Below are 72,089 nucleotides of genomic sequence, written 5' to 3'. Positions count from 1 at the left end.
AGCAGATGGTTAAAATGATTTTTTTTTTAATTTAAATTTTCCATATTAAGACATCACTTTTAAAATTAATGCTATACATAATAAAATTCTGAGTTTGAAGTCTTATCTTTTTCATGAAAATCTGAAACCTGAGCTCTTTATTTCTACAGAGGTAAACTTAAATCGTCATGGCATGTAAATGTTAGTAATCAGTAATGGCCCTTTGAGTGAGTGCTCATGCATTAATAGCCTTTGAGAAATGTGCTAATTCTGTGTTTTGCCTGGTAAAAAGGAAAGGTGAGAAGGAGAACTAAAAGCATGAAAGTAAGCAAAACTTAGAAAATAATAAATATATTTATAATAGAAAAACAATGACTTGTGATGTTGTATTTACATTTCTATCATTTGTATTTTCAGATTTATAAGTGTACAATTTTATTTTCAAATTAAAGGGCAGACACTGAGTAATGTAATATAAAATTGATTTCATCCATCAGCTTAACTGGGAAGTATTGGAGCTTCCACATTGATATATAGCATCTAATCAAAAGAAAAGCACCCAGTTGCTGATTTCAATGGCTCATATGATAATAAATCCTCAATCCATGTTAGAATTCTTTGACGTTCCTAAGCAGTGGTAGTCCTCTAGTGACTTCATTATGGTCATGTTAATGTGTGTTTTTTCTAAAGGATAGTTTGTAAAGCAAATTATAACCATTACGAATACTGGAATTACAGGGAAAATCCCAAATATCATATTATTTTGGTATTATAAATAGTTCTATGCATAACAACAAAGTAGATGAGGTTTACAATATTATCTAGGGCTTGGGGGCTCTTTTGCTCTAGCAATTCATGAGCTTTCTAATCTCAGACTGGGGACAGATTTGTAGTTTACACCATTTCTTGTAATTCATTTCAGGCTGGAAATACTCTCTAGTTACACTTTCAAGGATACACAGGTGTAATAATTTGTGGTGTGTTTGTGATTCTGATGATGACTTCAAATATTAAAACTGCAGCTCTCATGATATTTATATTGGATCTGGCATGTATAACTGCTTAGGGAATGGTTGCTGCCTGCTTATAACTTAGTACACGTAGTTTGATATCCATTAAAAAATTCAGTCTTAAAACATCTTAATGCCTATGCAAAGCTCCTTATTTTCTAGTGATGAAACCCACAAATAGTAAAATATAATTTAGTTTAAATACTGACAAGGTAATGTGAGAATTTAGAAATATCAGAACTTCTATACTCAAATGAGTGTTATCTTCTTCAGGAGTGTTATATCTTAGCACTTTTTATGCCTATTTCAATGCCTGCCATTGTTTGAAATATTATATATTGACCCTGTTTAAGGAACTCCTCTGTTTTTCTTTTTCTTTTTAAAAATTACAATAGATCTACCTACTTTCTTTTTTTTAAATAAAGATTTTATTTATTTTTAGAGACAAGGTAAGGGAGGAAGAACAAAAAGGAGAGAAACATTGATTGGTTGCCTCTCACATGCCCCCAACTGGGGACCTGACCTGCAACCCAGGCATATGCCCTGACTGGGAATTGAACTGGTGATCTTTCGGTTTGCCAGACAAGACTCAACCCACCTAGCCACACTAGTCAGGGCTACCCTCAACTTTTTAAGTGTACAGTACAGTATTGCTAATTATACGCATATTGTTTTATAATAGAGCTCCAGAACTTCTTCATCTTGCATGACTGAAAATTTATACACATTGAACAGTGTATTAGTAAGGGTTCTGCAGAGAACAAAATCAATGGGATGTGTGTATATATATATATGATCTACTATAAGGAATTGACTCAGGCAACTATGAAGGCTGAGAAGTTGGCAAGCTGGAGACCAGGAAAGCTGAATCTAAAGTCTAAAGGCCTGAAAACCCAAATTGTTAATATTTTGTTGTTATGGTCTTAGGTAACCACCAAAGCAGGAAATGTCTTGTTAAACTATGATTAAATAATATTTGTCAACCTTTCCTGGGTAATTATTTTCAGTCTATATGTTTCCAGCTATTGATATTTAAAATGAGTATACAATACCCGTTATATATTAGTTTCTAAATAGCACAGCTAATTTCTAAGCTTTAATAATAAGAAGTTATTATTTTTTTGTCCAATAATATATAGCTAGGGAGATCATGAAATCAAGTTTAAGTTAGAATGGATTTCTCTGTTTTTTCTCTTACCCACCATAAATTATAGTTTTTAATAAATAAATATTTTCGTTGATGTGTGCTAACCTTTGGGACATTTAGTTGCTATGACCTTGAACTTGCTCAGGGGAGATGTACTGTATCTCACAGTGCCTGTCCATAGGGGCCAGAGCTCTCTATTGTACATCAGACTAGTCCTGTGAGCTTTCCTAGAGCTTCAAGCTCTTGAAGAATCTATATCTTTACTAAATATGTTAGAGAGATGGCTATTCACTAAACAACAGGAAAAGAATTTTACTTTTTAAATGTAAAATGTGAGAAATAAGAGAAAGAGAAAATTAAAAAAGGTACTAGAATGAGAAAGTGGTACTAGTAGTTTTCTTCATTACTCTGGAAGTCTTAATATACATTGTAGTATAGCAATCAATACATCTATATTTGTTAATTGGTTGAAAATAATTTTATAGTTCAAATTGAAAAAAATAATTTAAAGATATAGACGAAATCTTAAAAAAAGCTCTGGAGTGAAAGTTGAGGAGAATGATTAGTAATTGAGATATTAAAGGAACTCTACACTACACTGATAATTTGTGTATATGTATATGTATGCATTTAATTTCTTATGCTTGTAAGAGTGTACTTCTACTTTGCTTCATTTAAAAATATTATGTTTGCACTAAGATGATAAATAATGAAAGCTCATTTTATTTTAATTATTTATCAATTTCTTAATATAATAATAATGAGGACCTAAGTGTGGTTTGTGGCTTAGCAGCATGTCCATTACCTGGGAACTTGGGAGCAATGTAAAATCTCAAGCTTCAACCAAGATCTACTGAATTTGAGCCTTTCTCTTAAGATCTTGTTAACAAGACACTCCCATGATCCATATGTGTGTTCAAGTTTGACAAGTACTCTTTAGGACATGTAAATCCTTGGGGAGATCTTAAAAATAATTCTTATGCCTATCCTCTATTCTCTAATATACTTTTTCAGTAACTCTGAGGTAAAGCTTAGGTATGAGCTCTTCTTAAAAGTTTCCCCGATGATTCTAAATGTGCAGCCAAGGTTGAGAACCACTGCTGTATATATTGAAAGCTTTATAATAAATTATGTATCTAACATTTGTAAAGCAAAATAAAAGTAAATAAGGATTTGACATAATAGTAACACAGAAATGAATTAACTTCTTAATTTTACAAAAACCCATCATTTAAAAACTTTGATTTAGATTTTATTCTTATTATTTTTAAACAAATTGCTTTTATTCATACGGGCTTTCAATTACCAAATAAAGGTGGTCTTCTGATTTTCACTGAATGGAATTTTTGTTCATGCTTCAGCCTGTCATGACTTAAATTAATTTTCTCAAATATATTACATATTTTTTTTTGAAAAAAACATTCATAGAAAACAAATAGTTGCCTGTGGAGAATCACAAAGCATATTATATATTATATATCTAATTATGAAATTCAAACTATGTTATGATACGAATATTTCATTAAAAAGTGAATAAGGTGTACGAAATATACTTAGGCAGTTGGTTAATGTAGAGTCAAATTATTTCAATATAAAAGCATTTTCTTGCTCTTTTAATTAAGATTTTATTGTGAATTGTCAATGTTTCTCAATATTAGTATTAATATTTGCTTCATTTAAAAATGTTATGTTTGCATTAAAATGATAAATAGCAAAAGCTCATTTTATTTTAATTATTAATCAATTTGTTAACATAATGATATAATATTCTGTTGCACATTTCTCAAAGCCAATTAGTATGCCCTGACTGGTGTGGCTCAGTGGATTGATTGCCAGCTTGCAAACCAAGGGGGTGCCAGTTCAATTTCCAGTCAAGGCACATGCCTGGGTTGCAGGCCAGGTCCCCAGTTGGGGGCGTGCGAGAAACATTTTTGTTTCTCTTCCTCTCTTTCTCCCTCTCTGTCTAAAATTAAATAATAAAAAAATTATAAAAAGCATTAGTAATTCAATTGGGGTAGCATCACTCAGAGGTTTTTTGTTGGCTACAGATTCAGAAATTGTTGGCTATTACTTTCACAAGACACAATTGTTCACAAAGGATGTTAGCAATACCAAGTAGTTTTCAAGCTCTGGAGCTTCAACCAATTCATTTTTCTTATCTCTTGTTCTTAAAAACTTGTGCTTTCTATTTTGTTGTTCAGAGAACATTTCTTTTTCTTTGAACACACACTAGTTAGAATGAAATGTGCCAGAAGTTTTACATATAAACCATTTCTTATAACAAATTTACCAAGTAGCGTTAAGTGCAGGCCTGCCTGATTCCCATGCAGTTTTGACTAAATGCATTATCCTTCCTTGCTAAATGTCACAGAGCTCAAGGCAGGTGATATTTAAAAATATTTAGCAGAAAATCCCTTTGCTCTTATAATCTTTCTTGCAGTGGCCAAAGTAGTTGTATTGTAAAACGCTGAGTATTACTTTATATTTTTGTACAAAATTCTCTAGCTCTTCATTTTCTTCTTGGTGTAGTCAGGAGCCTTACACCTACTATCTGGATTTGCAGATAATTTTTCTGTATACCCATACCCACTTTGGGCCCCATCAAAACAAATCTACTTTAGTTCTCTGAATCTGCCTGAGTACTTATCTGTTCCCCTGTACACTTGTTTGCTCTGCCCAGAGTACTATTATCCCTTCTCCAGAGAAGCAGAACCAATAGGAGATATACATATGCAAATTTTATTGTCAGAAATTGGCTCAGGTAGTTGGGGAGGCTGAGAAGTCCCAGGACTGGAAGTTGGGAAGCTGAAGGCCCAGCAGAGCTGGTGGTATACAGTAGTCCCTCTCTATATCACGGTTCACTTATTGCAGCCTCACTGTATCGCAGGATTTTAAAAAATATTATATTTAATTATTTATTGTGGATTTTTCACTATATCACAAGATTTTGCAGTATTGTTTATGTATCTTGTTAAAGTTATGTAGGTTTCAGAATGTAGAATATGTTTAAGAACATAAGTAGTGTTTATAAAAGCGTGGAAAAGGTTAATAAGGGAGTGGGAAAGGTTAATAAGGGACTGGGAATGGCTTATAACTGTGTGGGAAGGGTTTATAAAGCCTTAAAATATATATAAATACTAAAATAAATGTAAGGTTCCTACTTTGCGGATTTTCACCTATTGCGGGGGGGGGGGTCTAGAACTTAATACCCGCGATAAGTGAGGGAATACTGTATTTCTAATCCCAGTCTGAAGATCTGACAACCAGAAGAAATAATGGTATAAATTCCAGTGTGGGCCCAAAGGCAGAAGAAAACTAATGTCCCAGCTCAAAGACAGGTAGAGCGAGCAAATTCTCTTTCACTCCACCTTGTTCTATTCAGTGCTTCAGTGGATTGGATGTGAACCACTCACACTAAGGAGGGCAATCTACTTTACTCAGTCTGCCACTTCAAATGTTAGTCTTACCCAGAAGCACCCTCACAGAAACCCAGAATAATGTTTAATGAAATATCTAGGTGCCCTGTTCCCCAGGAAAGTTGACACATAAAATTAACCATCACACTTTCCTTCTATTTTTAACCTAAAGGTCACTTATGATTTCAAGTCTTTCCTGAGCATTTCAGGCTGAGTTATTTGCTTCCCATAGCATGTGTGGCAGAGATTCAACCAATCAATCTTCTTTTCCTGCTGGATACACAACTAGACAATTATTACCCAAACTTCCTTGTGCTTTAGGGTGGCATTGTAACCTTACACTTAAGTTTCTCCCATCCAAGCTGCTCTTCTCTCTCCTCCTGTTAGTTTGATTATACAGACAACTTATGTTTAGAAACCAGGTGTTGAAATACCAGATCCTGTCAACTGGATTCCTGAAGGAACAGGCTGCCACTCTTCCATTCTGTCTCAACCGCACCGCCCTATTGATTGAAGTCTATGTGAGACATAAAACTTTATTGTATTAAGCCACCGAGATTTGGGATTTTTTCTGCTACGAGAGCAAGCCTTACCTTACCTAGTATATACATTGTAATAGGTGTTCTTTATGTCTCTTCCCATATTGTTCCACGCCCAGCTTTGAGCTACCTGCACCTGCAGTGAGGAGTTTCTGGCACACTGACCACGTTGCAACTTAAGTACCTGCCTTTCTCTGCTTCACTGTCTGAGGGGGAGAGTGGAGAGATGATGTAAATCATGTAAGATGTCGAGGCCATTGTAAGGATTTTAGATTTTTTTTCTCTTTGTTGTAAATAATATGGACTATAACTCTAAGCTGTAAACATGATCTATTTTTTAGTTTTCCATGTTCAACTACCAATAAATAGAATCTCAGGAATGCAGATGGCATGTGGAGCCCATGCTGGGACAACTCTCCCCTCAGTCTATTTCTCCCCATAGAATGAGCCATGGGAACCACAAACAGCCATTCAGGGCTGAAAATTTATTTTGATCAAATGAATTACTGTTGCCTTGGATTTACCTTATTTGTAATAAATGAAATGTATTAGATATTCCATCTTCTAAATAGACATCAAAAGTCCTGGTAAGATTCCCATTATTCTTGGAGCATTAAGACTTTAAAAGTATAAGTGTTTAAGTGTCTAGGGTTGTTAGTAATATACTTTCTTGGAAACTATATCAAAATGAAGTTGTCAGAGGTCTCTAAAAATCACTGGTGAGCAAATAATTCTCCAAGGCTGTCAGAGTCTAAAAGGACTTTTATTCAGCCTAGGGAGTTATCTTGTTGACAAGGAGCTTGCTAAACACTGAATATAAGAAAACCCATTTACAAGAAATGGGCTAGTTGGTGCATCAAATCAGTGGTTAATCTAAACCTGGCAGAGAAACACATTCATTGTGTTAGTTTAGTAGAGTGCTCATGGGTGATATATTTTCTTTCTTATTTGTTCCAATCACAAACCAATTCAACTTTGTGGACCGTGGACTGAAGAATCTGTCCATGAGTGCATGAAGAGAGATTGAAAAATAGTGTGTAGAAAATTTAGATTATATAATCAATTTAGGAAAATACTTAAATACAGCAAATTGTAATCAAGCTTTCTGCACTGCTCTAGAATGTGAATATTGATTAGTTTTTTTATGAACAATTATGAAAGCCTCAACTACATGTGTATTGTTTTAGGCAATCTGGAAGAGTAAATATTGAATTTGGAATTTTAAAATGTTGCAAGAAACTGAGAATATGGTAATTATTTAAATCTGAAATAGTAATTGGATCTTTAGGCCACAGAAATCTTATTCAAGCATTACTCCGCTAATGAGCAGCTCTGCAGGGAGGTAGTGTGGCTTGGACTCAGGAAAGCGCAAGTACAGTATTCAGGAACCCTGAGTTCCAGCCCTGGCTTTTCCAAAGTCTCATAATTTAATCTGGGTTAACTCATTTTATTTTTGAGGACTCAATTTCCTTGTCTGTGAATGAGGATTTATACCAGTTTTAGAGATCAAAGTTTTAGGTTTCAGATTTTTCTTAAAGTATTGTGTTTAAGCATAAAATAGAAAAGAAAAGTAGGGCTGCTTTGGTTGCAGTTAAGGCAGAGTGGTAACTGAGAACTTAACATTTCCTCGGTCCTCACACTCTTGTGCCTATGAGGGGTTGCCATAAAAGACCATAGAAATATTTCATTTTTGGTAGATTGTTCCTAAAGTATGTTAATACTTTGAGATTCTTCCCTTTTAATTAATGATAAGCTGCCTTTGGGTCAGATGTCTGTTTTGAATTATGTAAAAGGATTCCTTCATTCAACAAATTTTTATTGAGCTGCTATTATATACTAGGCATTGTTTACGTGAGAGAGGTAGAAAAGTGAATGAACCAATAGTCAAACGACACAATTTTTCACTTATGGAGTTATATTAATGAGGAATGACACAATAGAAAAGTAAACAAATATGCCATATACCAGATGATAGGTACTATAAAGGAAGATAGATGTGTGATGGAGCTGGGACTTCTGGGGGTGGGGCACTGCATTGTTATTTCATGTAGGTGGTCAGGAAAGTCCTCACTGAAGAGAGAATATAGAATTCAGATACTCTGAGGTAGGGGCATGCTTGATGTGTCCATAAACAAAGATGCTAGTGTGGCTTCGTTGGGCTGGGCAAAGGGAAGAGCGGTAAGAGATAACATTATAGAGAGGTCTCTGGGAGGGAGAGAATGGAGAGATGATGCTGATCATATAAGACTTCTAGGCTATTGTAAGGATTTTAGATTTTATTCCAAACTAAGTGGGAAGTCATGGATGGTTTTGAGCAGAGAAGTAAGATTATATAATTTATGTTATAAAATAGATAGCCCTGGCTATTGTGTTGAAAATAACTTTTAAGAGGGCATGTATATAAGAGAGATCAGTTGAGAGTTTAATAAAGCAGCCTAAGTGAGATGTGTGATGGCTTGGACTAAGGTAATAGTCATGACATCATGAAAAATTGTTCGTTTCTGGATATATTGAAGAAAAACCAACAGAACATATAGATGAACTGGAGGTTTGGTATGTGAGAAAGCAAGGAATCAAGGATGATTCCAACTTTTTCAGCTGAGCTATTGGAATAATGGAGTTGCCATTTAGTGAGATCCTACAGAGGAACAGATTTGGAAGTAAAATATTCTAGAGCTATGCTTTGGATATGTGCTTATTAGACATTCTGGTGAATGTTGAGTAAATAGTAGTTGGATTTATATATATATATATAAATTCTTGGCGGTGCAGATAGACTCTTAAGAAGCTACACCATCGTCTCTGGAGACGGATGGCTGCCGACACATACACACACACACACACACACACACACACATATATATATATATATATATATATAGAGAGAGAGAGAGAGAGAGAGAGAGAGAGAGTTTTTGAGTTCAAGAAAGAGCTCTGGGTTAATTATTGATTTGAGACCAATAAGCATATAGATCATATTTGAAGCTATTACCCATGGTGTGAGTGTAGATTGAAGGGAGATCAAGTAAGTATTGAGCATTCCGATGTTAAGACAGTAAAGAAATAAGAAGAAACAGGCAAAAGAGAATGGAAAGAATGATTTGTAATATAAAAGTGGAATCAAGAAAAAGCACATGTAAGTCAATTAAAGAAAGGTTTTCACAAGGAGTAAATGATTAACTAGTTTAAATGCTGTGACTATGTTAAGTACACTGAGGTCAGAGAAGGAGCAGGAGGACATCATTGGTGACTTGATAAGACTGAGTGAGTAGTGGTGACTAAGACTTTGACTGGATTGCATTCAATAGAAGAGTCAGGAGTATAATAAAATTTTTGATGAGTTTTGCTATAAAGTTGAGCAGAGTGAAGATGATACATGGTAACAAAAGTTATTTATAAGGTGGAGTATATTACTGCATGTTTGTGTGCTAATGAGGAATGATTCAGTAGAAATATGATGAAGCCTTAAAAAATGGGAGTTCCTAGAACAAAGCTCTTGAGTAGGTAGAGGATGATGAGATCTAAGGCATAAGGAGAGATGTCATTCTAAGACAGGCGAGAAGGTGGGCTATACTGTCAAAGATGCAGGTTTGTTTATAGGTCCGGTGATGAGAGCTTGTGGTAGTTCCCTTCCAATTGCTTCAGACGTCTCAGTCAAATGGAAGCCAGGTCATAATGTGGAAGTGGAGATGTTAAAGATTTCAGGAAAGTGAAAATGTTGTGAAATACTTTTCACAAAGAAAATCAAAGAATAAGGTAGGAAAATATGCTATAATTGCTTGGGCACCATTAAGGACCTATTTGAGGATAATGCTCTTGAATTAAAAATGAAACCACTCGGTATGCTTGTGTTTTTCTCCAACTACTTGTACCTGCATGATGAAGGTGTAAAGAAAGTGCAGGGTTGACTTTAATCACATTGAGGAAGATGAGTGAGGATGAGATTATGAAAATGGAGCACAGAATCCAAGCTCTGTAAATAAGGTGGTCAGAACATAATGGGGACAGTAAACTGTGAAAAAAACCCAACAGATTGTAGGTTCCAGAGGGTATAACAAATACTGAAAATTTGGTACCAGAGGGAATGAGGAAACATATAGTAAGGGGTGGTTCTAAAAGAGAGTAATGTTTAAAATTAACATTGTGGCCTTGACTGGTGTGCTTCAGTGGGTTGGGCTTTTTCCTGCAACCCAAAATGTCACCAGTTCCATTCTCAGACTAGGTACATGCCTGAGTTGCAGGCCAGTTCCCTGGTTGGGGGGTGCGAGAGGCAACCTATTGATGTTTCTTTCTCACATCAATGTTTCTGTCTCTAAAAATAAATGAATAAAACATTAAAAAGTAAAAAAGTAAAATAAAATAAAATTCACAACATTTTGTGAAGGAGGTGCAATTTAGGACAGTGTTTTGCTTAAGAGGGGTGGAGATCAAAATTATTGAAAAAAATAGAGGTCAAGGAACTGCACCTATATTAAAATCACCAAGAATTATGACAGCAATAGAGTTGGAAAAAATAATAGTGACTATATCTCAGTTACATTAAAACATTATGTTGTATTTTAGTTGAACATTCAAACATTCAGACATACTTAGGAATTAGAAATGTTAGGTAGCTGTTAAGAATGAGCAGCCAGAGGGGAAATAAAGGCAAGGCCCTAGTCAGCCATTATAATCTCACAAAGAGTTAATACAAGAGGCTAGAAGCAAAAGGAAAATGTGTCTCACCAATTAACTGTGCAGTTCTGAGCTCAGTTTGATAAGATTGCCAGGTGTCTGGAGCATTACACAGAAGGAGGGGACAGTCCTTGAGACTGTGCTGAGAAAAGGGGCCTCTGTAACAATGTTATACTACAAAGAGTCTTTACTAACTGAGAAAGAAAAAGCTTTTGTAGCTGTACATTATTCCCAAGGGGAAGAAGGAGGGATACCTGGAAGCCAGCTGACGTATCTAACTCCTGAACCCCACTAGTCAGCGTACTCAAATTAGCTAAGTACCCACTTGTAGCCTTGGCTCAAAAGTATAGAATAAACTTATTAACAAACTTACTAACAATTTTATGGGTGCCCACTTGTAGCTTTTGCTCAAGTACATAAATAAACTAACTCATTTCCTCTGTATGTGTTGGACTGTTCCTTGAGTTCATCTCTTGTGGTGAGACAAGAATTGAGGCAGGGAAGGGAGGCCTCCTGACTCGGGTCTCTCACTCTCAGCCATAAAAGAAGGACAAGTATCTTTATTTTACAGCATGTTATTCACTGTAAGGGTAGATTAAAAATACTGTCAAAAGCTATATTTTATTGGAAAATGACACCTCTCAGAGCTGGTTGAAGATAAATATTTAATAAGAATGCTCGGTGCACATATCCCTGTATAGCTTCCATGTCTTTGTGCTTGGCCATCACCTCTCAAACCACAAAAAGTTACCAAAGTGTAAAAAGTCTAATACTTATTTGAGGAGTATATTCTGCTAACAAATCGTTTATTTTGTCATTTTAAAAAGATATATTTCAAGTTTACTTATTTTTCTTATAAACTAAGTGAATCATAACCACAAAAACATAAACATGTATTTTTGGAGTTAGATATTATAATTTGAACAGTGAAGTGTATAGATTAACTACACATTTCTTACGTTTAATTTTCCAAACAAATATGTAATCAGATTCCACAAATAGATGATGGGTGTAGTGGTCTGAGGTTGGCTGAACTCTTGTGATAACAGTAGAGACAATTAAACTTTGATCTTATTTTTCAGTACATTTGAAGGAAAAAAGAAAGATTATTTTAAATTTTGGTACACAGGAAAAACTCAATATTACTGGGGAAATCTCACTGACCCAAGAAATTACCTGTTAATGCAACTTGGACAAATTGTCATTTAGCATCTGTCTTTAGTGATAAAGGTCAAATACTAAATTGGCCCCCAATAAAAGCAATAAGCACACTACATCTTGTGGTTCTATCTATTTCTCCAGCAATTAGTATCATTGTCTCACTTTTAATTTGTCTCAATTAGAATCATTATTTTACCTTCAAATAGGCTGTAGCTTTTTTTATCTCAAAGCATTTTATACCTTGACATGATCCCAGAATTCAGCTCAAATTACCTCATTTTACCAATAAGAAAACTGAAGCGCAGGAAAGCACAGTGGTTTCTTCAGGTGCACATAATTAATGGAGGTTTGCAATTTTAAACTACATTTTTCTGTGCATATCTACTATATGGCACTTCCATTTGAATATTAGTTGTAAATAAAATTTGGCAAGTTAACAACTTGACACTTGAAAATGGTAATGATTCTTTAACTTTGAATAACTTCAATTAAGACAGATAATTCTGCTCTGTTACCACAGCACTGTGGAAGCATAATTGGAGTCTGGGGAATCTAATCATTAAGAGCTATAACAGTGGCATTTCTAAATAAAATATGATTATAAGCTTTTAAGTATGTTAATAATCACCATACAGCATCACAATTATAAATATGCAAGTATTTTTTCTAAAGTAATTTTCCATATATACCATAGAGCATTACAACTAGAAATATGTAAGGTTTTTTTCTGATGTAATTTTTCATATATATATATCTTGGCTACTGTGAATAATGCTGCAATGAACATGGGAGTGTATTTATCTCTTCAAAATACTGATTTCACTTCCTTTATATATATATATATATTCTAGATGTGATATGGCTAAATCATGAGGTAGTTCTGTATTTAATTCTTTGGGGAACCTCCATACTGTTTTCTATATTGGCTACACCAATTTACATTCCCACCAATAGTGTATAAGTATTCCTTGTTCTCTACATTCATGTCAATACTTATTTCTCATCTTTTTGATATAGCCATTCCAACAAGTGTGAGGTCATATCTTATTGTGGTTTTGATTTCCATTTCCCTAATAATTAGTGATTTGAACATCTTCTCACATACCTGGTGGGTTAAATTTTGTGAATGACACAATTTCTCATAGCCTCAGATGCTATCCAGAACCATCTGGTTAACTTCATTGTCCTGAATTACTTGGTGATTTTGTCCACATGCAGAATATTATACCCAGCATATCTAAGGGAAAAAGGATAACTTTATTAATAACATAGAGTCAGTGTGTTTTGACACCACCACAATAGTAATTCAGGTAGGTGTAGCTTTTCAGTTCTCTGTATTCTCCACTCTGCTTATTAAAAGGAGTTCATCCATAAGTATTCATTAGTGATGTTTTATTACTTGGCAGAGCAATAAACAAAAATAAATCTTTTTCTTTTCTCCATAGGTGCATTCTCAGCATCTACCCCAGTAACAATATATGCTTATTAAAATAAAGTAATGTTTTATGTCCCTGTCCTCTAAATTCTTAAAGTCATTTACTTTTGGGGAGCAACCCTTTTCCCTGATGGCATACTAAATCATACACTACACTTTCCCAGTTCCCAGGTGGTTTCTTCCTTATTTGTCTATTACATTTATTAGCATATACATGCTGTTTTTGATTTGGTATTATATGTTTTTATCCCAACAATTTTGTTTTTATCCTTCACACTCATATTAACATTAAGAACTGTAGTGTTCCTTCCCTGATTTACTGTTTCCACAATTTGCTGATCTTACAGTAACCAGCTGAAAGAAGATATTACTCTAACCGAAATGGTTAATCTTAGTAAGCTGACCTGACCATTCTTGTACATAAGTCCTGAGTGTCATAAAAAACCTCCAACAAAAGGAAAAAATAGAAAACAAAAACATAACAGGAAACAGAAACAAAACAAGCACAAGAAAGCATAAACTATTAGCACTGACCTATGAAGAATTATTAATATGTCCCTTCAGTTGCTATTGAGGTATTGTTCAAACTATTTGCACAGTGGCTACAAGATGACTTAAATTATTTTCTATATTGTGAATATAAGGTATTGAGAACATAGTATTAAAATTAAGTAAATTACTCTATGGAATGAGTGGGAGTCTGGGACATAGTAGGAAGTCAATAAATGTCTAGGTTATATATTAGATTTTTCATTTTTTAGCAGCTGTGAGCAAATAACTGTGAAGAGGGCAGTTATTTTGGAATATAGTAATAATAATAGTAATAGTATCACTTATAGAGTCCTCATGTGGTCGCAGAGTGCTAAACACTTTAATGCATGCTATCTCTTTTGAACTTTAGGACAGCTTCATGATATAAATTTTGTTATTTCTTAAATTGAAACCTAAGAGAAATTTTACCCATACACTTGAAGCAGAGATAGTCATTAATGGTGTGAAGAATGTCCTCAAAGCATTTCTGGAATGTGTTGAAGTGTGATTAGGGACTGACCTGTTATCTTTACTTGACCCTGAGAAAAAAAGAAGAGGATAAGTTAAACTTTAATATTTCTTTTTAAAAAAATTATTTATCTTTTTGTCCTCACTAGAGGACATTTTTAAATTTTTTTAGAGAGAAAAGAAGGGAGAGAGAAAAACATTGATGTGGGAAGGAAGCATCAGTTTGTTGCCTCCCATATGTGCCCGGACAGGGATCAGGATGAGCAGGTACCAGGACTGAACCAGAGCCTAGGCATGTACCCTAACCAGGATTTGAATCTGCAACTCTTAGGCTACAGGACGATGCTCCAACCAACTGAGCCACACCAGCCAGTGCCTTCAATATCCCATTTATTCTTCACAATTTTGTTGTTAAAAAATTGAGATGACTCTGGAATAATTCTCAGTTTTTTTCCCCTATGGTATTAACATTTTCCTTATTTCCCCTCAAATCCAGGAAAGTTAGCCAAGAAGAATTCTGAACTTTGTGAGGAGATAGTCCTCTTTGTAGTAAGGGTCGACATATTTATGATGAAAGGAAAATTCTGGAAATGGTGCTTCAGTTATGCTTTTGTCTGGTGTAAGGTATTAGAACATGCCCACAGACCTGAGTTTGTTGAGTTGCATGTGTACAAATAATGTGTGCAGCATCTGTCCAGGGAAAGGGGTGTTTCTCTATCTCTGCCAACGTCAATTACAATTAATTACTCTTGCATATATTGAGCACAGAGTATTTAGCTCAACAAATATACACTGCACAATAACTATTGGGGAAAAGATATAAAATTAAATAATTTAGAGTATGGAAAGGTGATGATTAAATACTATGTCTTCAAGAATCTTACCATCTTATATTGGAGATGACAAATAAACAAATACCATTAGGTAGCTGTTTTTGTATTATATTCAGATTTTATAGTTTTTTCCTCTGTGTGAGTTGATTTGGTTTTTCTCTGTTATTACTGGCAGAAGTCAAGTTGAGTTTATTTTATGCTTGATAAGTATCAAACTTGTTGGAAGGCCAGTGTCTGGTTCCCCATCTTTGTGGAACACCTCTCTCCCCATAGAGATATAAGATGTATGTATTAACTCATTTTTTTTCTTTAGAAATAAGTTCCTAAGTATAAAATAACTAAAGGTATACATTTGAGTAAATACTTTCTCTGAAGCTTTGTATTTGGTTGGTGTGTGTACCTATTTGGAGATAATGTGTTTAAGGATCACTGTGGGATCCCATCCAGTGGCCTCAGGGTTAGAGGAAGGCAAAATTGCTTCGTTGCAGAAATGGAGAGAAATCACTCAAAATCTTCTAGCCAAAATGCTTGATTTTCTGAAATTTTCTAAAAGAGAAGATCAAGATAGTAGAATAATAGAACTTGTTTTCATTTAACTGTTATCTGTTTATTATCCAAACAAGATGTTCTAAAAGTTAATACCTTAACCATATTATGCATGAGTGTAAGTTGATCTGAGCAGCTTTATATGGTTATACCAACATATATAGTAAGTTATTGAACAATTTACTCTCAGTAACTACTAATTGAAATTCCTTTGTCTTTTGACATTATGTTCCCTTTTCATGTATGTTTTAAATAGAAATTTTTTCTATATGGTTTTAGGGAAGTGAAGGGATTGGTATGCCCGACAGCGGGATAGAAAATTGGCCTACCAGGTCCTGCTATTTCATTTGTCTGTCTTTCTATTTTAAATCACAGCTTAAATTTTTCTCTTACCTTCAATACCTGTTTTATTGAAAGGTAGGAAAATTAAGAGTGGGAATGAATGTCATTTTGTATAATTACTAAATGTATTCACATGAATTTATTTCTGAGGAACTTACAAATTACTTTTTGTTAACTGCCTTTGCAGGCTTTTTACTCCATGTAATATTTTTTTTTTTCCTCGCATTGAAAAGATTCTGGAGGGAATATTGCACTTGGATTTGCTGGAGAATGTAGAGAAGGCAGAATTCTGTAGTTAAGTGTGAATGTGAGTGTATATATGTGTTTGTGTGTGGAAAAGGGCAAACATTTAAAATTATTTTATATAGGAATGTATATAATATCCTGAAATTGTTATTTAAGGTATCTTGGTTTTCTCCTTTTAATCTTTAAGAAAAGGTTACTCTTTCTGTATTCACAGATTGTAATATGTTAGACTTGTGGCCCTTGGCCATTTCCAAAAATCTGGGATTCAGATCAGATTCAGAAAAGATTCATAGGCTATCCAGAAATTGATATGCTGACCAGTAAGTTAATCTTCAGTGACTGCCCGGTATTAATCAGTGTGTGATGCTGGACACCTTGGCAATAAAACAATGAAGAAGGAAGAAACATGGGCAAGGGAGACTGATAAAATACAGCATATAATGTTGTTGTAATGGGATGTGATGTTAGAGTATCTATTATAATTTCAGAGCCGAAGTTAAGGGCGAAGAATTCATGTCTCTTGAACAGAACCCCTGAATTTCTTTTGCTGCAGAAAGTTTGATATACTTAATTTTAGTCTAGTTATAGAATTTTCATGATTGAAGAGATAACCTAATAAAAATGACCATTTTCAAGATAAGGAAATTAAGATCCTGAATTACAGTTTTTCTCAAAATACCTTAGCAATTCAGAGACATTTTCTTGGTTAAAAAGCAGGTTTTTCAAGCACTAAAAGTTAGGTTTTTTCCCTTGATTTTTACTCAACTATAATTAATAGGCATAATAATCATCTTTAATATTTGAGATAACCTAACCTAATTTACAGTTCCTCTAATTTACAGTTTTCCTGAAGTTTCTTCTGGCTATTCCTCCCAGTGTTTACTTCAGAGCTAATACTCAATTTCATTAGGACTTTGGGGTCCTATCGTGATACTCTTATTGATGCCACCTCTGCTCTTTTTAATCTAGGCAATTTTACCCTTTTTCATAAGGAACATGAGAAAAGTTAGTTGGCTTGTTACAAAGCAAATTCATCTCCCAATTACTGCTTAGGGAGTTACCTCCTCTGATTCTTAATCTAGGAATTTGTAGAGGTGCCAATAGGCAGAGGCCAAGAGGATGAGGAGCAACAGGACTCAGATTACATTGATTTACTTCCACTGACTGGTGGCTGGGTCAGTGGCAGCACTTGCCGGCTAAAACCCTGAATGGTCTATGTAAGTATACCAGGATTTACAATACAAATCAACCCTGTCCTCCTTCATTATTATTCTTCTGTCTTCACAAGGTTTTCTCCCATTTTAACCCTAGGAACAGTATCTGCTACCTCCTGGACAGTCCTCAAAGTGCTGCTTATTTGTGTCATTATTAGGCTTGAACATCGACTTTATTATTCTACTACTATCACGTCAATATAATGTTGGAAGGGGTTTGGGGTCCTAGGCTGCTTTGGTCATTGTGCAGCCCTTTCTCAATGATAATTCTAACCCTGGTTGGTTTCCAACCAAACTCACGGAAACAGTATTATGCTTCCGTTATCTTAACTGTTCAAAACGGACAGACAATCCGCCCCATCCCCCAAGCTGTTTATTGAAGTTTATCTTGCAGACATTAATTAGCATTAAACTGACTCATTTTTTCCAGCGTTTTTGTTCTTTGGTTCTGTTTTTGATACAAGGCTGTTGTTCCTTAGATGTTTAAACCCACTTATTTCTAAAATACTACCTGAATTTGAACCTTATTATATATTATATTTTTACCCTAATGATATTACTTCCAAGTTTTCTCAATGGTCTTTGCTTTATAATTAATGTTTCTAGACATTTCTAGAATTCAAGTTCATTTCAGTTATTTATGCCCTTTTTGCTATGGAAGGTGTTGGTTAAAGAGGCCTACATATTATCTTGGGTTGTGCTCCCAGTCATTGGAAATAATGAGGAACATCAGATTTTACATTAAATATCCCTGTAAGGTTCTCCATGAGGCTGGATTTAGCATGAGATTTTTTTCTATGAAATTGTAACTTCCTGGAGATTAGGTTTATTTCATCTTTAGTTGACTATCTGGAAGATTTTAGTTGTGAAAAGGCACACTTTGTGTGGTCAATTTGGTCAATTTGGATCCTAATATAGATAACCTATCTTTGAATTATGAGCATTTAATCTCATTTGTGATAGAAATATACTTATTTAATGAGTGCAAAATAAATTTTCAGGTATGACAGAGGGTCTAGACCTCCTAAAGCATGGCATGATCATATCTATCATGTGTCATAAAAATCTAAGAATGGCAAAATAAATGGCAAAAGGAAATAATGGTAAATTATGGTGAATTGTAGGTAAAAGTCAAAGAAAATGTGAAGTAGATTTATTTATATATTTACATAGTGATATAGAAAAATAAGCAAAAAGTACAAGGTTAATACTGAAATTATTAATAGTAAAGTTAACTGGGCCTAAGATGAGAGAAAGTTCGTGCTGCAATACCACATAACAATCATTGGGAAGATATTTTGCTGTTACATACATATGTGCTTCATCAGACTCAAAAGTTAAAATGCCATTGCTTTCTTTGAATTTGCCTGTCATGTTTTATCTAGTGATGAATTACACAATATTACTTTCATAAACAGTATATAAACTGTGAGGATCTGTTTTCCTCTTGTTATTTGGAAAGATGAGCAACTCTGTGTGCTCTAAGATAAATGATGCTTCTAATTCCAAGATTTTAATTGTTGAATTGTAGATGATATATTTGTTTAATTAAGAAGGTCTCATGTTTGTGAGAAAATAAGAAAATGTGTATCAGTGATGTACAAGAATAGTCAACACCAAGGGCTAAGTTTTTCACAACTGAGTTGTCCTAGCACATACAATTAAATACAATTCATCTATCACGTCTTATTCAAGGGAGAGAGTTTAAAATACTTTATATGTTTATAAACTTATAGTTTACATGGCTTTGAAATAATTTTTGGTTGTATAATTTATCAGAAGCTTAATGCTATTATTTTGAATGTGTTTTAGCTTTTGAACTTAAAATTAATTCAATTTAAGAGCAAATAGGGAATGATGAAAATTGAATAGGAGAGTGAATTTTTGTCATTAGAAAAAGGCAAGACAACTGAAACAGGAGTCAGATCACATAAATTCTGGTCCCAGTCTTATTTTCACTCACTATGTGACCTTTGTCTCCCTGGACCCCCAAAGCCTTGTAGGTAAATTAAAAGACTATTGGAACAAAACCACAAACTTCACTAAATACCAATTTTAAAAGTAAGTTTTTGTTTTGGGTTGGGTTTTTTTTTTGTTGTCTTTTAGCACTTACTTTCTGACACGACAGGATTCTCTGGGGTTCATCTTTATTTCCTGCCCCAACCCTAGCATTTCTCCAAGGATCACTGGTTTCTAGTCGAAAGGGAACTGCAAATCGCTGGAAACACAGCCGCTTTGGTGCTTTGGGCAGGGGAGGAATCTCTAAACAATAGTCAAGGCTGACTACTGGAAAATGAAGCTGCGACAGCGGCAAAAGGGTTGAGAGCGCCCGCGGGACTCGAACCACCCTCGCAAGCAAGGACGATTACTAACCTATTGGTAGGCACAGCGAAGGAACCGCTGAGCTAAAGCCAACCCGGAAGGATCCTCTGGATTATATTCTCTTTACTGCTATTTACGTCACACACACACACACACACACACACACACACACACACACACACACACACACACACAAAACCCATCACGTGACCCGGAATGATTTACCACCAAACTATCCAATTCCCTTTCCCCGCCCCCCATTCCCCTACAACCTCCCTTTTCTCCCCTGTCCGCCCCAGCCACACACTTGGTGAGTGCCCGCCTGAGAACACTCAGCAATGAGGACAGAGGTCTCCCCTAATCCCCCAGTAAACTCTTCCGTAATTGCTTCCTGGTTTATTCTCTCCTACCACGCAGCGGTCACATGGCCTGCCACACATCACCGGGCGCGGGCTCCAACCTCTGCGCTCTCGCAGACAACCACACGAGGTCACTCTGTGATCGAATCAACTTTACAGTGCCTAGTCACGAGTGCAATCTTGACAAGCTACGAATTGTATTTCAGACGTTTTCTTGAATTTTGCAGCTAAACTAGATAAATCCTACAACTCCTCTCCCAGGTGTTACATAGCATTACTTCTGCCACTACTACTTATAAATAATTATTTATGTTTTTAGATTTATGTATTTAAAGCATATTTTATTGATTTTGCTACTACAGTTGTCCCAGTCTTTCCCCCTTTGCCCCCTCTGCCAGGTACCCTCGTTTTGCCCAGCAGTCCCTCCCCCTTAGTTAACGTCCAAGGGTTGTGCATATAAGTTCTTTGGCTTCTCCATTTCCAAAACTATTCTTATTCTCCTATTTTGTACCTACCAAATTATGCTTCTTAATTCCTGTTCCTTTTCTCCCCATTCTCCTCCTTCCCTCTTACAGCTGATTACCCTCCAAATGATCCCCATACCTATGATTCTGTTCCTGTTCTGGTTGTTTGCTTAGTTTGTTTTTATTTTTTAGATTCAGTTGTTGATGGTCCTGAGTTTGTTGTCACTTTAATGTTCATAGTTTTGATCTTCTTTTTCTTAAATAAGTCTCTTTAACATTTCATATAATACGGGCTTGGTGATGATGAACTCCTTTAGCTTTATCTTGTCTGGGAAGCGCTTTATCTGCCCTTCCAATCTAAATGATAGCTTTGCTGGATAGAGTAATCTTGGTTGTAAGTGCTTGCTTTTCATCACTTTGAATATTTCTTGCCAGTCCCTTCTTCCCTGCAAAGTTTCTTTTGAGAAATCAACTGGTTGTCTTATGGGAACTGCTTTGTAGGTAATTCTCTGCTTTCTCTTGCTGCTTCTAAGATTCTCTCTTTACTTTAACATTTAGCATTTTAATTATGATGTGTCTAGGTATGTTTCTCTTTGGGTCCAACTTGTTTGGGACTCTGTGCTTCCTGGACTTGTATGTCTATTTCCTTCACCAAATCAGGGAAATTTTCATTCATTATTTCTTCAAATAAGTTTTATTTTAAATCCCATATGAAAGCTCTTTTATGTGTAGTGTATCTAACCCTTCTCTTCCCACAATTACTCTTTTTTCAAGTTAACCAGTTAGGATTTCAGTGTGTTTCCCCCACAGCTCTTTTCCTTAATCTACATATTTAACTGTATACAATTTAGTTTTATGACTGGGGGTGTCTTATTGGGGAACAGTTTGTTGCTTGATTTGTGTTAACAGTGTGTCTTGGAGATCTTTCTCTTCAGTACATATAGATCTAATTCATATATATTGTAATGGCTGCTTTAAAGTCAAGTATAAATATACCAGTTTTAAATGTTTTGCTGTTATAAAAACAAAACTGCAGTAAACATCTTTGTATGTATATGTACACATAAGCAAGTGTGTTTTTAGAATAGTTAGATTAAAGATTCTTCACATTTACATTTTTGGAGGTGGTTATGGGAGGTGCCCAAAGCCACAGAATCGCCTGAAGCCATATTGATCTTTTATTCCCTAAATACTGTAAATGGCCATTTGGCCGGAAAATGAATTCCACAACAGTTGGGGCCTTGCTGCCTTGCCCTGTAAGATACTACCAGGAATAAATGAACACATCTAAAGCAGTCACAGGCATATTCCTCAACCAGAATGCAAACTTTCTGTGAATTCTAGAGAAACCATAAACATCAAAGAAGTTTCCCTTCTAGCAATTTCTGAGTTCTCTGAGATTGCTCTGAGCTCCTAAACTTCCATCCCATCTCCTTCCTTCCATTTTCCAGCTTACCACCGTTAGTCCCTCCAAGTACCCATGATCTAGACAGGCCCCTTGAAGGCTCAAACCACCTGCCAGTCCCAAGAGAATTTAAGAGACCCTGGAATTTGGAATTGCTTTTTAGTGTTGGTGGCCAAAGGTAAGATTCCACTGTACCAATTTGAATTAGTTTCCTGAAGAATGAATACAGGACCATGGAACTCAGCTCACCGATAATCTTCTCCAGCCTGCCTTGAATGGGGGAGCAAAAGGAGCCAATCCACTAGGGTAGATTCTTACCCAGGGCCTGTAGAGCACGTAATCATGACAAGAAAGGCATCTACTAATCCGCCCACAATTGGACAACAAATACTGTATGTCAAAGTTTGCCAGGCCTTGAGCCACATTCAGTTCCCAGCTGCAAGATTCAGCATTTGGAAAAAATATCGGCAAAAGACATGCTGGTCAGCAAGGGAGTTTGGTATAAAAGTACAAAGGAAAGAATATAGTATTTTGGGGGATCCACAGGTGGTACAGAACTGCATGCGGCAGAGACTGTAAACAAGCCATATGGTGATAGCCTTGTTACCCCAAATAGAGCCTGCTTTTCAGGGTACAGAACCAGCTAAAGTTATAACTTTTGTTCATTTTAATGTAAAGGACTAATTTTTTTTTCTCCTTTGCATCCATCGGAACTGGCATAGTACCCAATCCAGGGAATATCAAAGTTGTTTTTCCTTTAGTTAACCCGTCTATGCCACCTAATTCTCAAGTTAGACCAAAGTAACAAAGACAGCTTCTCAGTGGTTCTCAGTGGGGATTGGAGGGAGAATTTCACCCCCACTCCTCCTGAGGACAGGCGTCTTTAGTTGCTGTAACTCAGGAAAGCATTGCTACCTACTGGCATCCAGTGAGTAGAGGCTAAAAATATTGCTAAACATTCAGCAATGCACAAGGGGGCCCACACATTAAAGAATTGTACAGCCCAGCATGTCAGTTGGGCCAAAAGTGAGTAACCCTGTGCCTAGCCTAACTGCAGTAGTTGGGAAAACACTAACTTCAACATGGAGCTCTGCTGTTCCCAAGACAAGGTCAAAGCAAGCTAAAATTACAGGGAAAGTTTTGTTCAGACTCCTTCAGACACAGGTCCCATCAGAGGAAAATACAACTCATGCCGAAGGAACCTAGGAAAAAAAAGTGACAGGACTCAAAAGGTGAAGAATAAACTCTATATGGAAATCCTCAATGCGGGAAGAAAAAAAAAAGGACAGGGAAGAATATGGGATGTTTCCACCAAATGTGAAATAGGCCCAGTCAATGCATTTATTTTAATGTTGAACAGCCTCTGAGACCCAAGGGGTCCCATATGAGAGTTTTTTCTCCCTTTTTCTTTTTTGCATCAAACAGGTTCTTCCAAGAGTCTGCTCACAAGGAAGACAAAGTGGAGTAATCCTCAATAAAATAAGATAAACAGGAAAAGCTGAACAGTCTACATATGAAAACAAAGGTTAAAAACTCACCAGACAAAAATCATACCAAACACTCATCCCATTTAATTTCCTGTTACATGCACAGAAGAAATCGAGAACATCAGGACCCAAGACTGCAATGCTCTGAGGTTCTAGTTCAGCCTCCTCCTATGTGACAGATTCATGCACACACATTCGGACACACCACTGACACAGGCAGAACACATGCATGCACAGGTGGCCAAACCACAGTGGGGAATGAGGGAAAGGGGGCTGGTCAAAGATATGGTTTCATCTGGAAACTGGGGACCCAGAGATCCTTTCCTCTGCAGCTAAGCAAGAGTCAAAATTAAAGCAAAGGCAGAACACGGGGCAAACGCAGGATGCTGAGAGATGATTGGATAGATGAAGAGGGAAGATGCAGGGGAAGTTCTGGGAAAGCAGCCTCAGAAGAGGGGGTTTTTATTTACTGGGAACTCAGATGGGCAGAGGTCCTGTGACTCCAGTGATATACAATTATAACGAGGCTGAAGGAAGTGAATCACAGCATTGCCTCTGCCTCCTGTGCTCTCTCTCAAGATACAGGGAAACCACAAACACCACCCTCTGGCTCTCCCCATTGCCAGTCTTAAGGCTTTCCCAAGTAACTCCCTCAAAAAACATTTCTTCACCTGATCCAAGGTGGAATGTTCCACATGCATAGACATGCTCAGGTTCACTGCTCTGGGTGGGGTCAACAGTGGAAAAGGTAAGGTCATTACGATAGCCTTAGCCCCTCAGAATTCTTTTCTCAACAATTTTTTTTTTTTTTTGAGAAATTTTTGAAGAATTTATTTGAGCCCCGACTGTTGTGGATCAGTGGATTGAGTGCTGGCCTGTGAACTAATTCGATCCCCAGTCAGGGCACATGTCTGGGCTGCGAGCCAGGTCCCCAGTTGGGGGCGTGCAAGAGGCAACCACACATGGATGTTTCTCTCCCTCTCTTTCTCCTTCCCTCCCCCTCTCTCTAAAAATAAATAAATACAAGTTAAAAAAAAAAGAGTTTATTTGAGCCAAATTAATGGCATATTCCAGGGAGCAAGATCTCAAATGCTCCCCGATGACATTTTTTTTAAGCCATCACCTAAAACACATAGCAAAAATAATTATAGCTGAAAAACAAATCCCCTTGACTTTACTTGTTCCCAGAGGCAGCAGCTCTAGAAAGTGGGATGCAAAGGGCTCTAAACTACCCTTACTGAGCAGGTGCATGTCAGTGGAGACAGCTTAGCCCACAAGAAGACCATGATTTGGGCTTGTTGAGAGCCTAGAACAGTGTCTCACTTCACGGCTTCCAGAAACATTAGATAATGACGTAAAGGATGGCCTACACTGAAGCAACTGGAGAATTCCAGGCTTTAAAGGGCTCAATAGAAACCACCTTTGCCCCCAAACTTCACTCCAAAGCCTGACCCCAGCACCAGTCACAAACTAACTCTAAGCATTACGTTTCTTTCCATTAATGTGATCCATGAAGTTAATGGAGTCCTTCACAACACAGTCACAGACATTGCAGTAATATCTAGCAAACAGAAAGAAATAGCACTTCAGTCAAGTCTGGTTGTGCCTTGGCTGGGTAGCTCAGTTGGTTAGAGTGTTGCCTTGATATACCAAGGTTGTAGGTTTAATTCCCACTCAAGAATCAACCAATGAGTGTATAAATAAGTGGAACAACAAACTGATGTCTCTCTCTCCCTTCCTCTCTCTAAAATCAATAAAAAGTAAATAAATTAAAAGAGAAATTAGAGGACTCTTGGGGCAGAAACTGGATACTTTAACAAATAAGTCCCTTTTCCCTGTTGGACACACAGACTCCTTTGCATTAGAGGTACCCATATTATTGAATTATGGCAAATCAAATCTATGTGATGTACAACATTTCCAGTCCTGGGCCATAAAAATTTCACAGGCAGTTGTCTCTTTCTTTATCTATCTGTTGAATAAAGAAGACTGTAAGTCCCTGGACAAGGGAAGGTTCACAAAACAGAATAATCTGGGGCTCTCAGTGACTGCATGGAGCAGAACTTCTTTTGCCATCTTGTGTTGGGCTATTCTCTGAGTAAGAAATAACTTCTACTGTATTGAGCCACTGAAAATTTGAGGGTATTATTAAAGCAACTATTCTATCTCACTAATACAATAGATAAGTTTCCTTCTAGTTGTAATTCTGTGATTTGCCAGAAATCGCTTTTTAAAGGCCACTTACTATAAATGTAATGAAAGAAGTTGACAACACAATATTTCTAATCCTTCTGACCTTTGTTGTATTATTGTCATATATTTTACTTTACATATGTTATAAATGTCATTATACATTATTGACATTTTTGTTTGAATAATGAATTATCTTTACAAGATTAAGAAATAAAATATTGTCTTTTACATTTATGCACATACTTACCACTTCTTTCTGGTATTACTTTCTTTCTGCCTGAAGAGTTTTCTTTAACAGTTATTCTATTCCGGGTTGGTGGCATGACAATGAAACCTCCTAGCTTTGGTTTGTTTTAAAAAGTCTCTATTTCATCTTCATTTCTGAAAGCTATTTTTGGGTCTAAAATTCTATTAAAATGGTATATATAGATAACCATATACATATATACATAAAAATCAGGGGTAATATTCAAAATACTTAACAACCCATATGGCATGGGTACAAAACACTCAGAAAAGCAGGCTGACCAATCAAAACAGAAGCTGACCGTAAACAAAAGGCAAATCAGACCCTACTCTTAAGGGACCAAGAAAAGGTAAGAATAATGACCGTTCCTTACTATATGTGGTCCTGCTTTCTCATTTGATAGCCATGCTTCTTAAACTTTAATGTGCGTATGAATCAACTAGGGATCTTACTAAGGGAAGATTCTGATACATTAAGTGGAGGGAGGGCTATTAAACTTTGCTCTTTGAAGTGTGATCCTCAGTCCATCAAAATGACATCATCTGGGAGTTTTTTAGAAATGCAAAATCTCTGATTGTTAAATATTTTGAAGATTAATGATTCTTATGTCTATATGCATATGTTTATCTCTACATATCATTTTAATAGACTACCAGATAGACATTTACAAGATATTTAGGCTCGTAATAGACAGCATTTCTTTTTGTTGGTAGCAAGCTTTATTTATTTATTTATTTGCTTTTTTAAAACACAAGTAGACTAATATTTATTACTATTAAAACATTATTAGATAATTAATAAACATTTAATGCTTTACACAATTACATCCTAGTATTCATCATAATTTCCTTTCATCATCAGCCAGAGCTTAATATAGTCTTTAATTTCTTCAAAACATTAGAAAAGAGTATCAATTAAATGATAAGGAATTTGATTGCATCTCTCCGTGTTAACACCCATACGAATACCTGGTTTTTCTTTCTCTCGGTATTCAGATTTTTTCAGTATTAAGAGATAAAGAGGAGCTATATCATGGAGTACAAGAGGAATGTTTGTTAAAAATGATATAGTAATTTCAAACATTACCATAAAAGAGCTAGATACATATTAAGACAATGACATTAATAGCAAAGAGAGATTTTTAATTCTAAAGGATTATTTAAAACACCAAGATAAAAATGTAATTTTAAAGCAGGGCATATTTAAAAAATAAAAAAATCTCAAGTATATTACTTGCCTAAATGATGTTGTTTGAGGAAAACATTTTTTTAAACGAGCAATTAATGCATTAGGGGTGGTGAAGTTATTCAAGTAAACATATTCTTTAGGCAGGCTTCTGTGTTCTCTTGATGTGACATTATTAAATTGGGGTGAGAATACACTTAAAAGGTAATAAATATGTTTTACCTAAGAGTGGAACTCAGGCTAATACATTTTATTATATTTTATATTATGTATTTCTTGCCTGCTCTTCTATTTTTCATTTCTGTTGTGTTAAAACCTTAATTTACTATTTATTGTGCTTATAGAACATATCTAATCCTAGGTCCCAGGGAATGTATTTTGATCAGTATGGGGAACTGTATGATGACAGGTTTATGGATAAGTATTGGAAAATAATAAATATTTACTAGATGAAATGCACAAAACAGTTGAATGGATTCTGCTCAATATTCCTTATAGTAGTCACCAAGAGACCAGTTGAAACATATCAGCCCTGAAGTGTTATTTTTTGAGAAAATTTATAACAATTGAAAGCACAAATTTTAAGATGAATTTGCCAGGACAGTCTTAAAGTGTTATCCCTAGGTACTGTCAGTAAGATTGAAATTTTGATCCCTGTCATTATTTTCTACCTAGTACATTCACAGACTGAGCACAGGTAAATAATGTTTTTCAATGAACTCAGTTCATAGTGCATATATCTTGAAAGACACTTTACGTCAGTGCTCCCTATCATAAATCAGTAGGGGATTACTAGTCTCAGCTCTTCTGTGTTATGAAAACTCTGGTATTTATCTTAATCCTCTCTCTTTTCCCTTACCGAGATATGTTTTTCATATCATGCAGGCAATTTTGCCTCAGCATTTTCTTTGGGGATTACAATTTCTTTTATATCTCCTGGGGTCTCTTATAATAACTAGAGGAAAGGAATTAGGAACTCTAACTTTGTTGATTTGTGTGTCTGCTAGTCCAATCTTGAAGCAGTTCTTTCATACTCCTAATAAACACATGAAGAGATTCCGCTTTCTTAATTGTGTGGTCACCTCTCAGATAATTGAATTCTACCAATTAACAGCTGATAAATGACTTTACTAGAAAAAAAATTATGTTTACTTTCTTTTGGTAGGAGGGAGCCATAAAAACAATCCTGCCATTGGAAATTTTTCTAAATGAAACATTAGCAGGGAAATCCTACCAATTATTAAAAGGAGCAAAGTAAGATTCAAATTTGACTTATATAGACACAAATATCTTTTAGAGTAAATTTCTTTATCTTTATGTTTCAATGATTAAAATCTTAATTATAAAATAAAGTAAAATATTTATTTCTTTTTAAAATGAACTACCTTTAAACTAATAATTTTATTGTGATAATTTAATAAGGATACTTCATTTTATGTGTTTTACCATGGAAACCAAACACAATTTTCCCCTCACTTTTTTCAGGCCACCCCTAAGCAAAACTATAATTAGTTTCTCTCAACATCTTTGTCTCTTTTCTCCCCTTGTACTTTGTTACATTGATTCCTGTCAGGAACTTAAAGTTCTTGTATTCTATGTTTTTTTGGTCTTCTTTTTAAGACTCCATCAAGATGGCATAACATTGATTCATTTAAGTTAAGAGACATCTAATTAAATTTTATAAATTTGCATTTTAACAAACAGGACAAAGTTCTAATTTTGCTCACACCAGTAAAACGAAACTGAAATTAGGTATGCGTCTGAAGGGGAAATTTGGGGAGAATTCAAGCTTACCATTGTGCTTGAAAGTCAGTCAATAAATAACTGCTTATTACAACTTGTGCTGGGTTGTCTGTTGTCAGCTCAACACCATCACCACTTTCTTCTGAGGGCGGGATCTGCAATACATTTTGAAGAATGCTCTGCCTTGAATGATTTCAGGTTAGAGTTCTCCAAATTCTACTGGGCCTCCTTTGCCAATAGAATCAGTCCTCTCTCCATCGTCTGAGATTAGCTTCCCTTTGCATGAAGAACCTCTCTGATATGAGCTCTCCTGAAGTAATCATCTTTTTGAAGAATACTGAGCATCCTGAAAATTAAGTTCCACTTTCGCTCATTTCTTCTAGACCTTTAAATGGACTAAAAGCTCTATAGGCCACAGGAAGATGAATATAAAATATGAACTAGGTGGAGATAGCAAATTTGCCCAAAAGAAACCCGAGAATGATATGAGAATATATCACCGTACATATATGTCACTAAGGAAAGATTCAGTGTGTTGCCTATTTATTTACTTATTTTAAGTCTACAATACAGCATTATTAACTGTAGGCAGTGTGCTATACAGATACCTAGACCTTATGCATCATGTATACTGAAACTTAGTACACTTTGACTAACACCTCCCTGTGTTCCCCTACTTCTAGCCACTGCCAACTACCATTCTACTCTCTGTTTTTATGAGTTGACTAGTTTAGATCCCTTATACAAGTGCTATCATGTAATGTATATCTATGTACCCGGCTTATTTGTTATCATATTGTACTCCAGGTTAATCCATGTTGCAAATGATAAGATTTCCTTTTTCTGAAGATTAAATATTTCTATATTTACATTTTTTTCACCTATTCATCTGTTGATGGAAATTTAGGTTGCTTTTATATCTCAGCTGTTTGACTAGTTATGCAATGAACATGGGAATACACATACTATACAAGATCCAGATTTCAACTCCTTTGGATATGTACATTGGAGTGAGATTACTAGGTCATGTGGTAGTTCTATTTTTAATTTCTTGAAGTATGATATCTCTGTACTGTTTCAACAGTGGCTGCACCAATTCGCATTCCAATTAACAAAAGCACAAGGGTTTGCTTTTCTTTACCTCCTCGTCAACACTTACTATTTCTTGTTATTTTTTTGATGACAGTCACTCTAACAGGTGAAGGGATATATCATTGTTTTGATTTACATTTCTCTGATTAGTGATGTTGAGCACCATTTTATATCTATTGACAATTAGTATATCTTCTTCGGAGAAATGGCTATTCAGGTCTTTGGCCCATTTTTAAATCAGGTTGTTGTTGTTATTATTATTATTTGCTATTAAGCTGTAGGAATTCATTATATATTTTGAATATTAACCCTATATTAGATACATTATTTGTAAATATTTTCTTCCGTTCAATAAGTTGTCTCTTCATTTTGTCAGTAGACTTTGAAACAAAGCTGTCACCAGAGACAAAGATCACTACATATTAATAAAGGGGCCAAATTAAACATGAAGATATAACAATTATAAATATATATGCACCCGACATCAGAAAACCTACATATATGAAACAAACTGACAGATCAGAAGGGAGAAATGTACAACAATACAATAATAGAAGGAAACTTCAAAACCCCACTTTCAATAATTGATAGATCATCCAGACAGAAAATCAGTAAGGAAACAGCAGACTTGAACAACACTACAGAACAAATGGATCAAGTATTTTAAATGCAGCTGAAATTTCAAATGCAGGAAAGACAGATGTGACCTCTGATATTTAGTAGCATGAAGGTAAAAGTGATATTAACAAGAGAAGTCTCAAAGGTGTTGTAGAAATGGAAGTGGTAGGGACTGGTGTGAATTAAGGAGAAAATAAGAGGAACTTAAAGATACACATAGAACTCAATCAAAATAAAAAATGGAATATACAACAGCTGAACAACAATAAGAAGAACAAAACAAAAACAGAAAGCAAACTCAAAGCCAAAATTTAAAAACTTTCTTCATATTAAATACACTTTTGAGCTCTGTTCCTTCTAATTTTCCTTTTACCACTTCTCTTCTCCAAAAAGTAACCTATATTCTAGCCACTCATTTTTATCCCCATACCCCTCTAAATCTACCTCTACCACTCCAGTAACCCATTCTTTCCTTGGTGGTCCATGACTGCATTATTATACTTTACTGTCCTCTTAAAACATTTTCCTCATCCAAGACGTTCTATTTCATTGTTACTCCTTTTTAACATTTTCTTTTATGTGTTGTCTCTCTTCTTCCCTTTCACAAACTACATTTAACAGTTTTTTTTTCCATCAGTTTTTATACATTCTTCCACACTAATTGTCCCACTATCATATGGCTTCAATGACTCCAATGATCTCTTCATTGTGAGTGATTAATACATTAAAATCTTTATCCACTTTCACTTCCATGCTCCACATCCATATCTCTAATTTTCTTATCAATATTTTCACTTGGATAGCCTGCAAACGTACTTCTTTTCAAGACCTTACATGTAGCAAAGTAAGAAAGCTCTCACAAAGATATTATTTTGCACAGAGTTGCAAATTGTTCCAGGGTCAAAGTAAATTTTACAGAAATAAGAATGCCTTTGGAAATTTATCTAGTTTAGATAGTTAATGTTTAATTGCAAAATAGCTATTAGTAGAAATACTTTACTCCTGCCAAATGCTGAGAGCTATGTAGAAAGTATGCTTTTATAGAATAATTAATCAAATGTTTAGAATGACATTAATGGTTGAAAAAGAGATTATCAGTCTGAAGTTTAATTAGTTACAACATACTTCAGATCAGAGTGCAAACAGTCTGGAATGGCTGACTAAACTATTAAACATTAGGCATTTTCATTGTGTTTTACTGTAAAACACCATAATATATGCATATGTATACAGTAGGGAAGTCAGTGATATGATTTTAATGAGTTAATTATATTTACTTCAAACATTTAGTTAATGTTGTTACATGGGTAATGATTATTCAAAGTGATTTTGTTTGTAAGTAGTAGTTTTGAATTGACAAAAGAAAAAACATTTTATTCTAAGTTTATTCTCTAATGCAAGAGAAACTTATGGAATATAAAATTGATTTTTGTTCTTCATTCACAACACCAAATAGAATATGAGCCAAGTAATGAAAAATGTGCTTGGAATAAATTTATTTACATACCAGGAATGCTATTCTAACAAGAGAGGATTCATTTAACTTCTTGATTACATAAAACTATTTGAGTTCAGGGTTTCAGAGGTTTTTTTTTTGGCATAATATACAAAGATGAATTTAAAGCTTGTAATGGTTGTTTAAAGGAGAGCAAGTTGACAAGGAAATGTGGAATTAGGAACAGTTTTTAGGAGAAAGTGATATTTAAAAAGGCCTTGAAGAACAAGAGGACATGGGAAAAGGGAGTTCCAGATAAAAATGTAATGAGATTGAAGTGGAAACTCAGAGTGTCTGCATGGAGCTGAGATTATTTTAGTTGGACTGAATATTTGTGGGTGTGATAAAGATAAAGATAAATTTAGGAAAATATTGTCAATAAACTTGGATACCCGGCTGTGATGTTTGGACTTCTAGAGATAGTGGACGACCATAAAGTTCTTTTGAGTTTAGTGAGAAAATAAAGGGACCCAAGCTTTAAAAATATAATCTAACAGTGGTGTGAAAAATGCATTAGTAGCCGGAGAGGGAGGAGATGGATAATTGGTTTTCTTGCAGTTGTAGTCTATTTGTGTGGCTAGAGTATCATGGCATGATTATGTTCCACATGGTGGGAATGGCTGAATTTTGCTCAAGCCCGAGTCTCTTCTTTCCTTTGTGAATACTGCGTGAGCCCAGCCAAGTGACTCATTTTCTCTGTGGAGAGCCCTTTGTGGACAAATTATTTTTCTTTGTGCCTATTTATTTTCTTGATGATGGCACACCATGACTTGACTGGTTTTGAGTCCTCTACTGTCAAAGCCGTGACATATACTATCTTCCTTTTACATATAAGACAAGTGCATCAAAACGTACATTTTCTGGGAATGTTATTTTTTTTCATGTGGTGATCAATAAATGATGATTTCTTTCTTTAAATTCTCCTTCCTCTCTTCCCTCTGTAGCCTGCACTTTTGGGGTCTTCTCACACTCCTCTTTGACTTCAGCACTCTGTTCTTTCATTATCTTTTTCTTTTCTTGTATATTGACCTTTCCTGGAATCTCATCTCTGCCTTGTTCTTTTTATACTAATCCTAGGTGATCTCTCTAATGCCTACAGTTTCAACTACTATTTGAAAAATGATGTTTCCAAGTCTTTATGTTTGGCAGAATCTGTCTTCTTTAGTTTGATATCCATTTTTTTTTCCTACAAGTTGAATGCACACTTCTAGATATTTTACAAATATTAAACATTTGAACCTCAACATGTTTAAAACTTAGTACATCTTCTTCCCTTTCTTGTGTATTTTCTTCTAAATTCACAGTAAATGGTTTCACTATTAACTGACTTTTCCAAGTCAGTACCCTAGGAATTTTTCTAGATGCTCCCTTCTGTCTTATCTTCTGCTGCCGATCAATTATCACCTCCTAAATTGTTTCCATTTTCCTCTCTTGTTTTTTTTCTGAAAGGGCTGTGTTTCAGGACCTCTTTGCATAAATAATTATATGCTCTTGACATGTTTACCTCATTCCATCTTTTTCCTCTGAATATTCTCTTAGAGTCATTTTTCTAAAATGCAGATATTATCCCTTTCTCCATCAGGATAAAACTCAAACTTCTTACCTTGACATGCAAGAACACTGGTGGTCAGACTGCCTAATTCTTTGGCTTCATCAATGTCACTAAGCTACTGCATATTTCAGAGTACAATAGTAAAATTCTTTTTGCAGAAATTATGTTCTCTACTTAGGATGTCCATCCCTATCTTGTCTTCAAACCTGTATATATCATTTGAACTCTCAGCTCATAAATGAACTCATTATTATCCAGAAATTCTTATTATGCATTAACTATGTGCCAGGCACTGTGCTAGTCAATTCTTTGTGAATAATTCCTTGATTTCCAGGGACTTACCATTATGCTCTGTGAACATTTCTACTATCAAATTGAATTGTCAAGATCTGAATACTTATCTACCTCTTTTACTGAACCATATTCTTCCAGAGGGCAAGGAATTTATCTTATCCATATAGGTGTCATTAGCTTTTGACACAGCCACAGATAATCATTAAATGTTGAACAAATAAATGAATGGTTATTTTAAGCAAAATGTTATTACATTTCTTAGGGACATTTGGAAAAACATAATTTCCCTTGAGCTTAGTAGAACACAAATACTGTTTCCTAAAATTCTAAACCTACTGGGCTAGAAAATGAGTGTTTTAAAATAAATGAAACACCTCAGCATTCTAGTTAATTGGTGTGAATGATTTCTGACAGAAGGTTGACTATCAAATAGCTATCTACTTTGCCTCTCTTTTGTATTTATCATATATGCTTTGATTGAAATCAGCAATAAACCAATGAGATGTTTACTCACAGATACTATTGCTCTTCATTTGGGTGTGGATAATGAACACTAAGAAGACATGCAGAGTTTCCAGGGAGTAATTGATTGTGATGTTTTGTGTTATCATGTGGTTATTCTCAAAAAAAGAAGAGGCACTAAACTATCATTACCTGCCCAAGAGTTATAAGCAAGGGCCATGCAGATCAATGAATCTTCAATGAAAATCTGTGTAGCACACACTGTCACTATCTTATTCTTACAAATAAGAAGCAAGAATGAACTGTTTTTATTGAATTCATGGGCAGGGAGGGCTTTTTGGATTGTGTAACCCCAATTCTTCTTTTAACAATGAGGGAAATGAGGGCCAAAGATGTTTAAATATTAACTTGAGGTGACAAAGCCAACCAGTGGTAGAAGTAGGATAGAAGTCGGACATTCTAACTAAAATTTCTTCCACTTGTTTTAAGTTCTGGCAGAAGATCATACTCTGTAAAAAATGCAAAAGCAAAATTGGTAGTATATTCATTTTGAACAAGCACATTAGTCAGTCATTAATTATATGCATATATTTATTGTTCATATGGTTAATAGTTATGTGTCAGGCAGCTCATAGTTGATATTAGTTTTATATAAAAAAACCAAGATTTCACAGGTATTATTTTTCCTTAGTTATGTCTTGAATAAAAGCAAGACAATGTCAGCTTTCCCTTTAACTCTGCAGAGATAAATATGATTTACAGTGCCTAATGTAGTTACTTACTTCAGGACCTATGAAATGTCAAGTCCAGACTCCAGGCTTTGTATTCTCATTTGGATTTCCTATACTTTCTGGAAGAGTTGTTAGGAGGAGTTTGTACCAGATGGTCGGGTTCCTAGGAGCTTGGATTAAAACTTGCCAGGAAAACGATGTGATATGAAGGCTGCCTGATGGTCTAGGAGTGGACAAAGAGGGGGAGGGAGAAGTAAAGGGAAGCAGTAGAAGAGAGGAACTAACTAAGAAATGCAAGTAAAGTATTTAAGGATATAAAGAAAAAATGGAGAATGTAAGGCAGTAAGGTAGGCCTGGAAATGTTTATCGAATTCCTGCCTATAAATGTAAGATATTATGCTAAAAAAATTCAGTTAACTCATTTAATTTTCCCAACTTCAGATCAAATCCCATTCTACAGGTTAGTAAATAAGTGAGACACATTAAATCATGTGCACAAGTAAGTATCCTGTACTCACAAACTGTATTTAGTAAGAGCCAGGACTAGGATTCAAACCCATACCTTTGGCAGGAGAAAAAGCTCGAAAATGCTTCTCAGACTGTTGGTTCATGGCTAGTGAGGACCTTGAAAAGGTAATCTTTCTCACAAGATTAATTCAGATGGCCCTATAGTGCCTGCCCTTAGGAATTTCAGTGGGTTCCTTAGTAGACAGCCCTGAACAAAATGAAGCCAATTTTTAAGTCCTTACTCGTCTCATTACTGAAGATTGAAAGATGGGAGGGAAATCCAGAAGAGTAGAAATGATAATGTAGGACTTCCAAGAAATGAGGGTGTGTAATGCTTTTTTTCTTTGTTTGCAGAAATCAACTAAACAGAGTGGAGACTAGTCCCCATATGGGGAGGAGTGTGTGTGTGTGTGATGACCATGGCAGTGGTCCTATATGTAAAAGTGGGCTGGAATCTGGAACCCTATATGATTAAGATTGTAATTACTCCCTAGCTCTTCATTGTCCAAAAATACGACGTAATTTGAGAACAATATTACTTGCTGATTAAATTGCATCACACACATTTAAGCACATCCAAATGGCCAACATATGCATTAAAATATTTTAAAATCACAACTTGCACTTAAAAAAATGAATATATTTATTTACATAAGAATGAAATAATTTCATTACATATAAAGAACTAAATATGAAAAATTATGAAGAAGAAAGTAAAAATTCAGCAGAAATCTCTATGACAGAAGAATCTGTTTAAATATTTGCTGAATAGCATTTAAGATATCTCTTTCTGTGCATTTGGGTCTTACACTTCACAGCCTTTTCAGTAACAAAGAAGAAATTTTGGTTTCCTGTCTACTTACTCTTATCAATAAGGGACTCTCAAGAGACCCCACGTTGGGTGTTCTATAAATGTCCAATGAATGATGTTATTGGTAGCTGACCCCAGAAGTCCCATTTTTTCATATATGAAGGGAACAGCCCCTAATTATTTTGCACAGGATATGGTTTATTCAGGGTGAGAAACCTTTCTAAATGGATTGGCACTCCTATGATTATTCATGCTTGAAAAAGCATGAATAAAAGAATAAAAGAGTAAAAGAGGGAGTAAAAGAGTAAAAGAGTGAGAGTTTCATGAGAAGTTGGGACGTGACGGTGGCCGCATGGATAGATTGATGGGGCAGCATGTGCCAGTGGAGGCCCACTGACCCAGCCTGATTGCTTTTGTACAGGCAGAATCAGAAGAAGCCGCAAGGGCAGCTTCACTTCTGAGAGTAAAGAGATCGACAGCGGGAAAAGACGGAGGAACCGTGGTGGCAATGGACTTGGAGGCGGGCTCTAGCCCAGCTCTGTCAGTAACTAGCAAGTCCCTTAATCTCATCAAACTTCTGGCTCTTCATCTGATTTGAGGACATTGGACCTGGATATTCTCTATAGTTTGTTTCAGTTAAAACATTTTGAAATGTTATGACCAACTTCAGTTATATGAAAAATTTGAACTGCTATACAGTTAGAGATAGCATCAAGCAAGTTTGAGGAAAAACAAAGATCAAAAAATTGGAAAAAATGTATATGTCCATCAAAAAAGGGAAATAGTTAAATAAATGATGGTTTAGCCATCCACTGGAATATCATGCAGTTGTAAAAAGAAAGCAGAAACTTTATATACTGATATATTATAGAAAATTCTTCAAAGTGTAGGAAAATAAGAAAGGAAGGTACAGAGCAGTGTGAAAAAGAGAAAAATAAAAGTGTATATAAGCATGAACCCTCCCTGGATGGATAAACAAGAATTTGTAACGTTGGTTGCTTTTGAGGGAGGAGCCTGGGAGGCGAGGGCCCAGCACGTGGGGGGAAGACTTCTTACTGGATACTCTTTTGTCCCTTTTGACTTTCAAACCATAGGAATTTTTACCTGTTATACCAATGAAGAAAAACTTAAATAATTCAAGATGTCTCTGTATGTATATACAAATAGATAGCTAAGTAAAAATAATTTTGAAATGGGATAATACTCTGCATGCAATTTTTTAATTAAAACATAACATTTCACATAGATTTAATAAAAAGCCTAAAACTGAAGTAGTTTCTTACCTTCAGATTAATTATGTTTTTAATCACAAAGACATATTAGGGTTTGAATATTTTTCTAGAATTAAAAAATTCTAAAAATTTAAGAGATTGAGTTATGCATTTTTAACTAGATTTTTTCAACAGTAGAGAGTAGCTACAGATTATCAGCTATGAATAGGCATTAGAATAGTTAGACACTTTTCTTCATTTTCCCTTAATACCAGTTTCTTCAGGCATTACTGAGCTAATTTTGCTTTTGCCTCATTTTCTTTTTTTAAAAAGATTTTATTTATTTATTGTTAGAGCAGAAAGGAGAGAGAAAGAGAGGAAGAGAAACACTGATGTGTGAGATCAACATCAATTGGTTGCCTCTCACAAGCTCCCAGCCGGGGACCTGGCCCACAACTCAGCCGTATACCCTAACCAGGAATTGAACTGGTGACTTTTTGGTTGGCAGACCAGCCAGGGCTCATTAAAAAAAAAAAAAAAAAAGTTAAATTTCTGTTTCTTCTTATATTTTATGTATTTTTGCAAACAAACTTTGGTTTATATAATAGGAACAAGACAGAACACAGATAAATCACAGATATGCATAAAACATTGGAAGTTATTAAAAATGTTAATAATCCTGGCTTATGATTTCTCAATAATTTTTTTGTGTGCAATAGTATGTATAAAGGTTACTCCCAAATTATATTTTATTACTGATACAGTTCAGAACAACACAGAAGTCTCTCTTTTGAAATCAGTATTCACCTTTTCATTAATGTTCTTCAAAATTGTCATGTCTTCAATTTACCACTTATAACAAGTAGAAAAATAATTTGCTTTGCTTTGGTACCAAAACTGTGTGTTCTAGTACAGTGATGCCATGAGGTGAGTGACTCCTGACTTACTAGTTTTTAAATTATAGGTTGTTAAGTAAGACCTGCCAGGATCAGGTCTAAAAGTGAGTTATTTTTCACATATCAAAATCAAGTTGAAATATTGGCTTGCCAGTTAAGATTAATTAACTGGAGGCTACGCTTGCACATTGGCTCATTAGCAGAAGAAAAATTGGCCCACTCTAATCACTCACAAAATTTTAGTGAAAAAGTCAATGATTAATGTAAGCAAACCTCTTACAAATGTAACTCCTTTACTCATTAGAAAAGAAAGAAAAATTTATTTTTCCTCTGCAAGGTAGAGATAATTATCCAGCATTCAATTCTGCAGCTGTTTTCTCTTCTTCAAATGACCACTCACTCTTTTCAATATTAGAAATCATAAAAAATCATATGTGATCTTCCGTAGTTGACCGGTGATGGATGTTAAAACAATAGTAGGATTACATACACAGTGGCTCTGTCATAAGTAGACTTGAGCTTGGACAAGGTTCTTAGCCCTATGAGCCTTAGTTGCATTTGAAAAAATGGTAGAGGTGTACTAGTAGATCTCTAAATGCCTTCTATTTGTAAAATTTTTATTCCTAAATTATGAATTCCTAAATGTTGAAAATATGAGCACCCTCTTTGTTGTTCCTGATGTCAAGTGTCATGGCAATAATTTTAAAACATTTTAAAATTATTTTATTTTTTCCTTTTTTTAAAAGGAATAGTATACAATGTTATATTAGTTTCAGATATATAATATAGCGATTGGACATTTTTACACCTTGCAATGTGGTCAACATATTAATTCTAGTAATCATCTGCCACTGTGCAAACTTATGACAGTATTATTGACTATATTCCCCCTCACCTTTTTCATCCATCCCCTTACCACCCTCACCTCTAGCAACACCTTCAGTTTGTTTCTATGAGTTTGTTATTTTAGGTTTCACATATAAATGAAACTATATGGTAGCTGCCTTTCTCTGTTAGACTTATTTCATTTAACATTATACCCCCTAGGTCTGTCCATGTTGTTGCAAATGGCAAGATTTAATTCTTTTTTTTTTCTGTATAATATTTCATTGTGTGTGTATAATGTGTGTATATATGTGGATATCACACCTTCTTTATTCATCTATCAAAGGACTCAAAACATTCTGGAAACAAAAATATACCGACTTTAACTTAAGCTTTAAGTGGTTTTGTGAAATAAAACAACTATAATTGAATATCCAATATCAATACAGAGGGTCGTCACTGATCATATTTCTGAGGCCCTGTAGTGCTTCAATCCATTGCATAAATGATTAACATTTCTTTGATTTCCACTACAGTGGCCATTTCTAAATATATGGAAAGGGCGAAACACTAATTTTGGTAAACAAGGCAATCTAGTTATCGCATAAATCAATGACTACATTCCTGCCCACTTTATGGTCAGTACAAATCCTAGGACTTGCAGCCAGGGTATCAAACCAAGAAAACCAAGTATCTTCTACTAACTTTTAGTATACTGTGTTGTTGTTGTTAAATTTGTTCTTTCTAGATCTGTTAGTAGGCTGAATGTAAGTGTAAGCTTTACAGTGTTGAGTTTTATATATATTCTACGTCATCATAGGTATTTCAGTGAGAATGTTGTATTATGTTTTTCTTACTAGATGTTCTATATGTAGGACAGTTTTCTAGTTAAGTGCTCTCTTACTCAGAAAATTGAGTCCATGAGTCTTAATTTCTCCTACTATGTAGAAAATGGCAGATCATGTTTAAGGAAGGCCCCTTAACTCCAAACTACTGTGTTTCTTTAACTTATGCTCAGAGTTACTGAGCCATCTCTATTTTTCTCATTTAGTAATAATACCACTCATTCTGAGTTTATCTATACTGGATATGCATAAGATTACTTTAGGATGGGGAGAGGCAGGCAAAGGGGGAAAAAGTGGGGACAACTGTAAGAGCATACAAAATAAAATATAATTAAAAAGAGATTACTTCAAAGATGCTAGTAGACTGATACAGTTAGATGTAAACTATTTAAAATGATTGAAAATTACATGTAGTTATCATTAAAAGAGAACAGACACTGAAAGCTTCATTCATCATCTGAGTTTAGCAACCACAGTCATTACATCTTAGATATCAGTTTAGAATTTGAATTCTTTAATTCACTGCTTATCTTGGGACTGAATATCATACCCAACAGGAGTCATGTGTTTGTTTCTTTACCTCAAAGCTGTGACAGCTTCTTCTGGCAATCTTTACAAAGTGATTTCAAAATAATGTTTGGTCTGCAAACTGTTGTTCTTCCTTGCCTGGTGAGTAATGAAACTTGGGCATGTTGCTTCCTGCTGTTGCATTGCTTCCAAAGAGCACTGTAATTGTAAATAAAAGAAGGATTAATAAAAATGGTGAAATCTGCATCTCATTTTAGGGATTACTTTTTTAAACCCAATCTTTGTTCCAGAAGCTTACAAGTTTTTTCATAATTCTACCCTTTTCCTTGACAGAGCAGTGGTATATGGCATAGTCAAGGAACATAAGCAGCTTTGAGTCTACTATAAAACTACCTATTAGTTTTAAGAAAATTATTTAAAAACTCTGAAACTCATTTCTTCCTTTTGTAAAATTTTATAATATGTGTAACTTAACAAAAACCTCACCCAAAGATATGTTTATTGATTTTAGGGAGAGAGGAAGGGAGGGAGGGAGAGGAAGAGAAACATTAATAGTTTGCCTCCTGACCATGCCCCAACTGGGGATAGAACCCGCTACCTAGGAATGGAACCTGTGACCTTTTGGTGTAAACTCCGACCAACAGAGCCAGCTGGCCAGGGCAATATATGCAACATTTCTGAAAGATGACACAGTACTTATGAAGGAGGGCTCTTAGATTAGACAGATTGATTTTGAATTTTGACTCCAATCCTTAAGACTTGTGTGATTTTATTCCATCAACTTAGTCTCAGACTCAATTATTTCAGTGGTACAAATAGAATTAATAGTACTTTGGGGGTTTGTACTGAACATTAAATCAGAAAATCCATGTAAAACATTTAGCACAGTGCCTGGCACAAATACATACTTATTAACTGTTGGATATTATTAACGCTGACTAAACACAATGCAGACCCATGCAGAAAGCACTCTATTATTGCTGAGCATGTAGGAGGCTTAGTAAGGTATTCTTAAGTAATAATTATAGTTAGTCTCTTTGTGTATCTATCATCTAATATCTTCTGAGAAGATATTGCTGATAGGACATCTATTCAGGCATTAAATTATGGTAGAGATGACTCATGTTTGGTCTGTCCTACTTTTCCACCCCTCTGGATCCTGCATGATTTTTCTCAGATTGAATTGTCCTTTTTATTTCCAACTGCACACCAGGTTGCTATCTAGTGCCAGTATTTCCTAATTGTGTAGTATCCAATTAGTCTTTATTCTGATGAAGGAGGGTTCTTAAAATTCTGTAACAGGTCTTTTATCTTGGATATTTGAAAGTTCTATGTTTTCTTTGACCAAATACAAAGGATAATGATACTGATTTTATTATTAGTACATATCTGAAAGCAATTGTAATATAATAAATAATGCATATTTTTGTTTTCTTTACTCCTAGAAAATGAGTGCAGTTTAAGGAAAAACTTTTCCCTGAGTGATAGGTGATTTCAGTTACTTACAGCAAATATTCTTCTGTGGAATATACACAGTAGTAACTATAATATATGTAAATAGTACACAATTTTGCTTACATATTTCATAGGCTAATATATGTCTTTAAAGGAAAATATAGTATAACATGTTCTAGAGGGAATATTTACCTGAACAATTTCTCTTATTGTCATTAATGTGGTAATTAAAATAAAATTTATTTTTGCTAATTAAAGGTAATTACATTTTGAACAGTGTACATGTGTGTATATATATATATATATATATATATATATAATATATTATAAAAAAAGGATTTTGACTTTTAAAACATCATCCATTTTCTCAATTCTCACAATCACAGAATGTTATATGTAGTTATTGAAATATACTATAGTACAGAGATTGAAAGAGTATCTTGAATAACTGATTAGAGATAAAAATAATCAAATTTCTTCATCTGTATACAAACACACATACAAACTGATATGTATATATGTAATTTTTTTAACTTAAAGTGTTTTTTTGGGGAAAGTCCTTATCAGCTACTCAGTGAGAGGGGCAAACATATAAAAAATTCACTTCAACTCAGGACTGCCAATGCCACAATCTTATTTTTCAAGAGTCACCTCCTCCTTCTTCTGCCCTTCAATATTTTTTTCTTTGGGAAATCATATAGGTTTATAAGATACAGGCACATAGAAAAACACTTTATCATTATTATAAGATTCTCTCCAAACCCTGATTCCATTACTTAATGATCTAGGAAAGACCATGTTGAGGATTCTTTATAGCTCAGAAAAATAAACATTGTCTTAGAATCAAAGTGGATTTCTCTGTTATGTTTGCCCTAAACCCAAATAACCCTTGGTCTCTCATTTATACGATGAGAGAAGCCAAGGCTCACTGGTAGTGTGACAATCAGGTAGAAGAAGTAGACCTGCTGGGCACCTCTATGACTGGTAGCCAAATTGGCTTAACTGCTTCACTGGAGACATTTATAAGGTGCTGCAGCTCCCAAGAGGCACTGGATTCCTCTCTTGCAGCTTCAAGGTGATAGATACTCAGAGGCTCTAAAGGAGAGCTGGGACTGGACTCATGACTGAATTTCAAAATTGGTAGTACTGAGATCCAACAAAATGCACTTGCCCATCCTAATGACCCTTCCTGAAGGGATGATGAAGGAAGGGAAGGAATAAAGAGAGGCCCTTAAGATTTTTTCTAAGTTCAGCAAGCGCCTGTCATCCTTTCATACATTTTTTTTTGTGAACACTAGAGATTTCCAGTCCAAATGCTCTTTTAAAAGTCTAATGGTATATTTGATAATATACATTTATCATTATGGCTTTGATATATAAAAGTGAGCTTTTAGAGACTTTATTATTAAGATAAATCATTTTATGAAAAAAAGGGAAACAGAGAGCAGTTATTTATCTTCTTCCAAATACTATAGATTTGTTCATCTATTCCCTTACTTCTTGGTATTATAAAAACGAGAAGATCCTGCATTACTCATGATAATCTCTCATGTTTTCTCTTGTGCCCTAGATCCTAGAATAAAATTTATTTTTTGTTTTAGATACATACAGAGATATCTCTCTGGTCTTGGAATGTATTGCTATTTCCCAGGGTAATAAATCAAGGAGGCTGACTGGAAACCTCTAAAATAACTAAATAACCAAGCTGTAGAGCCACTAACAAGCATATGCAATTCATCACTTAAATGATACATGCCACAACAGGTAAGAGTCTGTGAATGATGTGCTATTTCTCTTATTATTTATATTTAGTTTTATCAGGGTAAGTCAACTAGGGCAGAGACTATGAAGAAGAAGGTATAGAGAGGATAGATACAAGGAAGGAAAGCTTTATATTTTATTGATTTCAGAGAATAACAGTTTTTTATTTATAGAGGTAGAAGAGGATATTAAGGCTTTAACTTTTTATATTACGGCACCATGACTATGCTAAAGATGTTATTTTAACCAAAGATCAAGAAAAAAAAGTTTAACTACTATTAATAATACACATGTGTGTAAGGTCTGTTTTAGTACATTAAAAAAAAATTCACCTAGACGATTGTTCTCAAACTTTAATTTGTTTATCCATTAATCCAAGGCTGTTTAAAATTCAGATCTCAGGTTTCCTCTTAAGATTCTGATTTACTTCTAGGGTGAATTCCAGAAGCTGCGTTTTAAACTAGCATCTGTGAGATTCAGATGTGGGTGGTTGGTATGTTTTCCCTTGAGTTCTGCCAGAGCTTGGGAACGTTTGGAAAACAGGACAGGTACTCTTTTTTTTTTTCCTTTTTAAAAACTTTATTGAAAGAGGGATAGGTACTCTTAACCAAAAATAAATAATTCCTGTAAAATAAGATCAGTTTAGAGCTTGGCAACACCCCTGCCCACCTTACTGTCATTGCTTTTGTAACTTTGATAGCACTGTTTGAGGCATCTTGCTATTCTTGTGGTTTGAGTCAGGGAGGCAGTCTCTGTTGCTGAGAAACAGAAATCAATTTCAATTGTGATTAAGCACAAAACAAACAAACAAACAAACAAAACCTACTCAAAATCTTTTCTAAGCTCACAGAATTGTTGGAAGTCTGAAGGACCAATCTTGGAAAAGGAGCAGAACTCAAGGCGGTTGTGGGTGGGGCTCCGAGGCACCTGGCAGGAAAAACCAACTGCCTGTAAGGCTGACCTGCAGGGTGAGTTTGGACCATGTCCTGCTGCTGTTGCCCAGGCCACTGATAAGACCCCCACTGCAAACAGCTCCTCTTGCTTGCTCAGGAGTCAAAGTTCTGGGGAGAGTGTTTACAATTTGTTCTGTTCCCCATTCCTGGCTGGTGATAAAGACAGGAGAGAAATCGTAAAAGCAGATTTCTGAAACTGTTTTGATCCTTAGATCAGGCACCAAAGGGCTTTGATCTCTGTGGCTTTATTTCATACAGTGATCCTGATGAAAAAACATAGATATCAATCATATGATTTACTATTCACTCTGACTAGTACAGAGTAAGTGGAAAAAGCAAAAGGCTATTTGTATGCAGACACTAAAATTTAACATTCTTCATGACATTATTCAAAACATTTCTCATATATATGGAAGTTTTTGTATTTTGTTCTATATTATACCTATATTGTTCTAATATAAATATAATGTTTAAAATGACTTACTCTCAAAGACAAGAAGTACAAAACTAGAGTGAGACATATTTATTGTATTATTTCATACACTCCTTTGCGTAATACTGACTATATTTATCTTGGTTTAAGAATTATAATAATATGGTATCTACTAAAGATGTATCATTACTTACTATTTATTTTAATTTTTCTCTGTATTTGTTATATATAACAACTAATCAACTCACAGAATAGGGCATTTAGATAACATAAAGTTCATTATTCATTTGTTAAACAAAAAAAATTAAACAAATTTAAGCCTTATTCAATTTTTCTGAAACATTTGACTCCCCAGTTGATTATGTCTAATATCTAAACTCTAGGTATTATATTTGTATTACTATTTTAAATTCTCAGAAAAGACGAGTTCATAAGATGGAACATAAATGAGTGGTAGAACAGAAATTAACTGTACGTGGGCATAAGGTCTCTTTGGAGGTATAAAAATGCACTGAAAATAATTTATGATTGTGGTTGCATTACTTGGTAAAGTTGCTAAGAACAATGAATTGTAAAATTGAAACGGGTAAATTTTACTATACGTAAATTATATCTCTATAAAGTTGTTTAAAAAGTGAATGCTGAAAGTAAAATCCTTTTACAAAGGCAGATAAAAATGTGTGAGATATGGGAGAAACATCTGAAAAATGTGTTCATTGCAGTTCAGTGTATCAATCTTGTAAATCACAAACTTTCTTAATAAACAGTTTTATCTTAAGATATATTATTACATATTTTATAATTTTATACTGTGAATGATTTTCTTAAAAAAAGTTTATATAGTTTATATAAAATGGGAACTACTTTAAATGAAAACTGCCCTTTCCACCCAAAATAATTCACTAATTGTGAAAGTTTGTTATTTTGAGGAAAACTATAATAAGTATAAATAGCATCTAAAATTCAAATTTTATAAATGAAGGCATTTTATATGTCATGATATACAATAGATTGAAGAAATGGTGTGGAGGTGTTTCAAATATGGTACAAAAAGCATATATTTGCATCTTACACCAAGGGGCTATTCTGCATTGTTGCTCATAAATTAGATTCGTTAAGTAATTAAACTGTGAGATTTTGAAGGTCAAAGACATAGTTTTCTTGGCATATTTTACTTGTACTGTTCTGTATATTTTTAATAATAGTACAATAGTGGGCCAAATTCTAAAAGCAATTCAATTATAGAAAATGATAATACTCAACTGAGAGAGCCATTTATCATTTTTAATCTATTTTTTGCAGGCACAGACTTTGTAATGATATAGTTTTAGGTAATAACATACAAATATATTTAGTCTTAATAATTCATGAAGTACTAAAATGTTGAATAACTTTAATTAGACCCACAATAAATTTATTGCCTGGAAAAATATAGCACAGATTCACATATTTTAATTTGCAACTGTAAAGTTTATGATATGTTAAATATTTGAACTGAATAATTTTTCATTCACTTTTAGAATTTGTAGGTCTCAGGAGAATCCTGTTACAAGATACCCTACTTTCTCCTACTTCGTTCATCTCTGGTAGCAAAAAACTTGTAGAACCTGGATTTTTTCCCCCCAATTTACTTGTTTGCTATATCATTGTTGTCATCATTTGTTGTTATTATTTTGTTTATGTCATTACAGAATATTAACTTCATTTTTTCCCTGTTCTTCCTCTTTCTCAGAAAGGTTTGAAATAGACACCAAGCACCTCATTTCCTAGGCCTTCTAATGTCTTAATATACTGTTTTCAGAATCAAGGAAGAGGCAGTGGCAGGATCAATTGTCTTCACTCTGCAATTTCTTGGACTCATTTATTCTGCCTTTCAATTTTGAATGTTTGAGAGAAATTAGAGTTTGGGGATATAATAGATTGTATGGCTATGTATATACACATGAAAAGTTATCAATTCATGATTACTTAAATGGTTTGATTACTATCAGCTCTCCTGTCCTTTTATTCTTTGCTTAGGGATTATTAGACCTCTAGTAGACTAAATTTTTAAATCATCATAGGCATAGTTATCTCCAACCAGGTATGTTGGGTGGTAAAATCCTTCAATAAAAAATTAAGAGATATTTTGTTACATAGACATTTGAAAAAGAAAACTTAGCTTGAGATATAGGAGAATTTATAGGTCAGGAAGGAATATTTAAAGTCTTTGCTTGAAACATTCTGCATCTGAAAGACACATTTGCTTAGACATATTAGAAAAACATTTGTATAGTGGACATCTACAGAATATATGTGTTTAAAGAAAATTCTAATAGCGGGAAAGGACATATTTAAAACTAAAGGTCCAATTGAACATTTTTAAAGCCCAGTTTAAAAAATCTTGTCAAGAATGAAACTGTGAAAAATAGAAATAGAATTAGTAATGTAGTGAGGTTGACTTTGGGAATATTTTAGTAAATATAAACCCCACTAAATTTACAAGCATATAAAGTGCAGGCAGCATTGTAAAACTTGAAGAAAAGAGGTCTCAGTCTTCAATGATGGTTGCGGAGGATATTTGGGGGACCATTGCAGTAAAAGGGATGCCTAAGGACAAGGAAAAGCAAGAGCTGAAAAGAGACTTTAGACAATGGGAAGAGAGGTAAAGCCTTTTACAGTAGCTCTTAGGAAGCATTTTAAGAACAGGTCTAATTCAATAATCCCAGAGCTCATGTGGTGTGCAAGTGTGAGAACCAGGAAGGAGTCTTCTGAAGCAAGAAGGAGCAAGAGGCTGAAGGAATTTCTGAGCAGGAAGTAATGTCATGTGTCAGGTGACCGAAATACAAACTAAAATACATACATACATACATACATGCATGGCACACAAAAAGAAGAGGAGGCAGTAGGAAATGTGAGGCAAGAGAGCCTGTGAATGCTTTCTAGGTGGCTGATTATCACTGTTGTGAAGCATCTTTCTCAGAAAGAGAGGAGAATCTGTATCTCTTGAGTGAGTCCTGTAACTCAGAATTGAAGTACAAGGATGTGGGAGTGATGAGGGACATGGAGAGAATCTCAGACATGTTGGAATGTGAAGTTATGAGGGGATTTGGGCTGTAGTAACTGCGAGGGTTAAAAAATATTTTTTTTTCTGCCTTCTAAATTCTTCTAGCTGAGCTTAATAATAAAGGAAACAGAGACAAATTAACAAGGGAAAAGTGTCCAAAGTTTATTATATGAATGCACATTTGAGAGTGCTATATACAAATAAGACATGAAATGCATTTGACCATTGAGGTTGATATGCTATCATGGACAAAGAAGTAATTTTGGGGCAGGGACCTGAGATTTCAAAGGGAAGTAGGCAATTTACAGGTAGTTGAAGAAGGGCAAAACACACATGGCAGGCAAACTCTTGCTTGGCAATACAGAAACTGTGACAGACGACATGGAGTGATGTAGTTAACAGGCCCTTGCTTGAAGCCTTTCTATCTACTATGCTTAAGTGAACATGCTAAGACCCCCACCAGTGGAGCAGGTGCTTCCATTAGAAGCTTCCAGGCAAGAAAAGGGGAAGGTCAAAGTGTTATTGGTGGAAGTCGAGTAGTTGCAGTATCATGAGGAAAAGAATTTCCTGAGACCCACACAGGAGGATGGGATTCTGTGGTAAATTTTACTGATAATGTAAAATTAAGGGTATTCCACTCCTGGTGGGGACTGATTGAAGGAAGGTGAAGGGATTAGTCAAAGAACATATATAAAGGACCCATGGACATGGACAATGGTGAGGGGACTGATTATGAAAGAGGGGGGCGAGCTGGCTGGAGGAGGGTAAAAAAATGGGACAATTGTAATAGCATGAACAATAAAATATTGAAAAGGGGGGGTCGCCTCCTCACTTCCCAATGTCCCATCTCCATCTGTTTCACTATAGAAAGATCAATCTTGCCTTTAGTAGGGCCAATACAAAATCTAGTGTCAAGAGTTTCTGCTCCATTTTAAAGCGCAGTCTCGTCCATCATCAGCTTGTTTAGCGTGTGTTCCTGGCTGCAATCCACTGCTGTGCTGAGGTATTCAGGCTCCTTCCTGGCACCTGTGTGTGGGGTTTGCATGGCCATAGGCCACATGGCTGCTAAGCCCATGTGGTTATGAAGAGAAAATGCGTGGTGCACAGTGTGAGTGAAGGTCATGAGCATGGAAGAGAGAGAGAGAGACAGAGAGAGACAGAGAGAGAGAGAGTGAGCAAGCTTCTCTGTTCCCTGGGATTATATATCTCAGGCTTGGAAAAGACTAGAAGCTTTTTCAGAATAACCAATCAACTGCCCAAGTTTTTATAGACTTTGCATGGGTCCACATTCCCTAGTTAGATTGGCAGTTCTCTATGGTCCAGCATCTTCCCCTGCTTCCCCAACAATCTGAAACCCGAATGGGGGATGGAGGAGTGTTAATTCCCTTGATGGAACAATGCTATAATCACCTGATGTGAGAAGCTACAGCTTCTTTGCTCAGCAAACAGGCTCAGGAGCCCCATTTTATTAAACTCAATGTCTAAGTCCCTTTGCTCCCCTTTTCTAGCTAAATACTGATAATACCAAAGGTTCTTTTTCAGTCTTTGGTTTCTTAACAACCAGCTTAAAACCAATAGCCCAAAAAGCAGTTTTAGGGTGGCAAAACTTTGGTCTCCTTTAAAATCACTGTTACAAAGGTCTAAATATTTTCAATGTAGATAGTCTTTACAATGGCAGCATCCAATCAAGTTTTAAGTTGGAGAACCCCATGCTATTGAAAAGAAATTTTTCAAGACCCCAAAAAACCTGGAACCATAATGTCTTTATCTTTTTCTTACATTTTTGTCAATTAAACGAAGTCTGTGATCAGTTGGTGAGACAGTCTATTATTGCATTAGAGAATTGGTGTATGATTTGTAAAATACTGTAATGTTTATTTGCTTTTTGGGTTTGATTCTAGTTTTATTTTTACTGATACACTAAATAATTATGAATCTAGTATTGCCATTTGTGTCTGGATATCAACTTTCCATCTATTCTAGGAATTTAAAAGTTTAGTATTTAGGAGATCACAAGCAAAAGTTTCTCTCTACATTTGATTTAGGTTCAAGATCCATATTCAAAGTGAAAGATTAGTGCCTAGTTAGGATGGAGCTGTGACACTTTCATCAAAACTTTCTCAGGCATCTGCCCAATAAGAAGCCTAAGCTTGATCAGATTCTGGAATGAAAGGCCTCTGGTTTTTGAGTAAACTATGAAAGAGAAAAGGAGAGAACTTTAATTAATCTATGGGAACAAAGGATATATTCACAAAAGAAAGAAAGACTTAGCGCCCTAAGTGTCAAAGAAAAGAACAGAAAAGATACATTGAAGAGTCTTGGCAAGCTTTCTCTATTGCCCTTGGATCCTTTGGGTTAGAAGAGTGAGGATATTATAAAAGGTATCTTTTTTTTGAGGCTTTTCTTATTTTTACTTTCTTGAAGTATTAAAATAATAAATAAAATATTAAACAATCTACTCTAGCATTTCTCAATTTTTTTCTCATCAAATATAATGCTCAGTGGTCAATACAGAAACAAGCAAACCAAAGTTTACATGTCAAAAACTGTTAGAAAAAGTAAACACTATACTCTACCTCTTCATTACAAAATGGAAATTAATCTCTGTTTTGAGAACTTTTTCACAATAACCTCAAACTCAGAATAATCCTTAGGTCAAAGAGGCATATTTTGAGGTAACATATTTTGGTCCCCTTTAATATATTTATATAAATACATAATTATTTACATATATAAATATATATGTGCTATAATCTCTAGTATGTATCTATGCTGCATATCTACAATCAAGAAAATTCTTTTTGAAACATAAAATAAATGATTAAATACTTCTTTTCAAGCTTTATTTATTCTTCAAGCTTTATGTTATTTATTTATTTATGATAGAGATTTTAAGAAATCTCAGGATAGGTTTTGTTAGAACAAAAATTTCACCAGACAAAGATAAACAGGCAAAGAAGATATTAGTTAAGCTACTGCAATAGAATAGTGAGAGCAGAACTAGGTTTGAACTCAACTCCACTGAAACAAAAGGCAGGAGGAGGACTTAAGCATTGGAGTAAGCTAGCGGAATTGTCCTGGAGAGTGTTAGTGGGAAGGTGATCGATGGGACATGTTGAGACATTCAGTTATTTTCTGAGTCTGTAAATGGTTATTCTCTGTGAGTAGAACGTGTATGTTTGCTAATTGGTGCTTATCAAAGAAATTAGACTTCTACCCTCCTAGATACTGGGAGATAGGGACGCTATCTTCCTTGATGATTACACTTAAAAAGGATGGCTTCCAGGTCTGTTAGAAAGGTATTGCTGGGTTATATTGCTGACAAGAGGCTTTACAAAGATAGTCAAATGCTGGAAACAGCCTGAGTGCCCAGCAGTAAATGAGTGGATCAAAAAACTGTGGCATACTTACACAATGAAATACTATGTATCAGAAAGGAGGAACTCCTACCTTTTGTGAGAGCATGGATGGAACTGGAGAGTATTATGCTTAGTGAAATAAGTCAGGAGGTGAAAGAAAAGTACCATATGATCTCACCTATAACAGAAACCTAATGAACAAAACAAACAAATGAGAAAATAGAACCGAGACATGGAAATAAGAAAAAAACAGCAGCGTCCAGAGGGGAGGGGAGAGGGAGAAAGAAAGGGAAGGGTCTAGTCAAGGAACTAGTATAAAGGACCCATGGACATGGACAACGGGGTGGGGACTGACTGTGGGAGAGAGGTGGGTGGTGGGGTGGGGGAGATCAGTGGGATGAAATTGGACAACTGTAATTAAAAAACAATAAAATTTAAAAAATCAGAAAAATATTTACATCTCAGAGAAGCAGGAAAAAAAGTTTATAATTACAGGCTAAATAAAGAAAATGCTTTAGGAGAGGCCAGTGCCTTGAGTCAGGAAGAAACCTGACTAAAGCCAAGTCAGACTGAGGGAATTGTTAAGACTCTCTTGATGAGTTTATCTGATTAGAATTCCTTGCTTGTAAATCTGAAGTTCCTAATTAAACAAGCAATACTTTGATATCGAAGAAGCATATGGGTGGTGTTTTGATCTTCAGTAAGTTTTCTCCTTGTGCTAAACTAGATGATGTAAAATGTAACCAAGTGTTAATTAGTTATAATGCAGATAATAGAGGTTCACTTTATGTGAACTTTCAATTTGTAATAAATTTTTATACCACTCCTACAGTGATTTCTTGATGTGTTAATTGATGAAGGGATTTCCTTTGCCTTTCTAATTCTTTGATGATTTTCTCCAATTTTCATCAGTTAGATATTTTTATTAGCATGTTGTTTAATTCCTTTCTAGTTTTCATTGAAATAAATAGGCTGCTTTGATGTGAGAACTATTGAATTTCCTTTTATTAAGGCACATAGATGGATTTAACGAAAAGCAAAAGTTCTGAATTCTCTGAGCTTTTCAAACTCTGCTTTCTAACATCCAGTTTATAGCACATTAGTTTTATAAATCCTTTGTCCTTGCCAGTACAAGGACATGGCATTTATGCATTTTTAATAGACAAGAAACATTTTCAATGCTTTAGTCTTACTGTTTTTCCCCCCAGTTTTCTCGCTTTAACGTAGCTTTTTCTTTCTCCTCAACTCCACCTGAATCTTTGGGGAAATATAATTACAAATGAAATCTGCCAACCCAGTGAATCCTCTCCACAAAATGTAGAAAATAATGAAACAGTTTTGTTATTATAAAATCATTAAATCAGATTGTGATGTACATCATAGACATAATGCTAAATGGATTGAAAATGTAAAAAGAAATCCTAGTCTTTTTATATAGCTACAAAGATACAATTAATTACATGCATGTCAATTGTCTTTATCCAAGGAAAAAGAAAACTTCATTCATCTTCTTGACAAGCAGGAAGTTACAACATGGAGTCAGGCATCTCAACTAAACCCCCATGGAGTCAGGGAGACAGAGCACCAACCTTCCTGATGTCCAATTTCAAAAGGGATGGCTTTGAGACACCCAGGAAAGACCTTCTGAGGATGCAAAACTGGCAAGGGGCTCATTAGACTTTTGAAAAGATTGACTTACATTGTATAAAAGACAGAGAAAGCATTTATAGTTCAAGTCTTTTAAAGGAAATGGTAAAGACAAGGGAGGGGTGAGGAAATGCTCTTTATCTTTTCACTCTATGAAAGAATTAAAAATTTTTAGCTTTGTGTTCACTCGTACAATGTATGCAATATACTTTTAGACTTTTGCCCAAACTTTTAAACTATTTTAAATATAACTTAAATTGATATATTTAACCACATTTTAACAGGTGCAGCAGCTATAACTCCCTAAACAAGTGCTTTTTTGACTAAAGGCATCTGCTGTGAATTAGTGAAAACACCTTTCCATTTCACCAGAAATTATTTTTTAAATCTCATAAAACCTGTTTTTTAAAAAAACAATATAAGGACTAGATGCATATCTGGAATCTTACAGTGATTTCAAATAAATGAGGTTTCATAAGTAATTAATAGTGAGAGCCACAGGACTCTCTTTATAACCAAAATCACAGAGGTAGATTTTCAAAGCCATACTTTAATTTATAAAATGGGAAAATTGTAACGGACATATATTTTTTCAAACAGAATCATGTTTAGAGTCCTTAAATTTATTTTTTCATTCATTAAAAAATTACTTATTAAAAGCCCACTGTATATAAATCACTATTCTGGGACTAGAGAAAGATTTAGTGAACAAAAAGACTAGGTGTTTAAAGGTGCTACTGTTTACCATGATTTTGAATGTTCAAGGAATCAGGAAGAAAATAATGTTTGCACTTACATAATTTATTGGAAAGACATTGCATTCCTCAAGAACAAATGTTAATAGATATTTGTGCTTGTCCACATTTTAAAGTACTTCTGTTTGCAACTTTTCCATATATATCTCTCTGAGGTGATCTTTTGCAGTATTGCTGTGGCATAAATTTGAATATAAGGTGTTGCAAAACAGGAGATCTGGAACAGGTACATTATTTGTTAAGTGAAGTTAGTGAGCTGCTGTGAAGCACATCACAATTTGACTGTAATTCTCTACTTATTTTTAAGTATATATGTAATAATACTTGTGAAATTATTTAGTTTTTGAATTTTGGGGTAAGTTTGTGTTCATTGTTTATACTCAGAGTTTTAGGATATATCATTTTGCAAGCTGACACTTTAAAAAAATGCTTTTTGTGATTCATTACTTCCTTTTCGCTTTCAGTTAGCATTTTGTTAAGCCTTTTTGAAAGTTTAAATATTGAGAGTGCAGGGATAAGATTGCCCCTTGAAGGGTTTTGGTCAAGGCTGTAAAAATGGGGAGTAATAAAACCCTGGCTGGTGTGGCTCAGTGGATTGAGCGTCGACCTGCGAACCAAGTGTTGCTGGTTCGATTCCCAATCAGGGCACATAACTAGGTTGCACATCAGGTTCCCAGTTGGGGGTGAGAGTGAGAGGCAACCACACAGTGATGTTTCTCTCCCTCTCTTTCTCCTTTCCTCTCTCTCTAAAAAATAAAATAAAATAAATAAACAAACAAATAAATAAGTTTTAAAAAATGTGGGGAGTAATAATAGTATTGGAGTTTTAACTTGGCTAAAAGGATCCTAAAGAGAAGATTGAACAAAAGGAACAAGAATTGTTTTCCTTTTGTCAACCATCTTGCTCAGATATTATTTACTTAGAAATAAAAGAATTGGAGCTTGTTTTCCTTTTGTTTCTAATAGAGATAAAATAGGAAGAATCTTAATCATTCTGAGAAAAAAGCTAAATAAAACAATGATGGATTAGTGTTTTAGGATTTTTTGGGTATAATCCTAGCAGTGGAATCAGTGGTTCAAAAGGCAGTTCCATTTTTAGTTTTTTGAGGTAATTCCATACTGTTTTCCATAGTGGCTGCACCAGTCTGCATTCCCACCAACAGTGCAGTAGGGTTCCCTTTCTCCACATCCTCGCCAGCACTTGTTTGTTGATTTGTTGATGATGGCCATTCTGACTGGTGTAAAATGGTATCTCACTGTGGTTTTTATTTGCATCTCCATGATGGCTAATGATGTTGAGCATTTTTTCATTTGTCTATGGACCTTCTGTATGTCCTCTTTGGAGAAATGTTTGTTCAGGTCCTTTGCCATTTTTTAATTGGGTTGTTTGTTTTCTTGATGTTGAGTCATATAAGCTCTTTATATATTTTGGAAATCAGTCCCCTGTCTGTGATGTCATTGGCAAATATGTTTTCCCATATGGTTGGTTTCCTTTTCATCTTGCTGATGTTTTCTTTTGCTGAGCAGAAACTCTTTAGTTTGATGTAATCCCATTTGTTTATTTTTTCCTTTATTTCTCTTGCCTTAGGAGATGTATCCGTGAAGATGTTGTTACGCGAGATATCTGAAATTTTCTTGCCTTTGTTTTCCTCTAGGACTTTTATGGTGTCATGGCTTACATTTAAGTCTTTGATCCATCTTGAGTTTATTCTCGTGTGTGGTGTAAGTTGGTGGTCTAATTTCATTTTTTTGCAAGTCCCTGTCCAGTTCTCCCAGCACCATTTGTTAAAGAGGCTCTTCTCACTCCATTTCATGTTCCTTCCTCCTTTATCAAATATTAGTTGACCATAGAGGCCTGGGTTTATTTCTGGACTCTCTATTCTGTTCCACTGATCTATATGTCTGTTCTTATGCCAGTACCAGACTGTTTTGATCACAGTTACTTTGTAGTATTGTTTGATATCTGGTGTTGTGATTCCTCCTGCTGTGTTCTTCTGTCTCAAGATTGCTTTTGCTATTCGGGGTCTTTTTTGGTTCCATATGAATTTTTAGAGTATTTGTTCTAGGTCTGTGAAATATGTCATTGGTATTTTAATAAGGATTGCATTGAATTTGTAAATTGCTTTGGATAGTATGGCTGTTTTGATGATGTTGATTCTTCCCATCCAAGAACATGATATTTGCTTCCATTTATTTGTATCTTCCTTAATTTCTTTCTTCAATGTAATGTAATTTTCAGAGTACAGGTCTTTTATCTCTTTGGTTAACACTAATTCAAAAGAACTTATGCACCCTTATGTTCATAGCAGCACTGTTTACAATAGCTAAGTGCTGAAAACAGCCTAAATGCCCATTTGTAGATGAGTGGATCAAATACTATGTAGCAGAAAGAAAGAAGAAACTCCTGCCATTTGCAACAACATGGATGGAACTAGAGAGAATTATGCTTAGTGAAATAAGCCAGGCAAAGAAAGAAAAATACCATGTGATATCACATAATACAGGAAACTAAAGAACAACACAAACAAACGAACTAAATAGGACAAAGAGCAGAATAGCAGTCAATGGAGGGGGGAGGGGGGAGGGAGAGAAGGGGGATAAGTAAGGTAAGGATTTAGTCAAAGAACATGTATAAATGACTCATGGACATGACAACGGGGAAGGATATGATTGCGGGAGAGGGGATGGGCTGGATAGGGGAGAGCAATGGGGGAAAAAAACGGGACAACTGTAATTAAAAAACCAAAAAAAAAAAAAAAAAAAGATACAAGAAAGAAATGATGGGACATTTACACAGTGGAATACTACTCAGCCATAAAAAAGAATAAAATTTTACCTTTTGTGAGTGTGTGGATGGACCTGGAGAACATGATGCTAAGTGAAGCAAGCCAGTTAAAGAAAGATGAATACCATATGATTTCACTCAAATGTGGTATCTAATGAAAAAACTGAACTAAAAAGGAAAATGGGGACAGGCTCATAGATGGACAGCAGGATGACAGCTAGTGGGTGGGAGGTGAGGGGGTGGAGAGATCAAACAAAAAGGGAAAAGGACTCATGGAAAAGGAAAATAGTGTGGTGATTGCTGGGGGTGGGTAGTATAAGGAGACTAAACGGTAACAGAAAAAATACAATAAAGATTAAATAAAAAATGGTTTTATTCTTTTCAATAAGTTATTAAAGTTTAGACAAGAAAGAGAGAGGTTGAATTGTTTATTCAAATATTGGTTGTGAAGGGGTTTAGAATAGGCCTCCCCAAGATGTGCTACCTTGGCATGGGAATTATTTTGAACTAAAGGCAATCTAGACCTTTCAGGATCAAGAAAAACTTTTACTTTTCTCTTAAAGAATTAAAATTGGGGTGTTCCTCATAACAAGAGTTATTACCAGAAATAAACTTTGTACTTCTCTGCATGGCAGGGAAACCACCTAATTACTGAACACCTGCTCTTCCTATCATCCTATGAATTGTCATCTACCCCTCACAGGCCTCTATCTCCTTCTTTGGCTCATGATGCAGATATATCTCACTTTCCCTTTGAAACCATTCATGTATGTGGGGTTCCTGCATATACAAAATTGAGTTTGTTTTCCTCTGGTTAATCTGTCTCAACTTGATTTGGTTATTATACCAACTGAAAGAAACTTTGTAGGGCAGAGGAAAATTCTTCTTTCTGACAGTTGTCATTCTTTGTCTTCAGACCCTTCCATTATTTTTCACTTTTATAATAAAGTTCATTCCAATGTCCTCAATGTGGAATGAAAGGCCTTTCATAGCATAGTCATTAGCAACTTCTTTAGACCTATATTTCCCAGCTTACTCTTCTCACCTTTCCACCCCACAGGCTTGCTGAACTTCCTGCAGTTCTCCATGTCACTCTGTTTCAGACCACTGTGACTTTGGTTATTCTTTCCCCATCCTGCCTTCCTGGGAGTGAGCCAGATGGAATTTCCTGAGTAATATGACACCTTAGCATAAAAGTAGTATAAACAAATGATTCTCAAACTTGAGTGTGCTTCAGACTCTCCTAGCAAGCTAGCTTGCTAAGCTATAGATTACTAGGCTTCTAGGGAGTTTCAGATTTGGCAGGTCTGGGAGATGAACCTCAGGAATGTGCATATTAAGAAACATTCCAGGGTCCCTGACCGGTGTGGCTCAGTTGGTTGGGTGCTGTCCCACAAACTGAAAGCTTGTGGATTTGATTCCTGGTCAGGGTACATGCCTGGGTTGTAGGTTTGTTCCTAGTCTGGGCGTGTACAAAAAGGCAACTGATTGATGTTTCTCCCTCACATTGATGTTTCTCTCCCTCTCTTTCTCCCTCTTTCCACCCACCTCTTTAAAATCAATAAGCATGTCTCAGGTGAGGATAAAAAAAAAGAAAAATGAAAAAAGACTCTTTCCAGGGGATTAATGTAGGTGGTTCATGGTTACATTTGAGAAACTGCCTAACTGGATGAGTAGCTCTTGACTAGGCTGGGAAGAGGCTGGAGAACTGAATAAGATGGAATTCACTTGAGTAAAGGTGTAAAGGCAGTGGTGTGCTAGAGCTAGTTCATACTGGCTTGCAAGAGTCGGTTGTTAAATTTTCAGGAATTTTATAAGCTGCTTGTTAAACAAAGCCATTATTAAAATTAGATTATATGAACTTGCAGTTAAATAAATTATATTAAAAGCAAAAGTAATAAACCTTGAAAACTTATTGCTTCTTAATTATTTCACTACATTTTACTATTATCTATGCTCTTACACGTATCTATGCTCTTCAGGTTATTTATGCCCGTTGTATCTGTGTGGTGAAACTGTTATGCAATTATGTGCATCTCTTACCAACTCCATGTCAGTGATGCCATGTTAAGGGGCTTAAAATTGGCTATGGTGGGGTATTTTAAACATAGAAGTTTTCAGATGTTACAAATCAGGACTCCACCTATATCTCCTGTTTGCCCCAAGCCAATTTACATCACATCACTGCATAAGGGTGAAAAAGAGTTGGTTGTAGGACTTCTGGACAGGATGGAGGTATAGACAGACATGCTGCATCTCCCTCCACAGCTAAGAGAAATGCAGCTACCTCAAAACCGGAGACAACCAGAGGTTCCAGAAAATCGAATTGCATGGAAGAAACAAAGATATAAAGAGGAAATAATCATCCAGACAGGTACAAGGGGTGGAGCCAAGGTGAAGAGGACGCGGAGTGGTGGCAGCGGCAGCGGCAGCGGCAGCGGTGGTAGGCTGGCAGAAAGCGCAGTCACACATTTTAAAAAGTCAGGAGGGACACCTGGGGAGCGTTCCCAGCTCCTGATCAGACTGCACAGCTCGCAGTCCCAGTGCCAGGGAAAATCAAGCCTCGTTGCTTCTGACTGTGTAGGCCAGTTGGGGTTGGGGTGGAGGAAGAAATTGCTGGTCTCTCAGCAGAGTCTGCTTTTTTAAAGGGCCCCCACAGTCCTAGAATGTACACAGACCCACCCACTCTAGGAACAACTGCCGGGGCAGCAGCTAGAGAGGTGCCAGTCCCATATGAAAGTGGGAAAGATACCTGGAAAAGGGGCCAGTGCTGAGCAAGCAGTATTGTTCCCTCTCAGACCCCTCCCCCGCATACAGTGCCACAATGTAGTGAAATGGGTCATCCTATACAGATGAATACCTAAGACTCCGCCCATTACAACATAAGAGGAGGAACAGCTGTACCTAAGACACAGAGGCAAACAAACACAGGAGCCTGTCAAGATAAGGAGACAGAGAAGTATGGCCCAAAAGGGAATAGCCAATCTAACAGATGCAGAGTTCAAAACACTGGTGATAAAGATGCTCACAGACTTGACAGATATCTTTAAGTATGGCAAACACATAAGGGAAGAAGTGAAAGCTATGCTAAATGAAACAAAGAAAAATTCAAACAAAACCAGTGATGAAGAGAAGGAAACTGGGGTTCAAATCAATGATTTGGAACATTAGGAAGAAAAAAACAGTCAACCAGTACATAATGAAGAAACAAGAATTGAAAAAAATGAGGAAAGGCTTAGAAACCTCTGGGATAACTTTAAATGTGCAAACATCTGAACCATAGGGGTGCCAGAAGGAGATGAGAAAGATCAAGAAATTGAAAACTTACATGAGGAAATAATGAAGGAAAACTCCCCAAATTTGGCAAAGGAAATAAACATACAAGTCCAGGAAGCACAGATAGTCCAAAACAAGCTAGACCCGAAAAGGACCACACCAAGACACATCATAATTAAAATGCCAAAGTTTCAAGATAAAGAGAGAATCTTAAAAACAGCAAGAGAAAAGCAGGACTACCAACAAAGGGGTGCCTATAAGACTTTTAGCTGATTTCTCAAAAGAAACTTTGCAGGCAAGAAGGAACTGGAAAGAAGTATTCAAGGTGATGAAAAGCAAGGAATAACAACCAAGATTACTCTCTGCAGCAAAGCTAACATTTGGAATGGAAGGGCAGATAAAGTCCTTCCCAGACAAGGTAAAGCTTAAGGAACTCATGATCACCAAACTATTATTATATGAAATGTCAAAGGGACTTACTTAAGAAAAAGAAGATCAAAATTATGAACATTAAAATGACAACAAAGTCGCAACTATCAACAACTGAATCTAAAAAATAAACACAAAATCCAACTAAGGAACAGAATCATAGGTATGGGGATCATTTGGAGGGTTATCAACTGGGAGGGGGAAGGGGGAGAAATGGGGAAATGATATAAAATAGACAGGGGTAAGTTAAGAATAATATAGGAAAGGGTGAAGCCGAAAAACTTATGTGCACAACCCACAGACATGAACTAAGGGGGTGGGATTGCTGGAGGGAAGGGGGGTACTGAGCAGAGGGGAGTAAAGGGGAAAAACTATGATACTGTAACAACATAATCAATAAAATATACTTTGAAAAGAGAATTGGTTGTAACTAGTGGAATACAAGCAGTGTGATACTTGTGGGAGTAGCTAAATATGAGACTAAAGAAACAGATACTGGCCATGTCATGGAGTGCTTTGCGACTCAATTTTGAGAAACTAGGGCTTTATTCTAGTAATGATGGGAAACCATTGTGGCAGCTAAGGCTATCAAGTGCTATGGTCAGATTTAGTTTTATAAAAGTGGCTCTGTTGAGAATAATATTGAAGCTGACAAAACTACAGACCAAGAGACCATTTAGGGAGCCATATTACATATGACAGATGATGGTGAGTAGATTTTTGGTAGTTGAAGCATAGATTGAAAAGAGCAGACTAATTGGGGAAATAGTTAAGAGTTAAACTTGGCAGTGATTATAAAGGTGATGAGAGAGAGGAGGAACATGTTGTGACTCATATTTCTAACCCAGTGACTGAGTGGGTGGTGATGCAAGCCAATAAGAAAGACAATACAAGAGTAAGAGCAAGCTTAGATGAGGAGAAGGATGTATACATGAGAGATTTGTTGTTGTGCATATGAATTCTTATTACAGTGCTTCTCAAACTTTCCCATGTTATGACATCCATGTGGCATGTAAGAAAAGGAAGAGGTTGCTCAAAGTTAGAGGCAATCAACTTCTGGGGTTCCAGTCATCCCAGCTCCTCCTCTGCTTGCTTCTAAGGCTGGGGAGTTCAAAATTGTGCCTCACATATTACCTGTTGGAGACATACAATTTGGGAAACTTCCATACTGTACTGACTATCCTCATCTATCTCTAAAGTCATAAGAAAGATGAGGGAAGAGGGGTGGGGATGAATATGTGAATATATATAATATAATAAAATATATGTATCATATCACATAATAAAATATATTTCATATATAATAGAATATAATGTATATATAATATAATAAATGCTACATATTACATAATAAAATATTTTATATTCCATAATATAATGCATGCAGAATTCACTTAAGTAACACACTTAATATTGATTTTCTCTCATAATTAGTGGAATAGCATTTGCTTTGATTGAGGGCTGTGTCAACACCACTGTGATGTAGTGTTTTCTATTATCGCAGAAAAGAAGAGGTCAGAAACTGCAATTGAGAATTGAGTTCCTTCAAACTAATTGAGGGTACCAAAGAAGCCAGTAAATGTCTTTTTTTCCAGATAATATTAATTGGCTATTATAGTAAAAAGAAAATTGAATATTTTTGTGTAAATTGAGAGGCAAGACTGCCCAAGTTCTGGCCTATAGCCAGAAGATTACAACCAGTAAGAAATATGTAAATTTCTATTTCTTTTTGATACCTGAAAACATCATTATTTGTTATTTACTGTAAGGTACCATGGCATAAGATTTTATTTTCTTCCTCAGACTCATGCCAGTTATCTATGTTTATCATCATATATTATATACTAAAAATGAGGAGGCAGCACAACTAAAATATTATTCTGTACTTAATGGTAACAAGATAAATGATATGATAAAACCAGATTGTCCTAATAATCCAGGTCGTATCGAAAGAGTATTCAGGTAGCTCTATAGCGAATATATGTAAATATTAAAAGCCATTTTGTCCTTTAGGAGCTCACAGTCAGAAAGCAGAGCCTGAAGGAGAAAACTAGCACACAGCAGTGTTGTGGTGTGCACAACTGTGGTACGTGGTCGGAGAGACAACGCATTGAGCCTGGAAAGAAAGGAAGATGGGATGGCCTGCAAGGCAGTGTCAGTTGGAACTAAGTCTTCCAGGCATGTGAGCGTGCCAGAGAACACTGCTCCTGTGGAATTGCAAGTGGTGCTATATTATTAGGCACTATGAGATGATGGGAAACGAAGTTGGATTGTCAAGCAAGGGCCACAACGTGAAAGCCATGAAACATTGCTCAATGGTTAGATTTTATCCTGGAAGCAACTGAGAGTCACTGGTGGATTTTGTAATAGAACCAGTATGAATAATTTTGAACTAGAAAGATTATTCTGGCTCTCTTTCCGAGCTGGGGCTGAGCTGCACGGAGGCCGAGGCAGATGCCTGGGTGAATTCAAGATTCAACTCCGTCCATAGTCCATAACCCACGCCCTGGTGGAAGAAGGCAGTGCCGCTGGAAGTGTCATGGACATGAATACTGCTTTACCAGAGGTGCTGAAGACCATCCTCATCCAATATTGAGTACCTGCATCAATGTCAATATTGTGGGTTGGAACCAACCGGAACGAAACTGCAGCCAAGGAAAGAAAGCGTGAAGTTCACGGTGTTAGCGCAACAGTTCTAAATGGCATCCTTTTTAAAGGAAACCTAGGAAAAGGCACCAAGACCCTCTTTGCGGGCTTGCAGGCAGCTGTGATGAGCCTATGTATTGTATGTCAAGTTGGTGGAGGCCCTTTGTGCTGAGCACCAAAACAGCCCAATTAAGGTTGATGACAAGTAGGGGAATTGTTAGGCCTGTGTAAAATTGACAGAGAGGGAAAACCCTGCAAAAGGGTTGGCTGTGGTTTTGTGGTTATTTAGGACTATGGCAGAGTCTCAGGCCAACGGTGTCGTGGAGCTGTATATCAAACGCAAAAAAGGAACAAATAAACTTGGATTTTGAGAGAGAGAGAGAGAGAGAGAGAGAGAGAGAGAGAGAGAGAGAGAGAGAGAGAGAGAGAGAGAGAGAGAGAGAGAGAGAGATTACTCTGGCAAAAGAGTGGAGAACAGACAGGAGAGGGATGACAGAGGAAGCAGAGGGAGGCTGCTGTGGAAGCGGAGTGGGGCAGGGAAGTGGAAAGTAACTGGAAAAATTGGGACAACTGTAATAGAAAAACATTAAAAAATGCAACCTGAAAAAAAAAGTTATTTAATTGAAAACTATTATAAATCTGAATTAAAGCAATGGCAATGTGGATATTAAAGAAGGGGAAGATTCAGAGCTGTTTAGGAGAGGGAATTTGGGGACTGGTTTTAGTGAGGAAATGAGAGAAAAAGGGAACTTGAGATTCATGTGGTCTAATCTATTAGGTGCCTAAGGGTACTTTCACAGGTAGAAGTTATAGAGAATGTTGAGTAGTTATAGTGCATTATTATATTGATTTTTGTCACTATCAATGCCTTTATTTCTAAAATATTGCCAATATGCAATCTCATGAAATGTTAATTATTGGCATCACATGATAGAAACAGTGAGAAGACAAGAAAATTTTGCATTTTTGATGAGAACTGAACATTTTTATGAGGAAAAGTATGTAAATGTTTGTAGTAACAAAGTTATTACTTCTGCATATTTTATTTTTATTGCTGCAACTACTGGCACTGGGGATGACCAAATAAAAAGAAATGATATAATATAAAGAGGTGCTCAATAAATTAGGCAAGTTTAGTTGTATTAAGAATACATGTTCTCTTTGGAGAAGTGTCTATTCAAGTCGCTTCCTCATTTTAAAAACTGGGTTGTCTTTGTTTTTTTGGTGTTGAGTTCTCTAAGTTCTTTAAAAAATTTGGATGAGAGCCTCTTATCAGATGTATTGAAAAATATGTTCTTCCACTCTGTGGGCTGTCTTTTCATTTTGTTGATGACTTCCTTTGCTGTGCAAAACTTTTAGTTTGATGTAGTATCATTTGCTTATTTTTTCTTTTGTTTCCCTTGCCTGGGGAGATATATCCAATAAAATTTTGCCATGAGCGAAGTTTGAGATTTTACTGCCTACATTTTCTTCTATGATTTTATGGTTTCAGGTCTAACATTTCAGCCTTTGATCCATTTTGAATTTATTCTTGTGTGTGGTGTAAGAAGGTGATCTAGTTTCATTTTTCTGCACATACCTGTCCAATTTTCCCAACACCATTTATTGAATAAACTATCTTTAGCCCATTGTATGTGCTTGCTTCCTCTGTTGAATATTAATTGACTCTAAAGGTGTGGGTTTATTTCTGGGCTCTCTATTCTGTTTCATTGAGCTATGTGTCTGTTTTTATCCTCATACCATGCTGTTTTGAATACTAAGACATACCGATGGCCAATAGACATATGAAAAAATCCTCAACATCACTAATCATCAGAGAAATGCAAATTAAAACCACAATGAGATGTGATCTCACACCTGTCAGAATGGCCATCATTAATAAATCAACAAAAAACAAGTGCTGGTGAAGATGTAGAGAAAGGGGAACGCTCCTGCACTGTTGGTGGGAATGTGGATTATTGCAGCCACTATGGAAAGCAGTATGAAGATACCTCAAAAAAGTAAAAATGGATCTGTCTTTTGACCCAGAAATTCCACTTCTGGGAACATATCTGAAGGAACCCAAAACACTAATTTGAAAGAACATAAGCACACCTATGTTAACCAGTGTTATTTACAATTGCCAAGATATGTGAGTAGCCCAAATATTCACCAGTAGATGAATAGATAAAACAACTGTGGGACATTTACACAATGGAATACTAGTAGGACATAAAAAAAGAAGAAAATTTTACCCTTTGCGACAGTATGGATGGACCTGGAGAACATTATGCTAAGTGAAATAAGCCAGTCAGAGAAAGACAAACACCACATGATTTCACTCACATGTGGAATCTAATGAAGAAACTGAACTAACAAGCAAAATAGAGACAGACTCATGGATAGAGAGCAGGCTGGCAGCTATGGAGGCGGGGGAGGTTAGGGGGGGATCAAGCAAAAAGGAGAAAGGACTCACGGACAGGGACAACAGTGTGGTGATTGCTGGCAGTAGGGAGGTAAAAGGCACTAAATGGTAATGGAAAAAATACAATAAAGATTAAATTAAAAAAATACATGTTCAAATAAACCAATGTGCCAGAAAAGTTAGGTTTTAGTTAACAATGCAGTTGAGAGAAATAAAAATATATGTATTTTTTGCTTATGATTTCAAATATATATTCACTTTAGCATTTTAGTATTTGTGATGCATTGGACATATTTTGGCCGATGATAGTGATTGCCAAGGAGTAAAGAAATTAAATAAATTTCAACATTACTGTGAAAGGTATGGATTTTTAGCTAAAAGATTGGGTATATATGGAAAGGACTATAGATATACTGTGGCTATAATGCATAACCTAACACATTAGGCTTACAAAATATTTTTCATTTGTGTGATCTCATTTAAAATATGCATATGGAAGTTGCTGGAGTGAACCCATTGTTCATACTGGAAACCAATCGATGAGGAATAAAAACAATTTTTTCTTTTGTTTCTAATAATTGCATATCCTATTTAATGGATTATTTAAAGTATTATGAGTATTTAAAAGTGAATATGCCTTTCCTAAAAATGACAATTTTTACTTTTAATTTTGGACCCAGAACAATTTTTTTTAACAAACGTATTGAGTTAGAAACTAGGATAGTCTTCATTAATTTTGAGAAAATATCAGAAATTTTGTATTTAAAAAATAAGCAGTCTGTAGTTATGATCACCTTGATCAATACAAAAGCTAAGGAAGCTTAACAAGAACAATCACACTAAAAACTTACACAGTAGCTGGGAAAACCTGAAGCCTAATGATATGTCAGTGTGCTATTATAACAAACCAGCACAGAATGCCTTTAAAGCAATGGGATGTTGGTATGAAGTAATTACTGAGAAGCAAGTTGAGGTGTTAAGTTTGATGTATTGTGGTCTTTTCTATCAGTTTCAATTTGCCTCCATGGTTACCATTGCTACTTCTCCAGCCTATCTACTATCTGTCTCTCAGTATTTTCTTTTAATGAGAGATAGTCTTTGGTTGGATGCAATTTTATTTACCACCATTTAGTTGGAGTTTTAAAAATAATAAACACTTAATTATATAAATTATGGATATTCAGACTATTGATCTACAGAGAAGTTCATCTTGAGACTTGAATTTCTGCCCCTTTCATTTTATTTACTGGAATATTAATTCAGTTAAAAATAACTTTATAATAGCGTTGTACATTTTGGAGAAAACAACTGCCTAATGGTCATGCCATTGACATTATGAGTCACTGGTTCCAGTTTTTGCCTTCAGGACACGAAGAATATTAAGTTAATTTTTCATATTAATGAACTCAATATTTTCCTCCTTTAATATATCAATAAAGTATTCTTAAAGGTAATTGGTAATTTTTTATCTCATACTTTCCCAAATGTTAAAAAATAATTAGCATGCTTTCTTCTGTGGAAAGAATCTGGACTTTGGAAACAGAAGAGTAGGGTATGAATCTTGATTTTGCCTGAAACTACCTTGGTGACTCTGATTGTTACCCAAACTCTATGTTCTTTACTTTCCTTATATGCAATTTTAGGATTTCAGTCAAATAGTATGTGTGATAGTTCCCAGCACAAAGTAAGAAATGAGCATGTTATGCAGACTCGCTGTATTTCTGTTCAAAGGACAAGGAGCCATGATATGAGATCCAGAGATTTAAAAAACCGTACATTATATTCCACTTTATATTTTCTACTTAATTTTGTACACATAGATTTGAAACTAGTTATAAATACATTATAATAATGACAAATATTAAAAATTTCTAGCAAGGAAAATATTTAGTTATAGTTTCAAGATCTTACATGTATTTCAGAAAAAGCGTTCTGAGACACCATTCAACAGGAAATAAAATATAATTAATTGATGCATGCAGTATTCAATTCTGAACATTTTTTTCTCTTAGAAGATATAAAAGTATGTATTTGAATATTTTTATTAGCATTACAAAAGTAGAACATGCTACATGGAAAAAAGAATTGAGAAACTCATGGCTTATGCTTGTAAAATCCATAGAGAAATGACACTTAAATCTAGATCAATGCAAAAGGAATTTCAATTCTGTATAAATCAGGAAGAAAAGTCTTTTTACTCTGACTGAAAAGCTGTAGACAGGAAACTTAAAATGATTCCATTTTTTTCACAGTGATTGCACAGTCATATAATTTCAGTTTTATCATATAACTGTTAATGGTAGAATGAGCAGCCAAGAGGGAAATAAAGGCAGGGCCCTCACCATTGCAATCTAACAAAGAACTCAATACAGGAAGCTAAAAGCAAAGGAAGCCATGTCTCACCAGCTGACCCAGTAATCCTGAGCCTGGTTTGATCAGGCTGCCAGGCATTCTGAACAACACAAGTAAACTATAATAGTGCAGGTGGGGAAGCCCTTGAAAGTCTGTGTGTATCATCTCCACTAGCTGGGAAAAGAAATGCCTTGAGACTCTGTATTCATCCCAAGGCCTGGAAAGGTGAGGGGTAGGGGACTACAGAGCCCAAAGAAAGGCCCATAAAACAACTTTGTTTAACTGCCTGCCTCTTGTCACGCATGCAAAATGAGCAAATAGAGTCTGGAGCAAGGTAAGGATTGGGCCTAAGAGATCCCCACACATACCTGCATTTGGGTAGTCACATCTCCTGGAGGGAAGCTGGCACCACCTTTAGCTGTCAATCAATATGTAACTTCTTCACCCCCATCCCACTATCGCTGTAAGTTCTCAGAACAAAGGAGTCACTCTCTTGAACTTCTTGGCTCTTTTTACCTCATGGGGGTGGGGTGGTGGCTTTGGCCACTTGGCCTCTGGCCAGGGATGGGCCTTGGGCACCTGGCCTCCCTTTCTGGCCACCAGCCTCTGGCCGCCCTTGCTTTTGCTATCCTACTAGTACTTAGTACTAATAAACTTTGTTTGCACATTCGTAGGCTTATTGATCTGTAATTCTTTACTGAGTTGGAGAGAAGAACTAAGTTTCTGGGAGTTTCTCCTGTACCATAACTATAAGTGAATCTTGGTTATGGGATAGAAAAAAATAGAAACTAATTAAGTTCACTTTTTTCCACTTTATCCTCACACAATTACATAAAATGTATTTTTATGTTACTATGGAGGAAAATGCAATATTAATTTTTTTGCATATTAAAGTTTAATCTTTATTCAGTGCCATATCATGTACAAAACTCCTTATTCTGCTAATTTAATTAAAATAGAGAACATTTTAGCCCTGGCCCACATGGCCAAAGTTCACCAGTTTGATTCCTGGTTAGGGCACATGCATGAGATGAGGACCTGGTCCCCAGTTAGTGAATGTATGAGGCGATCAATCAATGTTTCTCTCCCTTTCTCCCCGCCCCCTTACTCTCTCTTTAAATAAATAAATTAAATATTAAAAAAAATGGAAAGCATTTTATGTCGACTATATAACAAAATTTTTGAGGGGATTGGAAAGCAGAGGATAGAGCCCATTAACTAAATGTTTGTTAGTAAAAAATACTTTAGGTAACTGAAAAAAGGAAATAAATTTATTGACATCTGATCTTTCATATCTTAGAATGATTAAGGTATCCTGTACTATACTCTTGGTCTTCTCTAAAAATATATATATCCTGCAGTATTTTCTATTTTTAAATGGAAACACTCTCCATTTGTTTACTTAAGCCAGAAATTTGTAAGTCATCCAGAAATCTGTAAATCATCCCAGCACTTTTCTCTCACCTCTCACACCCTATCAATCAAATTGTTGATTCTACTTCTAAGACTTTTCCAGCCCTGTACACTTCTTTCCATTTCCATTGTCACTGCCTTAAATCAATTCCACATTTTTGCTATTATGAACAATGTTGTTAAGAACATTGTTGTACAGATTTTTACATGGACATCTGTTTCATTTCCTTTAGGTATTTTCCTAAGAGTAAAATTGCTTTGTCATGTGGTAACTCAGTGTTGAGCATTTTAAGGAACTGTAAAACTGTTTTATAAAGAGAATTTTTAAATTTCCAGTAGCAATGAATGAGTATTCCAATTTCTCCCCATCCTCACCAATACTTGTTAGTGTCTGTCTTTTGATTATAGTTATCTTTGTGTGTGCAGTGGTATCTTTTTGTGATTTTAATTTTTATTTAATGACTAATGATATTGAGCATCTTTCATGTGCTTATTGGATGCCTATTTATCTTCTTCAGAGAAATGTCTATTAGAGCTTAAATCTTAAAAATAAATATTCAATCAGGATCTGTAAATAAAGAGAGAGCCCTAATATACTAGAATTGAGATAAACATACAGAAAAATGACCCTGGGAAAACAGTAATAATTTAGAGCAAAGAAACAAACAGAGAAGACCCACTCTGATAAGTGACCACGGAGACAAGTGAGATTTCCTGTAGTCAAAAGAGATGATGCTCTGGAAAAAAAAGTTTTAGCAACAAAGACTTTCTAGGTCTGTAGCCCTAAAAATTCTCAGATATACCACATTTTAACCATTCATCTGTTCATGGGCATCTAAGTTGTTTCCATGTCTTGGGTATTATAAATAATTCTGCAGTGAACAGGGGTGCAGATATTTTTTGAGTTAGTGATTTTATTTCCTTTGAATATAGACCCAGAAGTGAAGTTGCTGAATCACATGGCAGTTCTGTTTTTAATTTTTTGATGACTCTCTGTACTGTTTCCTCAGTGGCTGTCCCAGGGTACATTTCCACCAACAAACAGTGCACAATGGTTTACTTTTTCACTTTCTCTTCAACACTACATTCATTCTTCTTTCTGTTTTTCTCTACATTGTCTACCTGCATTGGCATAAAGGGTTGTCACTGAGAAATACATAACTTACTCCTTCTCAATTTATAATGAAATGCAGTTACAATACAAAGTTTCTATATGAAAGGCGACAAACTGTTCCTAGTTAACAGAGAAGATAAAAGAGTCAAGAATAGACAAATGATTCTGGAGATGACTAAAGTTAAGAAATTTTTTCCTACTAATTACCAATACAAACTATAGAAAGCAAAATTGTATGTTGTAGTCACAAGAATACTTATAAGAATCCAATAAAGAGAGACAAAAATCAGTGTTATGCATAAATATGTATAAATTGATATGGAAAGATATGAATGTAGTGACATAAATGGAACTATAAATATTCCTTTATTTATAAAGATCACCTAATCATTACTTGGTGCCTGAATAATTGATTGTCCATGTTTAAAAAAACTAATGACAGAATTAGCTTAAGCTATAACAAAGGAATTTTCCAGGTGGATTAAAGATCTCAATGTGAATTTTTTTTCTTTAAAAATTTTAAAGAAAATAGAGCTGAATGTCTTTTTGACATCAAATTATGGAGAGTACTTATTTCTGCAATAGATGGATGCAAAAATTTATGTGAAGAAGCCTACAGATTATTTTATCTATATTAATACTATTTTATACCTTAAGCTGATATAATATCTAACACCAAATTTTAGATCAATCTATAATAACTTTTCCATTATATTATTTATATTTATTCTGTATGACTGAAACATTTAAAATAACAAAATAAAGAATGAACCAATCTGGGATTGCTTCTTGGATAATGAGATTAATTTTACTTGTTTCTACAATGGTACAATTCTTTTTAATCAGTGAAGTATAGTTAAGACTAAAATAAACTATGAACAAAATAGTACCACAGGCATGGAAACATGGAGTGGACAAAAGTGACAGAGGGGAGGAGGGCAGGGGATAATGGTGGAAAGAAGGGGAAGATACTAGACAAAGAACATGTATGTATGACCTACAGACATGGATAACAGTGAGGGGATTAACTGTGGGGAGTGTGGGATGGGTGGAGGAGGGCAAAGGAGGAAAAACTGGGCTGACTGTAATAGAATAACAATAACAATGATTTAATTAAAAAAAAAAAAGGCTAAAACGGACCCTTGTGTACTCTTGATCGGGAATGCAGACTAGGGCAACCACTGTGGTAAGTAGTATGGAGTTAGGTCGAAAAATTAATTATGGGACTGCCTTATGACCCAGAGATTCCACTTCTGGGATTTATGCAAAGAAACTTGGAACACTAATTCAAAAGAATATATGCACCCTTATTTTTATTGCAGCATTATTTATAATAGACAGAATTTGGAAGTAGCCCAAGACCCATCAGTAGATGAATGGATAAAAAAAAAAAAAATCTGTGTTACATCTACTCAATGGAATACTGCTCATCCATAAAAAGTAGGAAA

The 72,089-nt window shown here is 35.3% G+C and overlaps 1 long non-coding RNA gene across 2 annotated transcripts; it reads right to left on the bottom strand.

The window, feature by feature from the left end:
* Positions 1–34,751: 34,751 nt before the first annotated feature.
* Positions 34,752–68,700, bottom strand: LOC150022356 (uncharacterized). 2 transcript variants are annotated; one of them, XR_016509486.1, is made up of 3 exons: positions 68,483–68,700; positions 40,866–41,011; positions 34,752–34,968 (listed from the first exon to the last, which is right to left on the bottom strand). It is a non-coding gene; the product is annotated as an uncharacterized LOC150022356 (long non-coding RNA). The 2 variants fall into 2 exon arrangements; XR_016509491.1 differs by lacking the exon at positions 34,752–34,968 and adding an exon at positions 35,255–35,413.
* Between the last annotated feature and the right edge of the window lie 3,389 nt (positions 68,701–72,089).

Source organism: Furipterus horrens, unplaced genomic scaffold, assembly GCF_987537825.1.
Source record: "Furipterus horrens unplaced genomic scaffold, mFurHor1.1.pri manual_scaffold_1, whole genome shotgun sequence".
Lineage (NCBI taxonomy): Eukaryota > Metazoa > Chordata > Mammalia > Chiroptera > Furipteridae > Furipterus > Furipterus horrens.
The sequence above is the reverse complement of the archived record's forward strand: the minus strand, read 5'-3'. Positions and strand labels throughout refer to the sequence as shown.